General features: G+C 32.1%; 1 long non-coding RNA gene across 1 annotated transcript; it reads right to left on the bottom strand.

The window, feature by feature from the left end:
* Nucleotides 1-1,770: 1,770 nt before the first annotated feature.
* Nucleotides 1,771-39,166, bottom strand: LOC123672970. Its single transcript, XR_006746395.1, has 3 exons — nt 38,926-39,166; nt 17,295-17,329; nt 1,771-2,679 (listed from the first exon to the last, which is right to left on the bottom strand). It is a non-coding gene; the product is annotated as an uncharacterized LOC123672970 (long non-coding RNA).
* Nucleotides 39,167-57,632: the final 18,466 nt, after the last annotated feature.

The following is a 57,632-nucleotide window of genomic DNA, read 5'->3' as shown; positions in this document are numbered from 1 at the left end:
TTCATCAACTTCATTTTGTATATCAGACCTTGATACTACATTTTATAAATACCTTTTCTATGTCTAGAGTAAATTTTGTCTTGAACAGACAAAATTGAAATATTCATAAAAACACAACAAATTTCACACTGTGGTTATTATTTTCTCCCTTCTCAAAAACTATACAAATCATTGAAATAAAAGAGTTCCTGGAATTAAATAAAAACATTCTCATTGGAGACTCGAAACTCCGTCAATGCGACAACGCAAAATTAAATCAAAACCATATTATTTTGTTTCTGAGTTCATCTTTATAAATTTTTGTAGTTCCTACTTTACTTAAGTGCACCTACAGTTATAATTATTTCATTATAATGATAAGTCAAGAATCTTTAGGTAATTAGGTAATTTTTGGTTTGTGTTTTCCGTTCATTAATAGAAGCTAGAAATTTGCTCTAAAAATATTATATTCTGAAGCATCGAGGCAATACAAGTATTCAATATCATTTTATGTGTTGCCATATATAAGACATTTGTTTTATTGAGCTTGGAGGACCAACGTAAAACCCGATTTTTTCATTCAAATTTCATGTACATAAATAGTTATGACCGTATCTGAGAAAAGCTCTGGACGGATTTTTTCTTACTTATTTATTAAATTGTACACATTTCAAAACTTTGACTGTTGAAATTTTAATGGGTGTTGATTTTTTTTTGGAACGATTCCAAAGGTTCATTATTGGAAATAATAAACCAAAATAATGGTTGTTGTTGCACAGGATCATGAATACTGAAAACAGTTTTTTCCAAATAACACTTAACGGATACTTAATAAAAAGCAAGATTGATTTAACAAAAAAAAAAGTTGTTTAATAGAACCATGATATTCAATTTTTGGACCTTGCATTTAGCCACAATTTATTATTTTCGAGGAGTTACGGACTTGACTGCATATGAAGTTTTCTGATGGATTCCTTCATTTTTCGAAACATACTTCACATTCCAAAACGAATGGCTACCAAAAATAGTATGATGGGTATACTACGTAAAATATGTGCAGTTATTCGTCCAAATCTGTTAACTGTCCTTTCCAAAACATCTAATTCATTTATACCAACCTCAGAGTAATAAACATAGATAGAGGGAGCATATGTCATTTTCAGTAAGCATATTTTGTCCCCAACATGAACTATCAAATTTGACATGAAGTACGCGGAAATGAAAACATATCAGTGATACGATATTTCACTCATTTCGCGAGTTTCTCCACAAAGAACGAACTTATATCCCATAGTGAATTAACGTTTCATTTTAACTCAAAATATATTGAACTATATACCTAAATATATCAGAAATTCAGAAAAAAACTTCAAGCAGGCCAAATTACGTAAAACAACCGATGACACAAGGAGAACAAAAGTTGCCACCTTGGATTTCAGCAGGTAGATACAGAAAATAATAAATATTCTGCTTATTATAAATTCGACAATTAGGAAAAATATCGGATTCCAAATATTCAAATTTGCATTTTTAATCTGGAATCACTCAAATAATTATATTTCATTCAATATAATATACATTCATAAAGATAATATTGTGGATTTGAAAATATATCACAATCCGACAACGTAATCTTACCATGTTGGGGACATGTAAAAATTGCGTATACTCCCTCTATCTATGTTTATTATTCTATGTATGATACCAACGAAAAATCCAATTTTCGAAATTTTTTTAGAATAGTTTATGGAATCGATGCATAGAATATAGACGGAATTAATTCTTTTAGCAGATATCTCAATTGACAATAGTACATTCATAGATAGATTTTGAATGATTTTCCGGTATTTTGTTCATTTTTGGGAGGCCTCCCAGCAATCCTAAACAGCTGACTACCAATGATATCATGATACGAGGGCACTGTGAGATTTTTGCGATTATTCCACGTTTCAAGCTGAAAGCATTGCGTGAAAGGATACGAATCGAATTGAATATCTTTGTTATCCTGGGTTTTCCCCAATATATCACGCGGATCATGGGAGTCGTCGTCAGCAGCTTTACACACATGTGACTGCCGACAGGGGCCCCTCCTGGGTATCCAGAGCTGATATTTCTTATTCACTTCCTCGAAATCGATTTGTGGGAGGAAAATTCAATTATTGTTATTGTTTGCGATCTTTTTACCGGAAGAGATATATCTCAGATAGCGTTACGATAAAAATCTTCCAATTTAGGAGGATTGCGATTTCGTGGAAATACTTATCATCTGCGAGTTCTCCACAATACGAAAATAGTTAATTGGGTTTTGAGGGAATGATAACTTCACTTTTTCCTAAGAAAACATTTAATTACGAGAAAAAGATAAAATTTTTGCAGGGCTCTTAAAGAGCTAAAATAGATATCTACCCACTTGCTGTCGAGGTTGAACAATAAATGAAATAGATAGAGCGATGAGAATTCTATTCCTATATTCCAAAAATGTATAGAAAGAGGAATGAAAAAACATATTCCTTCAACGCGTTCGAAATATTTGGAGGGTTAGAAAAATAATTAAAATTTAAAACAGAAAATATTAGATCACGTCGATAAATGTTTGGTGAAATCCAAAACCATAAATGTATCTTTTCTCACCTTGGCAAATGGAGCCAAAATCTTCTGCCCAAAATGACTATCCATGCTTTCACCAGTTCAGTTCTTCATCTGTAAAAAAACATAAGATCAGTCAGATCGAATAAATATCACGAATTATTTTTGTTCAACAAAATTGAGATTATTGTCATTGTCGTGATGAAAAACGTTTATTCCACAATATAATTGAATGAACAAGAAATCAGTATCACTTTTTAGAAATGAATAATATTTATTTATTAGGAAAATCCAAATCACTTTGAATCTTCTCGAAAAATTTTCTACTATTTTCACTTAGGTAGAAAATTTTCAAATAACGCTTTATGTATTGACGCCCAATGGAATATGTTGATGGGTTAAAATTATTCACTTGTATTTATTATGAATAAATAAATAAATATAATCAGTCCATTGATTTATAATAATAATATCCTGGCGGTCACATGGCAGTTGAATAATCAACTCTTGAATTTTTGGAAATATTTTTGATAATAAATATTTTATTAGAAAAAAAAAATTTCAGTATACGTCATAGTCGTATATCGATAGGGGGATATTCTTCGAAAAACACTTTCAGATTCAATTTTGTACCTAGCTCTAAAATTCGATGGATAAATTTAAACAAACCTATAATTTGTAAAGTAAGACCTTTACTTCAGGCTTGAATTTCTCAGCATATTCATCTTAAAATTGTGATAATAAATTGAGGTATTTAAAGGGGCAGGAAAAATCATTGATTCAGTTTTGCACAGTTTTGATACAGAATCTAGTAGCGTATAGAAGCAGCCAAAATTCATAGAACTGATTATATTTGAATGACGAACGTAGAACCAAATGTATAAACCTCTGCTTTGAGAATGCTAATAATGTGGGTGTGGATCAGTTCTTAGAGATGAGATATATCAAGGAGTGGAAGAATGTCTATAATGAGAATGTGATAATTGAACATTCCTGAATGATCTATCAAATACATTTTAGTTTTTAGCTATTTATAACAAATCAAAGAGGAAAAGGTGGACTTGTTTCTCTAATCAGTGTTTAAATTAATAAGGATACCAGTTCTCAACGTATAGACTTCTAATACTCCTATATATACACGATAAATATTTCTATCTAGTGTGGAAAGGTATATATGCCCGAGTTTGAATTATTTTTCTCAAACTCGACATAGAATCAATTTACGAAAATATTGTTCAGTACTAATTCTGAGCTTTACAGGTCTTAACTTTAACCAGATTCGAAATTGGCTGTTTCCAAATCAACTTCTAAGACCTATTTCCATCAAGAACGAATTTATGATATGTATTTGTATTCAGAAAAAGCTCAAAAAATGTAGTACTAACAAATTTAAAATTCATAAATTTTATGACTTCTTTCTCATTTCATCAAATATAAAACTATGTAGTTCTATCACCAATATATCATTTTTGACAGTTTTTTGAATCAATAGTATTTATTTATTTATATGAATTTATATTGATTGAAAATTTTGAATTTTGAAAATTTTCACCGTTGAAAATAAATTCGAATATTCTATTCGCTGAAAAATCGGAAACATATTTGACTTCCTACCCTCCACTCTTCAGGTCATCTCTGCATGCCGATGTGACCATTTTAAAATGTCCCTTCGCTTCAATAATTAGGTCAACCGAATTTACCGAATGGTACACGTACACAGTGTCCCCTAGTGAATTTCTATTTGAACAGGTTTTATACTTGTATGAATTCTCCTCCCCAGATGTAAGATCGTTTCCCGTTTGAATTTTGTATTCAATACATGTATTACCTTACCAATACATTGTCAAGTATTTGAGAATTTTTTATCAAATATGATTTCTGGATGAGTTTAGTTCTCAAACTTACAATAAATTTCTTTTTAAATTCCTAAGGAAATTTCTAATAATAATTTATTCATATGTATATTATTTTTCGAAACATTTGAATTGCCAAATGATGAAGCTTTATGGAAAAAATATTTGAGATAACTTTGACCTGAGATATTTTTGCGTCATACGTATTTTTTCTGCATCAAAAGGTCTTTTTTTTGCTTTATTACGTAATTTTTATAAAATTTACTTTTAACTACTCAATTAGCTTTTGATTCTTGATAAAATCCGATATAACAACAAACAAAAATTGAATTTAATTTTTTAAAGGGAAACCGCCAAATATTCAGGAGAGCCGTTTTGCTCAAAAAATCAATCATTTTTTGAAGAATTCATTAAAGCAAAAATATCTTACAATATAGACAACATGTTAAATATGTTCGACAAAATTTCCGGGATTATATAAAATTATTCAGAAAAAATTTAATACCTTCTTGGAACTTGAGTTTCTTCAGGTAATTCAAAACTTCAGATCTTTGAGAAATTTGAAATTTTCTACTAGGAATGAACCCAAGATAAACCTGGTTAGATTATAACATGTTGTTAAGAAGTCCCCTTTTTACAACAAATATAACTTTTCGAAAATAAAATTAAAGATATCTTATCTATCATGAGGCTCTTTTTACTGGCACAAAAAAGTTGTTGCTAGTGCTGTAAATGTGATTAATAACATTGAAAACAAATGTTTTCAATGTTATTAATCACCATACTGGGAACTCGGGTGAGTACAAGAAGTACACGGTGACTTTTTTCTGAGCATTCATCCATGCTATTTAACCAAAATTCCCAAAAAAGGGGTTCGTGAGTGACCCGTTTAATCTTAAGAAAATTAGTACCAGCTGAAATTCTCATATTTCAATATTAACGCTCTTAATATGGAAGCTCATTTCATATGCTATGACATTCTTAATTTTTTTTTGTGGTTTACAATATGCATAATCGCAATGAAACAATACACGAGTGCGAGGGAAAGCAAAGATATCCCGCTTTCTATTAGCGCGTAGAGCAACTGTTGACGGTCTCATGAATGAACCTCTACATTTGTATGAATGAAAACGCACCTGCGGCGTTGCCGGATTTTCGGCTAAGGAATTCGCCTCGGAAGAAACTGTTATTTCGGGTCGAGTGCACTTATCTAAAAATCATATAGATCTTAATATGTTTTTCATGCCTCGATAGGAACGGGAGAAAGTATACGAAATTCCTGAGCCAGAAAACAGTTCTTTTTTTGTCGCTTTTTTATTCAAAAGAGCCGACGACCCGATGCAATTTATCAAACTTTCCTATTCCTAAACGGTTTCTGGTGGGATAAATATTCAGATTATGACAGATCGTATTGCATTCTTATTCTACTTACACTTTGATGAGAGACCGCGGAATGCGGTTTTGCGCTTAATTGTTCTATCAACATTCCATTACTTTTTATGTTCTTTGGGTATTGTTTGTTTCTTATTCATCGGAGTTTTTCAATTCGACCCAAATAATGGTTTGGATAACCATGAAACAGATCCAGTAAAAATTTTCAGTTCTTTCGTAATACCATTTCTTTGTATTTGTTCACGAAAAATATTTGTTTGTCTTTATCAAATACTAAGTTGTAATAGTATATTCTAAAACAAGTTGCAGAATGGGCTCGTATTCCAACACGAATTTGAAATTCGAAAATGAGCGACGAAGGTGCGAGTTTTCGAACTCATGAGTGTTGGAATTGCCTTCTGCAACGAGTATTAGACGATATTTTCTCTATTTCAGTTGAGTTTTGTGAAATATTGTCGAAATTCAATGAAAAATTCAGATTATAAATCCTAGTGACTTCTGTATTGTATCTTGGCAGTTGGTGTGACTGTTACGAAAATTGACAGATTACGGAATTTGAATATGAATCGTATGTTTCGAATTTTGAAATAACTTACAATTGCGCATTGAATTCGTGAATTATGTCTGATGAAATCGATTTAACACCACCAGAATTAGGAGAAATTGCAAATCATTTCACTATATCCAATTTAAATTATATTGACAATTATTGACGTTTGTTGAAATTTTATAGGATTGGAAGTCAATATAGACAACTACAAAACGAAAAATATAACTGAAAACGATGCTGTAAAGAGTTTATTACAGTACTGTTTTTAGAACTTTTAGAACACATTACGATACTGAAATAGAGAAAATATTTTTTAATTGCTGATAATGTTTCATTCAGATTTGAATCAAATAACGATAAATGCCTAACAATACTAGTGAAACAACTCGCTCTCGATAAAATTCAAAATCTGACTGGTGAAGTTCAATTGATTTCTGCATCGTTTAATAATTTCATTCTTGTTTCCTTGAAAGACATTTCATGCTATAGCGTTACTTACAGGAGAAAAACAAGTTTGGTCAATTCCGAGTTCGAGTTACCTGAATTGTCTCAAACAAAATCTAATCAGTAAACGTTAGTATTTTCAGAAATCGTAGCTGTGACCGTTGTTCAAGTATATTTCATTTTTTCCTTAGAAAGCGCTATATAATGAAATAATCATATTCCCATGGTAACGACAGCGAAATTTGATGTGAGCGACATAGGAAACGATGCGGAGGTCCTGTGAAGTACTCGCAAACTCTTTAAATCCAATTTAAGAGTGAGTGGATATTTCGAAACATGTTAGGATTACCTTATGAGAATAAAGTTACCAGTACAGTACTACTGAAGACTCGACAGACGCGTAATAATCTGTTTAGATATCACAATCATCTGTAATTTCATTTTTATTAATGATGAATCAAAATATACTTCAATTTCATTAGCAATAATAGAACGGAAATACTATGCATAGAAAAAAAATTGTTATTTATATTAAAACATATATTAAACGACAAATGTGGTTGAAAATGGTGAATAATATCCTATTTATAATAATTATATCAACATATGCAGATTTCCATCTGACACTTCATGTCAGAGGAATTCATCTGAATATAAGGCTCTGATGCTTGTTGTAATTCACTGAAGTTATCTCGACGTCCATGGAATGATTATCCTCGTAATTAAATGGTGAATTTCATCATTTACTCCAACACCAACTAGTCTCATTATTTACAGTTTTCCATCATGCGAAACAAATCCTCTTTGCAGCTATTCTATACTGAATAATGAATGATACACATGGAATGAGTCAGAAATTATTGCCGTTCCGATGACGAATCCAAGGAATTTTTCAAAGAAATTCCTCACAATCTTGCGACGTCGCATTTACGCACTCGCACACGTGTATCGAAGCAATAAAATGGGTTGGTAAGAACAGAGGAGAAGTGGAAGGACATTCAACCGTATGTCATAATATGTTTAATACGCAGCAATCTCCTTCCATGTTTATTCTGTGAAATTCCATCTGAGACTTTATGAAAGAATGCCAATTTCGTGCGTACCGTACGTTTCGTCACAACCTCTCACTAAAGAATTTGAGGTATTTGATTTTCGGTTCAGGCAATTTAGCAGGATTCGGTAATTGCCGAATGAAATGTGTTAACAATTATTGATCACACTTTTTTTGATCAATTGATGATCGTTTTCAATAATTAACAGAAATATTGAGATTAATTTCAAGTTCTCCATAAAAAAAGTATGAAGTAATTGAGTTCTTTTTGGGCTCGGTACGAAACTTGGAAACTAAAGTAACCACACAACTTGTAAACGGAATTCTGATGTTGTCTGATGATGATAACTTCGTTGTCGATACGTGCGTCAAACGCAGGCTGAAAATCCTGTAAACGAAAGTGTGGCTACTTCAGCTTCTAACTCCAACAAAAGGTCGATTGCATGACAGCTTTCTCTCACGTAAAAATTCCAATCGGTTTATTATTTTGAATCACAATCAATTGAAAACATTCAGGTAATGTCTTCAATATTTGATTGTTTCGGTTTTTATTTGACGGATGTTTATCTTAAATATTGAAATTATTAATGAAAACAATATTTTGAACCCGTTATTTCTAGAGTCAAATTTCAATCTTCTTCGCAATTTTCACGGTCTACGTTATTGAATGTGAAGACTTAACGAGGTCAAACAGTACAGACTTTCAACAGGCCGATACTTTGTATGATCGGTCTATAGGAAATGCCACAAGGATCCGTTCTTGGGCCTCTTCTATTTTTGCTTATCATCAATGAGCTCACTGTAAATTTAAGAGCAAGGTTTCTGAATTTTCTCGCGAGTACACGCTTTTCGTCTTCGATAAGAAAGTTTTTGTTGAGCTGTTTGTTAATTATGATTTGGTAGTGGTTTCGACATTCGAAGAACTTCAGGAGCTCTGTAAGCTACTATCACAAAGTTTTATTAACTGGTGTTATAAAAATAACTTGATGATTAATATCTATAAAACCTAATGAATCTACTTTAAAATTGGCTATATTGTGATCGTAGGTGATTCGCAATTTGGAGAGTGCTATTCTATCTAGGCATGGTACTAAATTTCTTGGATTTCACCCTTATAACAATTTGAAATGGGGTACCTATCCACATTGATTGTGTTTACAAAAAACTGAACAGTCCTTATTTTGCCATATATAGAGTGCGAAAATTACTTCCCTTGGAATCACTCATAAATATCTATTTTCATATTGATTCGGGAAAGTAATAATTTGTTCAATTAAATGAGAAATTGCAGTCACAAAAGTGCATAATAATAATTTTTATGAGAACCAATTAATTAAGATTATCAATGTGCAAGGTAGCCGAATTGGTCACTTTTGAAGGGGAATACCTATCTCCATACAAAAACTGCTGCGGTGTCTGGGGACCAATTTTCATTAGAAACTCATTGGCGTTTAATTCGAATAAAGTCATTGAATTCTAAGTAAAAATATGATAAAAGAATGTCCTTACTGAAATAAAAAATTTTCAACACAGAAAAAGTTACAGCAATTTTTCGAAAATGGACATCTTCGAAAAACACCTGGTAACTAAGTAACGGTGATAGCTATGGAGTAACGGTTTCCGCCAATGATTTTCTCATGAAAATTGGCCTTCAGATACCCACATCAGTTTTCGTCTATTTAATATAGAAATAGGAGTTCCCCTTCAGAAGTGTCATCTATAAAAAACCTGTAAGGCTATTTTTGGAACAGCTGTACCTGATATTTGTCCGTTATTCAAGTTTAAAACTTCAATTGTACACAGAATAACAACATGAATCTACTTTTGAGTTAAATCGAGAAAAAAAAACACAATTTACACAAAGGTGAATTCAAAAGGAACTTTCCAACGGTAAATTTCTCATATATTCATAACTGAAGGAAACAAATATACGTTTCAATGAAATTTTACCTGTAGATTGAAATCGTTCACACATTAAAATTTTGGGACCTTAACATAAAAACTGGTGGAGTTCAGTGGAACGTAGAATTATAATAAGGAAGAGTGCTCTTTACATATTCGACTAATGACTTTAACGAGCCTTTTCGGATCTTTTGATTATTAACCTTGCCGAAACACCGACCAGAATGAAAGAAAAAGATGAGGAGTTGGACATGACTGAAATAGTTATTACGATAAATTTTTGGGATCAGTTAATTTTCATAACTTGCATTGGTAAGAAGGTCAGAAGGATTCTATATTTGGAGTAAATCAACTTGAAACAAGCTGGACCCAAACAAATTAACTTCATCAGTCCAAGAATCTAGGGAATATAAATACAGATAAAAAACCAATTGAAAACACTCGGAATTTTGAATTCCTCAATAGTTAAAAATGATATTCCTTATTTCTATCAACTTATTTGACCTTATCTATGAAAATTACTGTGAATTATACAGAATAATTAATTATTTCCGCAAAATCAGTTTTTTGTGATAATTATACCAGTTTATCGAATCTTCATTAATTTTCGTTACAGATTGGGTGAATGATTACCAAAACTTATAATGAATTAATTCATCATAGTTTACTAACTGGATCTTTATAATAATTCGGATTACAGATTGGGTAAATGATTACCAAAACTTATAGTTAATTAATTTATCACAGTTTACTAACTGGATCTTTATAATAATTAGGATTTTCCTGAGGATTACTCAGAGAGAGTTGTTTCTTTTTTTTTCTCGAAATCGGTAGCATATACGACAAAACAACAAGAAACCAAAAAGTGTAGCACTAGACCAAAGTTCTGAGGAAAAGGAGCGAGCACTGTTCTAGAAAAAATATCACCCTGTGGATTTGGATTGAAAATTTGCATATGATGAAAACTTTAAATTGGAATATCTATGCCAAATATGAGTTAAATATCTTGTGTAGAGAAGGTGCTGTGAGAAAAAGCAATCTCAAAAATATTTGATTGAATTTGTTGTAACTTGGTGGAAATCCATTTATTTGATATTAAATATGGGCTAGTCTAATTTCCACTTTCAGAAGATATTATAATAGCTTGTATTTATTATCATCTTAAAAATAACCAATCTATCAAAGAGGCACATTCTACGTCTCATAACGGTGATTTATAGTCCCTACATAAAATAAGTTTAGGGTCAATTTGGTTCGAATTATGAGGGGCAATTGCTATGGTATCGAATCATGACTTCAGCTTATTCGAATAATGACAGCTGCTCCTTATGTAGATGATGTTCAACAAAACTTCACTATTTTCTCTATTTCAGTCAAGTTCTATGGAATATTGTCGAAATTCAATGAAAAATTCTGATTGAACATCCTAGTGACATTTCTATTGTAGCTTGGCAGTTGATGTGACTGTTACAAAAATTGACAGATTACGGAATTTAAATCGTACTTTGCAGATAAGTCGCAAATCATTTCACTCAATCCAAATTATATTACATTGACAATTTACGTGTATTGAATTTTGATAGGATTAAGACTGGGTAGACCACAAAACGGAAAAATAACTGAAAACAATGCTGTAATGAGTTCATTACAGCACTGTTTTTAGAACTGTAATGAACTCATTACGATACTGAAATAGATAAAATCATTTTGTCATACATAAATTGTGAAATCATACTTATTCTTATTGAACATCTAATACAGCATAGTTTTGTTTTTTTTTCACGCTTATCATATCCTTCTTTGATGAAAATTATCCAGAATTTAAATCAAACTTGGTCAATGTAAAAAAAATTAACGAGAAATGAAGTAAGGTGAAATTTTTTTTAAACACAAGAACTCAAATATCTCGGAAACTGTTGATTTTCGGTTATAAATCAATATGGCTCAATCGACAGTAAATGAGTGATATTAACACCTCCTTCAAGGCTACCGTCTAATTTGGAAACACCCTGTATAATAGCTAGTTCTATTGACGTGATGTCATCAAACTCATTGAAAATACACACTCATCATTATTGATTGAATTAATGAAGAAAATAATTATAATTATTGTGTTACCCACAAAACTAAGTACATAATATAATTAGGTAAGAACATTCATTCTCTTGCTAAAAATAAAAACACCGATAGATTTACCATTAATCGATTATATATTTCGATGTAAATGAAAACGCACCCTAAGATAACCACATTGGCAAAAAGTTAAGTTGAATAAATAACTGTTTGTGGGTGTCACAGTTCCAATGTCACTGAGTTGTCTCGGTGCACAAACACGCCAACAATGGAAGATACCGCATATGACGAAACCCGTACGTATGTCCCAATTCGAATCAAATATATGGGTATATGGTTACATAATTAGGTCGACGACCTGAATAACTCGTAAACAAGTAATAATCAGCGGAGCAATACGTGCCCAGACAGTTCCGTAGTGGAACACCCAAACTTCGATCCATAAAATGATGTATGTTCCATTGGAATTTTAACGATTGCTCTCCTCATATTTTTATCGCCTCCCTATAAAGCTGTGACCTCGCAGCATCAGTGCATGGTTATGTATAGAAGGCGGTTTACCAGCATTCAAAAGGCAAACATACTTGGTTAGCGTCAAGGGACATACTGAGTATAGCTAGATTTTTTATTTGAATAATTTTTTTTCGGGAGTTATTCAAAGAAAATATTTTTCTAACACGCCTCAACTTTTTACAGCCCGAAGATCTTTAAAGTGACACTCACCTTTCAGGCGCGTGCCACAAACTTCCACACTCGTGAGAAAAGTTGGACCTTTCCCACTTGATGCACAATATACTATTCTCACAGAATGAGCCATACATAGTTTTGAAATTAAGTAAGCTATAAAGAATACGCTACTTTTCATAGCAGTTGTAGGAGATAGTTATTTTCCTAACAAATGTGGAAAGTGATACTTTTCCGCAAGAGGATCATTGGATTCTAAACATTAAAAAATATAAACTAAAATATAATGAAAGGAAAACGAAGAAAGTTATGCATTAGTGTTTATAAAATTTCCATCACAGAGTTCTAACAATTTTCGATAAATAGATTTTTGAACATTTTATTATAATAATTCTGCAACAAACCACGCAGTGTGATATTTTTGTAACATAAAAAACTAATACCCCAAATACCTGTTTAGAAAATTATATTTAGAATTCGAATCTACTAAGTACCCCAAATTCAAACCTTGCGGAATAAAATTCATTTCGTTTTTTGGTTTTGTACAGTAAAGATTTGCAAAATTAAATAAAAATTGTAGTGTTGTTTGATCTGGCTTCATCCTACAGAATTTCCCATGAGATCAATGGCAAATACTAATAGCACAAATATTCACATAGAAATACTATCCATTCCGATGCAATTCAACACAAAACTAAAATAACTAAAATCTTGGACTAGCCGAATAGAGGCATCTGAAGATGAGCTGCCTCCTTAGCCTAGCAATTCATACACTTGAAATGAAACCCAAATCAGGGTGTAGATAATACCATAGTATAAGGAATTCCTTATACTATGATAATACTATTTTGCACGTTCCAATATAGTCTCATAATTCTGACATATTGTCTGCAATTTTTAAATTATGAAACGAAATAGTTATTTTCCTAACAAGTGTGGAAAGTGATACTTTTCCGCAAGAGACTGCAGTTGAACGAACGACGCGAAGCGGAGTTCGGTCAAGCTGTCGAGTGCGGAAAAGGCACTTTCCACATGAGTTAGCAACATTATTTTTCCTACTAGCGTAAACGAAACTCTTTCAAGGAGAGTTTTTCTCTTGACACCGACAGACGTTATAAGAAATTATATTTTTCGGCAACCGTCCGGGAAGTGCTCACTTTCCGGACGCTTTTTCTCTGAGAAAGTAGCATTTCCCGGCCTAGTCCGGAAAGTACGTACTTCCCGGACTAAGCCGGAAAAGAATCATAGAATCCATAGCAACCGAGATAACGGCTGACAGTTCATATGAAATTAGTTGTCAAAAATTTGCATGTTTTTTTATCGCAATCGCAATAAAATATGGAAAGCAGCAGCGATAGTGTTATTTTACATGGTTGCCGAAAAAATATTGTACGCAACACGCCCGAAAATGGTTTTTTTGGACTCACAGACTTTTGTCTATTCGTCCAAAAAAACCCTATTTTCCGGACTTGTTACGTAAATTACTATTTTGTGCGCTCAGCCGCATAGAGAAACGTTTGAATTTCATGATTGGCGCATAGAGACATATTTGCGTGCAGAAAAATCCCTTGCTATTCACTTTCCGCAAGCATATGCGTGCGGAAAGTGAATAGCAGGGCTTTTTTCCGCACGAATTTGGAAAAGTACTACTTTCCAAACGTCAATACGTGTGGAAAGTAATACTTTCGAAAAGCTAGTAGGAAAATGATTTTGAACGATTAGGTTGGACTCACTGATTAATTCATGGCCCAAATCAATTCTCCCAGACACCATAACTTCCGGGAGGAAATATCTAGAAAATTGAAATTTTGAGCCTAATGAATCTAATCCGCCCAATACTTTCTAAACTACAAAAATTTGAAATGTTGTTCCAACAATAACTCAAAACCAATTCAATCGAATCAAAACTTTGTGGTCAGTTGCAAAATAACGATAGGAATATTTCACCAGGAGACTGAAAATAATACTTTTATTTTTAAAAGGATGTTGAACTTTCATTCAATATCTGAAAAATTATTATTTAACTGAAATTGTGAATATAGCACATCGAATGAATAAGTTAGTCAATATTCATCTTTAGACCACCGTACCCCCACAAGGGGGAATTAAATGGAAGAGGTTCTGGCAGGTGTATTCTCAAAACCATTAAACTTTCATTCGAAATATTTGTTCGTAACATGTTTCCTTTTCGAATCAATTTAAAAGAATCACCCGGTATAACAAATCGTGATCTTCAATTAGTGAAATTTAAACTATTAATTAACGAGTGCGTAAAAGCTTCTGACCAGGCCTCAGTGATTTTCAGAATCTGTGTGAAAATTTTAAGCAGCAGGAATCTCCCAATCCTGCAGAATTTAACGCTGTTAAAATTATAAGGGTAAGTTAGACTTAACCCCCATCAAAATAGGTTAACAATAGATTTAAAAGGAAATGATAATCATAACAATAAGAAGAGCCCAAATTTCCGTACTAATTTTCGGACTTTCACATGATATCGAATTATGCAACCTCTATTGAATCAGCGGAAGTCATAAAATGTAATAATGGGAACTGGTGTACGAGGTCGAGCCGCTTCATTCAAGGAGGATATCCCACATGCTTCCCCTTTTCGGATATTTTTATCTTCAGTACAATTAAACTCGTATTCAGAAAGGCCTTGTTTGCGAGCTGCGAATCCAGCCACATATGACTCTTTCCCATTCATGACTTTGATACGACGCGCCGGTTAAGCCCGACGCATACTGCGACGAAAAAGCTCGTGGTATTTTTCTGCAATATTGCAACACTTACAGCCGTGTGCACCGAATATTGTGATTTTTAACTCGAGTTTGATTTCTGTTGCACCGCGCTTTAAATTTCCTACTACCAGTTAAAAATGATCACACAAAATAGACACATTATTTGCCGCTTGAAATACAGGGTGTTCCAAAATTGGAGGTACAAAGGAAAATGACAGATTGCTTGAATAATTTTGAAGAAAAAGCGCAAACGCTTTGTTTTCGAGATACAAGATGTTCTTGTAGTTCTATTTTTTGTGGTGATTATACAAGCTTGCTGAATCCTTATTGATCTTTGCAAACGATGAGGTAAATAAGTACCAAAACTTACAATTAATTTTTTCGTCAAAGATTACCTATTGGATCTTTATAATAATTTGGATTCGAAACTGTTTTCTCGAAATCGGTAGAAGATACGACAAAATTAGAAGAAATCAATAAGTGTAGTACCTTCTGGAAAAATATTCTTTTTACATTTTTATAAATCATCAGGAGGAAAGAAGCGAGCACTATTCCAGAAAAAATATCACCCTGTAGATTTGCATTCAAGATTAGCATAGCACATGATGAAAACTTCAAATTGAATTATCTATGCCAAATTTGAGTGAATATCTTATATGAAGGGCTATCAGACAAAAACGTGTAAAAAAAATCAAACTTTATCTCGCATTTGCGGTTCCATGTTTATAGGACTTTTTATGATATTTCGAGGAATCTGTCATTTTCATTTGTACCTACAATTTAGCTTGTAGAACTCTATCCATACAACCTATAATAGATTTGTGTTCTGAGTATATAACCATAATATCGTGTTCGTGTGACAAGTGAAAACTGAAAAAATGGATACTTGTGTCCAATGAATTCGAAGAACTCTTTTGTTAATATTATCAGTCGTTTCCAATTTTAATATTATATAAAAGCAATCATTGAAAATTATCACAGGTTATATTATGGTTATGTCGCAATATAAAGATATAATAATAATAATAATAATAACATTGATCCTTTAAGACAAACAAGTATAGGACAGGTCATAATAAAGCAAAAGAGAATTCAAAAAGATCAAACTAAACAATATTTGCAATTGACTGTTACTCGTATAGTTTTAAGTCATTGTCCTCTAAATATTCTCTTACAGAGTAGTAACATTTATTCAGTAACAGATTCTTAACTAATTTTTTGAAGTAGTACATATTTCTACTTCTTATAGAGACTGGTAAATGATACTATACCGGTAAAGACAGTATACCTTGATTTATAGTTCCGACTGAAATACTAACAAGCGCGCGAAAATCCCTAGAATTTCATTGAAACTTTATCCATACAAAGCCAACTCAATCATTTCTTCTTATAATATCAATATTCCATAAATTTTGAAAACCAACTAGCGTTCACAAAAAAATCAACTCTATTGGAAGTTGTAATAATGAAATCGAGAATATAAAGAAAATCTATATTTGTACTGCAATTCAGTGTGTTTCTAAACATTGTTATGGTTTGGCTTAGCCCATATAAATATCGAAATCACAAAATTGCTGTCGGTTATCGAGGGATTTGATATATGATTTTTAAGGAGACATTGGTAGAATGTAGTTCATCTCGAAAACATTCTCAAAAGATTTCTATCTGATAAGTATCTATCTAATAAGTATAGAACTCGAATATTATTCAATTGAGGGATGAAAAGATAACATCATCGTAGGTATTATTGCCTAATTATCCACAAAAAATATACTTTTCCAAATAAAATGAAAATAAACGTATGTATTTTTGTTGAATTTGGAGTTGTACATTTTTTAGAAGGAATTACTTTTTCTAAATCAGATGAAATTCTTCGAGACTTTCATGAAGCGAAATGCAATATTTTTGACAAAATATAAGCAAAAAATGAATTAAGTATTTTCTGGGGAAAAAATGAAAGAAAATATTTGGAAACATTTTTCAATCAGCGTTTAAGTATAATAAACTAAACTAGTTGCTAAAAAATATATTTCAATACTTACAATTCAGATAGATGCAAAAAGATTATCCAATGAATCTGAAAAAAGAAAAACAATGTTAAACATTGGTCGCCAGCCATAGCCTATCGACATTCAGCCTAACCGAATTAACTATTATTGAATACAATTCCTATATCTTCCTATATCTGTATTCATCGAATACTTCTCGAGTACAATTATTATAGATAAAGCAAAAGCATGTATCAGTTAGTTACCTACATCATTTAAGGGGGTCGTTGTTATGCTGCCTGCTCGTGTCTTCCGACTATAAGTGATACTTAAGTATTATTGACTATTAAATAGCTATTAAGTTTATTTTTTTGATTGTATCAAGCAATCATGATAAAAAAATTGATGCACATCGAGTATCTGGCTATTGTGTATTTTTATGTTCAATAAATAATTCCTATGCTGATGATAAACCACTGTTTTTGTATATATTGAAGGATATCCCATATAAAACACGGTATAAGAACATCCGCTTGAACGGGGTAGTAATTCCCTCAAGGGATATGCAAAAAAAATTATATTTGGGGTTTGTTTTGGTGTAAGGAAATCATTGGAAATGATGGGTGAAGTATATCAAGTGGTTAATTTAATTTGAGATTTTCTATCGTCCATTAACTAGTAGTATTTTTTATTTCATGCCAACACTATTCTCTAGCGCAAGACTTCTGGAGAAGTAGATATTACCTTGAGAACGACAAATTTCAAATGAACCAAAAAATGTATGAAAATGTCAAATCCGAATGGAGGCTATTCAGTACGCTTTGAAGTTTTTTGAGTTCACAATGGATATTTATCATAAATTGTAGTAACTATACTCTACTCTACACAGAATTATCAACGAATCGAAAACGGTGTCCTCATCTTCAGAAACCTAAGGATCACATACTACTTACACTAATTTTCAGTTTTTGCAAATGACAACATCATTGTCGAAACGATTTTTTAGACGTTTATAAAGATTCTGACTGTTACAGGGTGGTTACTACGAATTCAATATTTAATAGGATCTCTATCTTCAATCCCATTTTCGGGAAAATGATAATACAAAAACTCAAGGTTATTGGAGCCATAGAGTAATAAACATAGATAGAGGGAGTATACGCAATTTTTACATGTCCCCAACATGGTTAGATTACGTTGTCGGATTGTGATATATTTTCGAATCCACAATTTTACTATTTTATCATGAATGTATATTATATTGAATGAAATATATTTATTTGATTCATTCCCGATTAAATATGCAAATTTGAATATTTGGAATCCGATATTTTTCCTAATTGTCGAATTGCAGAATATTTATTATTTTTGTATCTACCTGCTGAAATCCAAGGTTTTGGCAATTTTTGCTCTGGTAGTGTTATCGGTTGTTTCACGTTGTTTGGCGGGCTTGAAGTTTGTTTTCAGGATTTCTGATATATTTAGGTATTTATTTCAATATATTTTGAGTTCATATGAAACGTTGATTCACTATCGGACATAAGAAGTGCTCTCTTTGTGGAGAAACTCGCGAATTGAGTGAAATATCGTATCACTGATATGTAGGTATTCATTTCGGCGCACCTTATGTCAAATTTGATAGTTCATGTTGCTTACTGAAAATGATGCTCTCTCTATGTTTATTACTTTGAGATTGGAACCGATGAAAGAAAATGCAAATAGAGAAATTAGCAAATTATAGGTAATCTCTGTCAGAGATCCATGAGAGACAGACAAAAAAAATTCTTGCAAAACGCACTCATAAGAAGAAAATTAAGTTTACCCCGAAAGCAACTGTAGAAAGACGTGAGAGAAATTTGTCAAGAGGCGTTCTATAAGCCCCGGTGCACACATCCGACATTTGCAGTTGCGACACCGTTGCGGTGTCGTACGCTAGTGTGCATGCTCCCATTTGATTCTTTGTACCACAGGCCGCAAGTACGACACAGCAACGGTGTCGTAACTATAAAAGTCGGATGTGTGCACCGGGCCTAAAACGTCAACGATCTAGGAATAATAGAATGAAGTTTTAATCAATTGGGACAATTTCCGGAGGGTTAATTTCTATGAGAAAGACTATTGAATATAATGAATCAAAGCATTATTGATGAACCTATCCGTTCAAGGTTCAAGAAAGATAGGGAGATATCTACTATACACAGATAAAAATGTCCCATTTCATGTAGTTTCTATGAATGACGGCGCTTGACTGTCATGACGCGATATATGAAAATATGTAGTATTTATGTCAGAGCCATTGTTTTCTGTCCGAATGCGTCCGTGGGTTCCTTATTTACGTAGGTTATCAATGTCATTAAAAGACTACGATTAAAAGCCAGAAATACAGTGTTCAATTAACAATGGAATGTTTTATCGTGAGTTTGACGTTAGAAGCGTTGATATCTACCATTTAAATTATTAATATCCATTTAGGCTATCTCGGGACGGCTGAATCCAGGTTCGAACATGGTTGGCATGTTTGCAATAAACAATAACAGTGGCGCCTCAATTCCTCAAATTTTTTCTTGTATTCGCAGCAATTACGAATTATTTCGCAATGTTGGCTGAATGCTCGAGGTAAATATAATTGCGATGTTGTTTGTGAATCACGTGAACAGAGATATTGAAATCAGACAATTAACATCGGTTACATGAACTCAGTTTTCCAGAATATGTTCAACAAAATGCTGTGAACTCTAAGCTATTACCTTCATACAGGGTTATTCCTTGGTAAATGGGCGGAAGATAAGAATAGATAGAGGACACTGAGGCGAGTCAGAATGATCAATATTTGAAGGGTTTATCTCTTTTTAGAATAAAGATACAGAGTGTTTTATTGATTTTGTCAATTTCTTCAATTACCCATAACTTTCGAACCACCCTATATATTTTCATGATATTTGGTACGTTTATTCTCTGTAACAACTACTTCATACAGACATAGGAACTGAATTTTTTTTCAGGCCCGGCCTAGGAATAATTCATAAATAAGATTCAACCAAAAAAAAAACACTCTCTATATCAAAATTTCTTGAATTTGATTGGATATTCGAAACAAGGAGACAAAACTAAAGGGAGCAAAATATCATTTTAACTACTGCATGCGATTTCAATAATCAATAAATCTAGTCAAATCTGAATATTCAGACAATAAAGTAACCAGAATGTAAAGAAAAAATCAAATTTCATTCTGTATTTTTTAATTTTACCAATTCCATTGATTTTTTTTGGCCACAAAATTGAAACACAACGAAATCCAGAGGTATTTGTTTGAAGAAATCTTTTATAATTTCAATTAGTGATATCACTAATAAAAACGATAACATCGAAAATAAAATGTATTTATCGAATATCTAAATTGAAAATAAACAATAAAATGAGTTCTGAAAAACATAAAATCTCAATGAAAACCCTTAATGATATAAAAAAATCTTTTGAAACGAATGAAAATTCACCTAAATTCCTCAAAATTCCATTCTGCTCAATGCATTTCTGTGCTCATTTAATTAGAGAAGTTATTGATTTTCTTATTATTCATTGAATTTATTTTCAATTTGTTGCAAGCGTTCTCGATTCTTTAATGAAGTTGCATTTTATCGTTTATCCGTGTCGAGTAAACTTATGATTTTAAGAAACCCCAAATACATATTGATAGGAATCAAGTCAAGGCTCCTTGCAGGCCAGTTATGAGGTCCACCCTTTCCCATCCAACGATTCGTATAATTTTCGTTCAAGAAATTGGTCACAATGTCCTCGAAATGAGGTGCAGCCCCATCGTGTTGAAAATACATGCTCCCGACATCAACAGCTTCATCAAGCAAAATAGTTAACATATTTTGAAGAAAATAAAAATAAACTTCGCTAGTTAAAAATGGTGGTAACACGTAAGTAACGTAACAACCAATCTACTATTATAAACACCACCCTGAAGCATTAAAATCTTTATTCGGAAAGGGCCTGTTTTGTAGCAAAAACACCTAATTACTTAGCTTCGGGCCTTTATTATGTAAAACTTGAAACGTATATCAAACTTATTTTTTTCCATAAATATACAGGTCTGCAAAATCAGTATAGTGGGTTATTTATGTGTTAAAAAGAAATTCCTAAAGAATGCCGGAAGTCATTTATCCTCTCGTGAGAGCTTTATGCAGAGTGGGAAATGTCATTCCGAAATCATTTCGCGTGAACAAAATATTAATATAATCAAATTATATGTGAGATCTGACAACACGGATGAATAGGTGGTTGGGCGATTTATTTTAGCTTATTCTCTTCACCAAGTTTCGTCTGTTCAAATAGCTGAAATAACTGAAAATCTAGTTGCATTAACGTATGAAAAACGCTAACATGACGATAAATGACCGGTCCTATACGTCAAAGTCGAAATGACATTCCGGACTGCAGAGTCACATATATTTTGAAAAAACATGGGTACTCACGCATAAAACATTTGTTGCATCTCATCAACAAATAAAGTTTATTTGAACTAATCAATAGGTATAATAATTAACGTTACAATTTATCCTTGCTTTTCGTTTGCTTTCAACCGAGCAACCCAGAAAGAAAAAAGCTCCTCGATCAGTAAAATGAACTTAATATTGTTTCAATATAAAATAGCAAGTTTTAAAAAATTAATTTTTATCATTTCTCCGTTTTTATAAGTTCAAGTTTATCGAAGTCACGCAAATGAAAAACTTGAGAAAATATGTTTCTAGTAATATAATCCTTCTAAACTTAACATATACATTCATATCTTGTAAGTCAGAAAATTTTCCAGAAGAAGTGAATCAAATCGTTTTCCCAGAGGAACATTGTTTGATTTGATTCGTAATTGAATTTCATCTTATATCTAGCGATGCCGAACAGAAATGAATGAATTTCCAAGAAAAGATTACTAAAGAATTCAATTTCTATCGAAATGATTCTGAATAATTAATTAATTATTTAACTCGATAGAACATAATTGTCTTTTGGTTCTACAAAGACTACAAGAACACACCACGAACGTTTCCGAAAACAAGATTATATACGAATGAGTCAAATCTGTTTCAACTAATTCAACAGTACGATTCTACGAAGATTATTTCAGTCTAACGTTGAATGAATTCAACAGATTCCAACATTACCAGGAACAATGACAATGTCTTTACAAGGTGCTCAGACGAAGTAGTTGGGAGTGAGGTTACCTACTGATGCTAATTTGTGATTCAAATGAATTAGTCAGACAGTTCTCTTGTATCATTGTGTAAAATTAGGTTTAATCAGAGGCAGAGTTACCGTAGTTACCGGATTTGTCCACCAGAGAAGAAAACTGGTAACATTCAATTTCTACGGAATTCCAAAGAGCACATCTGATTCATTGAAGTCAAAGAGTTTGAGAACATTTGAAATGTTAAGGTGCAAAGAAATTGCTTCCGGGTCTTCCGAAATTAGTGCGAAGCATTGTGATCACTTTCTTGTGGATAAATAGTCATCTATAATGCAAGTCCAGAAGGGGTGGATATTTTTCCATGAGTTCAAAATTACAAATTACCTACCCACAAAGTGGCGAGTTTTTGAATGAACGAGTGTTAGAATGAGCTTTCCATATGAATATTGTACTAATTCATTGAATTAAACCTTTTTCAGTGCAGTTTCATTTTGATTCTGTGCAGGAAACGCTTGATCGATTGTTTCAATTTTTGAAAGAACACTTCGTATGGAAGTCAAGATAAACTTACCGATTTTTTCTCACAAAAGAATTTTTAATTTTTGTTTTTCATTCCTTTGAAAATTTAAAGGTTTTTCAATCGTATCTCAACTATTTCAATGATATATTTCAAATTTTCTTTAATATCTTGGAATTACAAAACACAACTTTAAGCCAATTGTCATTTATCGCTTTCTTATTTAGTAATATTATTTATAGATATCTGAATTTTCAACCTGGAGTACACGAGGACGTATATATATTTTTTTTTGAAAAACTTTAAATGAAGTGCATGTGTTTTATCAACAAAATGAAAAATTCCAAAAAATTGTTAAATTCATCATTGAAATAATTGAGATATGATTCAATTTTCAAAGTGAAATGAAAGAAAAACTATAGATTCTTTTGTGAAAATAAATCAGTGAATTTATTCTAAACTACCACACGAAGGTTTCTTACAAAAATTGAAGGAATGGACAAGCGATTTCCGCAAAGAATCAAATTTAATCTGCACTGAAGAACCTAGTAAAAAAGTAGTGGATACCCCTGGCTTGCCTGGTTTTATAAAAAAAAATGTCGAAACCGTTATCGAGTAGGTAGGTAGGCAGTTTAAAGTTTATATGTGCGTCGAAACTTCAAAATTACTTGTCTGAATCTCCTGAAGTTGGATATCAAATAATTAGATATCATTCCTACTATTTTCGAGTGCAATTAGAAACACAAAAATTAATTATTAACCATTACGAATCTTAAAATATCCAGAATAATAAGGCTAATAAGGAAACAGAATCGTTTCAGGAACTGCACATCAGTAAGTACCCCTTGTTCAGTCTAAGAAGAGCTGAATAGAAGACCAGATTGCTTAATGAGTGAATTAATTGTAAGCACCTGCAACCAAACTGCTCCTCAAATTAATGGCACATCCGGGTTCAGCCCTCTTTTTTATGGCTCAGATAGTAACAAGAGAATAAGTTAGAATACGTAATAGTTAAGTCATTTCAATTTTGACCTCGGAACATAAAATATTATGTACTTTAAAGAATGCGAAAACTTTTACATTAAGCCCGGTGCATACGAGCAGCAAAGCAGTCGGGACGCCCAAATAGTTTTCAATCGGATAAGTTCTCAGAGTAATAAACATAGAGGGAGCATATATCATTTTCAGTAAGCATATTTTGTCCCCAACATGAACTATCAAATTTGACATGAAGCGCGCGGAAAAGAAAACATATCAGTGATACAATATTTCACCCAATTAGCGAGTTTCTCCACAAAGAACGCACTTCTTAGGCCCCATAGTGAATCAACGTTTCATATTAACTCACAATATATTGAAATAAATACCTAAATATCTCAGAAATTCAGAAAACAAACTTCAAGTGCGACGTGAAACAACTGATGACACTAGGAGAGCAAAAGTTACCAAACCTTAGATTTCAGAAGGTAGATACAGAAAATAATAAATATTCTGCTTATTATAAATTCGACAATTAGGAAAAAATCGGATTCCAAATATTCAAATTTGCATATTTACTCGGGAATCACTCAAATAAATATATTTCATTCAATATAATATACATTCATAACGATATAGTAAAATTGTGGATTTGAAAATATATCACAATCTGACAACGTAATCTAACCATGTTGGGGACATGTGAAAATTGCGTATACTCCCTCTATCTATATTTATTTCTATATGGATACGTTGAGAGGTACCCGATATCTATCGGAATCCAATACTCATTTCCCCATTACTCTCAACGTATTTCTGTCTATATGGATTTGAAACTATCATGACGTCCTAGTAACTTTGCAGTTTATGTGCGGCTCTAAATGTTCATTATGTCCTCTATTCCTCAACTATCTTCACTCATAACATCAAATAATAAATATTCGCTTGGAAATTTGTTATCAAAATATTGGGATATTCCGGAACTAACCAAGCAGGAAATTTCAAATCTCTGAATAATTTCTCACGGAAGTTATATTTGCCTACTAACGCAGGGCTGGTTAATCGAATTTAAGCATTAAGTTTAGTGGAACGAGCGTGAAATGAAAGAAAATCATAATGACGTCAAAGGCAAAAAACTATTTCTGATTTTGTGGAAAACGCTTATATTACCTATTTAGGCATTTATTTGGTGGATCAAGATAAAACTTGGGCCTCATATTTCGAATGAAAAACAAATGTTGAACTTTTCTGATAGTAGACATTTAGAAACAGGAAGTTCTGAAGTTTGATGTTGCAATAGTTTGGAGAGAACCGTCGAATCATCATAAGAACTACTATTTTTGTCTTATTAATACTAAAGGCATAAATAGAAACAATGGACACAAATGTAGATGACCTGATCTAGATTCTGCAAGAAGACCTGCGGTGAATTCGGGAGAAATGCCTTTTCCATATCTTCACTATCTTCCTGAATTCCCGGAAGGAGATACAAAAACATCGTCTGATTGATGTTCAAAAAATTTAATCGGACGAATTAGAGTGAATTCAAAGTATATTGATCAATTTAAAGCATTTTTTTCAATTGCTTTCACAAATTGGACTTCCGGAGTGATTTGAGTCTCCCACAATTCAAATCCAGAACAAAATCAAAATCACACTTTAAATTCTTTAAGGACATTACGGATAGGTTATATACAAACTTGGATTTTTAGTTCGTTTGTTTATTAATTGAAATATTAGGTGGCCAAAAAGGTCTCCGGATTTAACACCGTCAGATTTTTTCCTTTGATCATATTATATATATCATAAGAACAAAATTTATCAATTTGAAAATGTTCGATACGTATTAACATCGTTTTTATTTGTTACAGAAATTTTCATGGTTTTTATTTTAAAAAAATACACATTTTTGTATTAGAACTTCAATACTAATTACAATAAAAAACCAAATGATTACACCAATGGATACTATTGAATAAAGTGCCTGTAGAATATTTTTGTTTCATGTTTATAGCAACCCCAATTTTCTCTTATAGCTTGAAAACAGCTGAACTAATTAAGTTGCGGTTTTCACCAAATTACCTCTCTCAACAATCAAGTCCAAAAATGGGTCATTCATTTTTTCTAGCTCTAAGGGATTCTGAGATCCCCTCTCCAAACAACGTATACATAATAATAATAAACGCCTTTATTGGATAGATGCATTCTACTCAGGGGAGAAGTCAACTTAATCCCCCGAATAGAGTAAAACACAATAACATGATTTACATTGAATAATTATATGAAGAAAATTGAATACTCTAAGACAAAAAAAAATAACCAAGAAAAAAAACAGAACAAAAAGGGAAACATGAAATAGAAGGAAACGGCCTCTCGGGTCACTTAGTTACGAAACGATTACGGTGACGATGAATTGATCTATGGGCATAGTTTATTGAGAAGACATCAAAGAGGAATACAATTTTTCGATCACAACTGCGTGTAGTACTTGTAACTTAGTAGTAAATCCTTTATCGCAGCAATTTTCGATCTTTGCATAGTATAGGCGCGCCCACCTTGAAACGACGGCTAATATATGGAAAGTAACGAAATTAAACAACCTAATAAGGTCTTCGTAATACAAGTTTTTAACTTACTCCAATACAGTGGCAAATATGGAAGTCATGGTAATTCCTTCGTAGTACTTTCAACATACACGTCATATCAGACTCAATCAAATATTTAACAGTACTGATTGTACACTCCATGTTGATACATCCACCAAAGCGAGAAATGAAATGATTATTATGAGCATGAACAGTTAATTCGAGATCATTTGAACATTCAGAATTTTTCAAAAGAAAAATATATCAGTTTGGAATTTTCACATACTTGGAAAGCTATAAGATCGTGAAAAAAACAATCAGATATTGACACAAAGGTATGACCTGAATTAGGACTGAATTAATGAATTGTTGTTCCCCACATCCTAAAAGATCTTCTTGGCCTATTTGAAACCTTTCCGAAACTCTGTTGAAGTTGTTTTTATTGAGAATAAAAAACTATAGCATTCACATTTAATAATTGGCTGGCACCTTTTTCTTTAATATGTATATACATTTCCTATGTATATTGATTTCCACCAACAAATAATCAACCATGGAATCCAAATAAACTAATAATAAATGGAAAGTATTTGCACACATCATTCATCTTATTATGTATGGAACACGAATATTTTTTAGTTTAATTTCACAACTTATACAAAAATTATGACAAGAGCTATGTGGCGACAGAGTTATTCGTCTTTAGTATTTAATAACAAAATATTGAGGTGTGTTGAAAAGACTCCGAGGGTTTATTCATAAGAACAAAATAATTAGAAAATTTTCATCATGTCGTTGAATTGAATAAAATTTTAGTATTCTCGTTACAAAATGACGAATGCGCCAGTCACGGAGAAAAGCAAGACTATAAGGAACTTGGTGAGAATCTCGACTATAAAACGAATAGAAACCTTAAGGATTAAAGTAATATCTATAGAACTTTTATTCAATCATTGAATTCACATAAGAAAAAAAAAGTGGGGATTGACCTTCAAATATAGTAGTTCACATTTTACACTAATTTGAAATTATTGTTTTCGCTATTAAGTTGCTTGGGAACCTAGTTTTTTGTGGAGAAGGAAAAATTTGTTATTCGTTAAAGAAACTTCTACTTTTCAACCTATCCAAAAAAATTGTATCACTTGAATCATTTTTTTGTTAGTATTATATTATTCTCGAAAGCGAATTTAAACGAATTCCACTCGACTCATGATAAATTCCATTCGTGGAAATATAAAATAATTTCTTCTAAGAAAGCACGTGAAACAGAATTATATATTTTAATTCGATACTTGATATAGAAGCACACGTTCATGTGAAACAGCATTGAGAACGGAAGTTGGTACTAATGGAATTTGTGAAGGTTCAGTATACCATTACATGTGATGTGGGCTGATGGAAAAGCGTGGATAGTATCATTTGAACATGATCTACCATGTATATTTCAAGATTTCGAAATAGATATATCTCACGGAAATACACAGCACAAAATAAAAAATGTTCATTTTTTTTATTTCCTCATATATTTATTTCAGACCAAATTGAAACTGAACATTTCCCTGGAAAAATGAATAAGACTATTTTTTTTCTGCAGAAATCGTTCATTGCAGAGTTACAGGGAGTGGAATATGAAAAATTGAAAGTAATTTTTATTCATCATAACTTTAACAGTTTAAGAACTCTTAAAAGAGCTTTCTTGAGCTCGCGTAGAGACCATATCATGATTTTGTATTGTCGAATTTGGTGAAATAAATTATTATTATTATTGCATACGAATCTGCATATGAAAATACGTTAACACGATAGTAAAATGCACAAATTGAAAAAATACCATTGGGTAGGTACTTAAAACAGTTTATATTCACGGAACTGATTGAACTTTGAACTACATCACTTTTAAACCGAACAAAGGCCAATTTTCCAAATGCTTGGAACGACATGCTCATATGATATTATTTTTCACTAATTTATAATTTAAGACTAAGTAATAAACTTGAAACACTTAGACCATTCGTTTGAAAGAATAATTATAATTAATTTTCTTTCGAATTCTTTTCTTTCCTTTCTAGTTCATTCCAATATCTAGATCCATCTACAATACCGAAAGATGAACTTTGAAACTATTCTCCATTACTCGATTTATCATCATTGGATGAGAGGATCGATAATCTGTTTATTCCACATACTTTGTTGTTATGACTCATTTAAGATTTTTCACAAATTTTGTTTTGCATACACTCCATTCATTGATGACGCATTAGAAGTTTCCATAAAATTTTATGAATCAGCCATGGTAGTCACCATGAGAATGACTTATGTTTATAGTTTCTCTGTACACGAGATCATAAAATTTAGTTATTTCGAGGAACTGAATGGAGCTGAATGAAAATATTCGTCTGAAATCAAAATGCATTCATCAGCACGAAAAAATGTCAACAATTTTGTTGTTCCAGTGAGCGATATCTGACATCTTCAAAGAGCCCGACCTTCATAGAACTAAAAGGTTTGCCAAACTCAACCAGGAGATCCGGTTTTGGTTTTATTTTTTCCAATTAGGAATTAGGACAATTTAATATTGTAGATATAAGTTTTATAGTTCAGAAATCAACTCCTTCTACTCCTCTTGATCTGATAATTAAGAACCGCATCCTGAGGATGGTAGGGAGATTGACTCCCGGACCAGGAACGAAATTATGGTGTACCTTCCCACCATTCGTTGTTGGGTAAAAAAAGTTTAAGCGTAAAACTTATACAGAGCATAACTGATTCTCTCAAGGGGAACACCATCACGTGACATTCTTGTAATCTGTCAATATTTGACCAGGGCAGAAGACAAAAATAATTAACAGTGTTGCCAAAACGATTGAATCATCAGTAGAAGTAAAGAATATTACGATAGTTTCAACTTAGGAAAGGAAGTATTTTACGAGTCTTTTTGAAAATTATCACAAAATTAGACTCTTTCGTAATGATTTTTTTTGTAGGTTTTTTAAAATGCATCAGTCCTTTGTAGAGATACCATATCATCAATTCTTTTGCGAAAAATGAAAACTTACCGAAATTATTATTTTTTTTTCATTCCCACATTACAACAATTGAAATACTACAATCTAGATTATTGTTCAAAGAAATTATGAGAAAATCCAATAAAAATCGGTGATTTGAAGGAAAAAATATTTCTTATTTCGTTTTGAACGTGGTGGTTTTTCCTCCTAACTCACAAGCTGTAAACTTTTGAGAGGTCTCACAAAGATTGGATGCAGTAGTGCGTTACCAAATAATAGTTGAAATTAAATGGAATAAGAGACATACTTTGTTTCCTATTATTGAACTGGTACAGTGATCCCAAGTTTCGTAGTCCTTACTAAATTTTCAAACTAGTATATTACAATTTGTGCTCAATGATTCATACAGTCTGAGGGAGGTTCATTAATTTTAATAATTCCATAGGTCGATTTGCTCGTCCAATATGATGCATTAAAATGCTTTGCAAAATGAAAATATTTTTCCGATGTTTCCAGGACGACTAATGTTTTTTTAACTTCCACAAAAAAGTCCAACGACATTTTAGGCAGAAAAATCCAACGACGTGCAAGGCTACCATTTCATTGAAGGCCAATGAAGATACTTAAGAGGGAACACCACCCCATGAAAGCTCAGTTCAAAACGAAATTAGAGATATTTCTTTTTACAAATCACCGATTTTATTGAGTTCTTCACATAATTTTCTTAAAGAATAATCTACATAGATGAAAGTAAATTTTTTTGTTATACGAATGAAGAATTTAAAATAAGTTTGGTAACTGTTCGTTTTTAGGAAAAAAATTGATGGGATGTACTTTGTACAAAGCAATGATATATTTTCAAACTATTCGTTGAAAAAAAACCTACCAAAAATCATGTCAAAAGAGGTAAAACTATAATTTCGTAAAAGTTGTCGTAGAGTGCTCCCCTCTACCTATTTGCTTCAAAAAAAGAGGGAAGATGAAGTGAATGTACAACTTCGTACACCCTACAAAGTTTGGTCATCGCAGGAGCGCCAGAGAGGAAGTGAATGGGTACCAAAGTTTGACTGACACTCGAGAAACCACGTGGTGGTAATACCTTTTAATCGTTGTAGCTTACATCTATTGCTGCTACGTAGTATTTAGAGTGGGAATTTAGTAAAAATGGTATGCTTCAGAATGATTCCAATGATTTGCAAATGAAAAAATACAAGACCTAAAGAGGGGGATCCTATGTTGTATATTTTTGATTTTGCAGATGACCAGATCGCAATTGCAGAGTATCAGCAGAATGGAGATATATGGTCAGAAAATTGAAGGAACAGTAAACCTCTGCTTATGTCTCACAAGGAACCTATGAATAGGTATATTTAATCGTAGCTAGCAACCCATATCTGGAAAACGGATCTATAAAAAACTTGAACATTGCGAAGTATCTTTACAATAAAGATGGAAATAGTAGAGATGAAATTCAAGAAAGAATAGCAAAGGGTAGAAGAACCTTAATTCCATACTTTTGGAAAAAATAACAAGAAAAAAAACGTGTCGAAAAATTAATAGTTCAAAGCATTATGTTGTGTGTAGTGGAAGTATGGAATTGGAGGAAAAATATAAAAAAAATTATTTTATTTCGATTATTGATATTTTCTAAATAGCTGAATAAATTAGTGTTTCCAGAGTATACTGGCTGAGATTAATTTTTTCTCACCTTCCTCCTGTCTTTTCAAAACTGAATTTGTATCACAATTAAAAGTATATCTTCCTAAAGCATAATTTCCATTATAATTTCGTATCAAATTCAATTATTCTTCCTTTTTCAGGAAATATCGATACCTTCAAGCTATTATTAGAAACATTAACAATTTGCTTCTAACAGTTAAATTCGCTAATAGTTAGTCCAAAAGCGGAACCATAATGATACACTTCATGTAATATTAGTTTAGGGGTCAAAAATACTACCTCCCACACTCACTTTCACAATTAATTGTACACTACAAAAATAGTGAAATGACTCATACGAATGGTATACGGTTGTGTCTATGCTCAAATTAATATGCACTATGATATTATAAATATATTATACAACCAACAATGGTTAAGAAGCATATCAATTAATTTGTTCTCAACGCGGTTTTCCCAAGGTAGGATATGGTTTGAGTTGGCGACTGAAGATTGTTAGTCCGTCTGAAAAATTAACAGCTATTGAACTGATTCATGATCATCAGCCGTAACATTTCGATTAATAAGGCCATTTACTATGGCAAAATCATTTTCCTGTTATGGAATACAGACTTCAAGACGCCACGGTGTTGCAACACCGGATGGTTGTATATTGCTGAAATGAGTAAACTCTATGGGAATCTATCGCTCGGTAAAAATTTGTTTTGATATCCTTTAGCCCGTTTTTCAATAAAACAATCAGTCAACTGTACGTGAACGCTTCGAATTGAGGGATCAAAATGAAGAATTCAATCTCTAGCAAACTGAAGAACAGTCACATAATATCGAAAAATAATATATGATATTTCAAATGAGAATTTACATAATTTCGCTTTGATAGGTATTTGAAATTATGGAATAAAAATATTGAATGAAAAAAACATGAATGCTTCAGTGGTTTCATTCTTTAACAGTTTTATAAATTATAAAATTTAAAATATTTTATACTTGGTTTTTGAATATGAATATTAAATTAACATTATGGCTTAACAACTCTGAAGAGGAAAATAGTATAAAATTAAAAATCGCAAAACATAAGTCATCTTTTGTATTGATTGATTTATTCGATTCTTAGTAATTTTTGAACTTGTAGTTTTGGATAATTTCATTTTTTCTTTTGACTGATATAATTGTTGAAATAGTTGTATTTCAATGATAGAATTATAAAATCCGGCTAAAAATGCAGGAGTTCTCTTAACCTGATACAAAGCTTCGTCCAGAAACAGAGCCATGGAATTTGAAGAGAAAATTTCAATTTTCATGCTTTTGTGAAATTATAACTAACTTCACTATCTGAATTTTTGGGAGATGAAAATTTTAAGAGAAGAAATTTGAAGAGTTAAGTATACAAGATTAGAAGTTGTCCTTCACAAATGATTTTTAAATGAAAAAACAATTATTAGTGCCCATTTTTAACATTTCAATGATAGTAACAATAACGTTAATTTTTGTTAGCATCAATTATCTTTCCGAATCTTTCTCGTAGACAGAGATCGAAAACATCTCAGATCATAGTTTTGGAGATAAATGGTGATTGAACTGTTTTCGATGAGAATACACGTGAATAACTTCTGAATGGTATTAGGTAGACATTAAGAATTCAGTCGATTGTGAATAGATGGCAGAAAATTCCAGCCAAGTATTGAGAAAAAAATTGGATTTCTTTGTTCAGTTGAAAATGTTCACCCTGCATATGAATTTCTGAAAACGATTTCACTGAGTTGGGGCCTGTATTAATAGCAGTTATAATAACAAGCATCTCAAAATTTGGCACACCAAACCGAAAAATGTTCGATGAGATATGTTAGGGCGATTAGAATTCTGTATGAAACAACCTAATACAAGCCTGTTGTTACTGAGGGGGAATATATTTTGCTGAATGAGATATCTTTTGGTGGCAAGTCGAACAAACTGAAGAAGTCAAGGGATTCAGCACATATATAAATGCAACTAGAATCCAATGATAGATCAAGAGAATTTTTGAAAAAAGATGAAATTTTAATAAGAGATATGACATTTAAAAATGCAAAATATATTGAGATTGAAAAACAAATTTCTATTCAGAGAATATGGAGAAAAACAAATGACAATATCAATAATTTTAAATAACTCAGCAGAAAAGTTTAATAAGACTGTATCTCCAAAACAATGGACCTTTCAGTTTTTAAGTCCAACAAGATAGGTCCCTCTTTTCTGCATGGCTAACTAGTTGCGTCAAACAATATTCAATAGAGGCTATTCAAAGTGACAACGATTTTTCATAAAGTTTTAAGATCTCTATTTTGGACGAAAACGAATTTCAATAAATATAGAAAAATCCTTAATATTTAATTATTAAACGGTTAAATCTTACCAGTAATAATTAAAAAAAATCATTACAGAAAACAATTTCAATTCAATTAATTCAAAATTGTTGAAGTGATGATAAAACAATGAACTCTAAGTGAAAATTGCAACTTTTTGCCCATCGTGAAGTTACTTTGCAATTTCGTAGTGTGGGCGAAATTCCCGTGAATGAACACAAAGAATTTTGATTCATTAACCCTGAAACAATAAAATATGGAACAGACTGCAACCGGATTATCTAATTTTGTTGTCACTTTTACGTCGGACTTCCCTTTCCTCTAAATTGTATGTGTAGACGTGAGAAATTCCCACACTCCTTTATCACACCGAGAAATGATTCGAATTATCAACAGTGATTTCTGACTTTAATTATCCAACCATATTTTGAATTAAACGATGTTGCTTCATTTGTGTAAGCAGGCATTTCAAAGAAGAATAGGTGGATAATGTGATGTACATAACATGTTCTCCATTTATTGGCACACCCACTGGATGCATCTCATGTAAGAAACCTTGCATATATTTTTATTGATTTTTTATCTCATGAGATATCCCAATATCTATAAAAAGCGACTCGTTAGTAAAAAACAAGGTTCACTGGAGGAATCGAAATTTTTTTTTACACTCGACTGTAGATCCTTTGGGAAAAATACTATAATCCCTGGGGGAAAAATACTATAATTAGTTTCATCGTTATCATCACGTTTTCAATGCGAATTCAAATAGTTTTCGAATGATAATTTTTGTTCGTTATGATTTTTTTTTAATTTTATGCATACCAAATCGAAAATGAGAATTTTATTGGGGTTTCGAACATTTTTCCTCAACGATTTCAAAAGATGGAAATAATAAACCATGGAGAACGAAGGAACTCCCTTACTATAATATTTTAAAAATAATAATATCAGTATGACATATTTTAGTGACATCGATAAATATCTATTAATGGTGAATTTATTACAAAAACTTTTGATATTCTTGAATATCTTGTGTTGTTTAAATTTAATTGTATTTCAGAAAAATTCAACCTTTTGAAAAAAATGACGAATGTTAATAATTTTTTTCGATGTCTTATTCACTTAAAGACTCGTACTCCTAATGCGATTATCTCTTATCCTCTTGAGGCAATGATGAGAACAGCTCAAAGGAAAACGAGGTTGCGAGCAATGAAACTTCCCTAAAATCTAAAATTCTCTTGAGGTATCTCATTCCAGACTATGCCGAAGTGACGCTAAAAACTTTGGATGATGGAGTAAACTTTTTCGCATAATGTCTTGGAGGTGTTCAATGCGTATGAAAGATCTAGAGAACCAAGGTAACAAATGAACTTGATTGTCTTCAATGAATCTGGATTCATCATTAAATGTTATGGTTCATCACTAAATACTTTAGTTCGTCACTTAAAACTTTAGTTCATCACTTAAAGCTTTAGTTGGTTACTAAAGGCTTCAGTTTATCATGAAAGACTTGATTGTCTTCAATGAATCTGGATTCATCATTAAATGTTATAGTTCATCACTAAATACTTTAGTCAGTCATTTAAAACTTTAGTTCATCACTTAAAGCTTTAGTTGGTTACTAAAGGCTTCAGTTTATCATGAAAGACTTTAGTTCATCACTTAAAGCTTTAGTTGGTTACTAAAGGCTTCAGTTTATCATGAAAGACTTGATTGTCTCCAATGAATCTGGATTCATCATTAAATGTTATAGTTCATCACTAAATACTTTAGTTCGTCACTTAAAACTTTAGTTCATCACTTAAAGCTTTAGTTGGTTACTAAAGGCTTCAGTTTATCATGAAAGACTTCAGTTCATCACTAAATAATTCATTTTATCACTGAAGTTTCCAGTTCATCACTAAATATTTCAGTTCATCATTAAAGACTTTAGTGATGATTCCATATTATATGTTTGGTCATGAATGATGACCGTACAAAAGTGAGAAGGCGGCGTGGTGAAATAAGAGATTCTTATGATAATTTTCTATAGAGATGCATGTGCACTTCACTGTTGGAATTTTTGTTTGAGGCTATCGCTTTTGGAAGCTTTTTGCATCAGAGGCAAAATGACTGCCAGTAGATGGTTGTGCCATATATTCTGCATTATATATGGGTATGCACAAACCCAATTTTTCCACAAAATAATTCGCGACCACAAAATTATGATATCCTATTTTGAAGACAATCAAATCGATTTGTTGCTCTGGTCCTGTAGATCTCCCAATTTTTACCCTCTGAACACATCTAGGACATTATGGATCGAGTATTCACACCATCATTATAATATTAATCAATAGTTTCAATCAAGATATATACAAAAACTACAATTTAATAATCAATTATAATAAATATTCTACAAAAATCCATGAAAAAAAAATTCTAGGTAGTCCTCGTTAAATTCTACAGATTATATTTTTGACTCTGTAGATACAAAAAATGATTTTCTGGAAATCAAAAAGAACTATTTATATGAAATTCACTAAAAAGTCGGTTGAAATATTCAAACAATATAAAGAATGAGGTCTGAAAGAATTGAGGAATAAGATTCAGTTCCGAGAAGATTTTTCAACCCAAAGTCCTTCTATACCTTACCTAATCGTTGCTGCAGTTGTGAAATTTTAAATAATTAACCGATTGGGAATTTGGACCGAATTAAAATGAATAATAAAATTTCAATTGAATTGAAATAGTCGTTTTGTAGTGTTTTTCAATTTTAATACGAATAATGATCGCAGTGATATTTCGTATGTTAACATATCTGAAGCAACGACATCCTTACAGTGGTATCAAAGTTCAGTTTCAAAGGTGAGTATTCACTATTACATATAACTACTTTACAGTCAATAACTTTTTCTGTTGATCAACGTTTGACGTTTTATTAAAAGGTTTTGATATTGTGGACATTTTGTTTCAAGAATGCTATCAGGAAAAATTAGACTATAACTATTTTACAGTTAATAACTTTTTCTCTTGTTTAGACTATAGCGTTTGATGTTTCTTTAAAAGATTTTGATATTGTGGAAATTTTTTTCAAGAATTCTACCAGGAAAAATAAATGAAATCCTCATTTATGAAAACAGCTTATAGTTGATATCGTGCTTCGAAGTTTTTTTTCAGACTTATTTTTTTCGATGGTCGAATACAATTTTCAGGAATACAAAACTATGATACTGTTAGGTTGTGAACATAGCATAGATTTCAAATTATGGCTTCCAAATTCATGATAATTTCAAGCTAGAATCTTTTTACTGAAAGACATTCTAGTCCCTGAAAAGAGATATGCTCTAGAGCTCTAATTTGAAGATTTCAAACCAACAAGGAAAAGGAGAACTAAAGGGAATAATGCAACCCACCTATATCAAGAAAGTATTGGAAAGTGATCGATAAAAACAAAATCTGTCTTTCATTACTACAAATTTATGATATAACATTCAAAGAAGTGTTTTCCGTGAAAATATAGGTATACTTCAGCATACAATAATTCAAATTCATGAACCAATGTTCTTTTTAATTTTCTATCGGTTCAAAACAGTAACCTTGAAGTGATAATGCTTGTTTGAGAAAGAGAAAAATGTCAGCTGGAACTACATTAAGGAAATACAAGATTTGTTTGGCAGTGTTTGTTGAGGTTATCAACAGCAATTTTTTTTCGAGATGGGAAATCCAACAGTTTTGTTTCCACAAATCTGGTCTTTTTCTACTAAGGTTAAGATAGTTATATTTTCATCGCTTTGGCACACTAAATTCTATTTGCGAAGAAAAATTAGAGGTATATTCTTCCTTCGATATTTCTGATCATTTTAAAAATCGTAAAACAAACTTAAGATGAACTAAATGACATACAATGCTCAAACCTACTTGCGAATAAGATAGTTTACAAATACATTCTTTTCTTGACTGAACCAAATTATTGAAGAATTAGCATCACTTACCCAGTTATCGCAAAATCGAATTGTTCCGTTTGGCGATATGTATTTCTATAAATTTGCTCACAGTCGTCATATTCATTTTCTTCATGGCAAAGGAAGATAAGTGGTTGTCCCATCGCTACTATCTCCACAAACACGTGTTGAAGTAATGGCATAATCCATTCAACTCCATTCATTGACTTTTTTTACTGTAGCGGAAGTGGAGAATACTCAATGGCATGACCCTAGTTATTCTGTTGATAATGTCTCTATGTCGGGCAGTAGATTGCATAATATATTACGTCTATCCTGGGTATTTAGGGCACATCGGCTATGCATAACATACGAAATGCCTGAACTCCGGTATTGCAGGAATAATATCAGCGATTCCTCTTAAATGGAACGTTCGACTTCCACGTAAGGCCCGTAATTAGGAACCTTATCTCTAATCACCACCGAAACTGTGTCACATAAATCGGCATTTCTACGATAGCTTTCAGTTCGAGGTCAATGACCTCAGCAATGACATTTCCATTTGAAATCAAACGAGGCACTGTTCCGGGAAAATTTGATACTTTTTCCCTCAATCTACCGATGGCAAATCCTGTGTTGAACTCGTTTAATATCACTCCTGAGGAATTTTGGTAGAACACGCATATTTATCAATCTATCGTAATGACTTATTGAAGAAGCACATCGACCAAGTGGACGGACTCGGCCTCGACTGTGGGATATGGCGTCCTCATCGAAAAATTCGCGGATCGTCAATGACTGGTAAATTTCAGCTGTGTAACTTTTCTCCTAAATGGTGCCCCAATGTGCCAGACGTAGCTCCCCCACACAAACACATACATCTATTACAATTATAATCTATAGAGTTCCTAGACCTTTGCGACTGAACGATTACGGTTCTAAGAAGAATTCGGACATTGTCTGACCCAGACAGTACGTTTTTAGAAGCGGACATTAACCGTTCTGCATAGTTTTCTCACAACCTCCTTAAACAATCCTACTTCGTCTTTTTGGAATCCTCCTTAAACGTTTTTTGCATCCCACCAACACCAATATTATCCCTTCTCTCTAAAATGGTCCAAATGAAAAATTTGTAGCGAAATTTCCGAAACCTTGAGTTTGAATTTTATTCGAATTCATTTTACGATCATACTCTACTAGAACGAAAATATTGCACTCAAATTGACGACTTTTCGAAATGATCATTTATGGACGACGTGATATGCATGTTTTTAATGACAAAAACAATCGCAAAAACATTTAATTGCACTTAATAATCCAGTGGTAAGTATTCGCCAAAGCAAAAGACGTATATCGCCATACGAGCGAGAAACTAATACGCAAAAAAGTTCGCGATGACAGTTATCGAGGTTAAAGAATAACATATACCAGTTGTGAAAAACACATGAAATCAACACAGCCACTTACCTATATCGACAAAATCAAGGGTGAACAAGCAAGGTTATGAAAATTCTGCGTATTATTTCACTGCGTTAATTCGTAGTTAGGAGGTGGTGGGGTATCGGTTTAGCGGTCGTAGCAACAAGTAGAAAACACAGCAGTCGAACTATCTGTTAAGCAACTGTTGACTTACTGGCGAGTTTCGTGAATGTCCCGCATAGCAACCCACGGACAAACGTGTAGCACATCGCAGCGTGCTAATGCTTCGAGTAGAACAAGGACAGAATGCTTGACGTCATTCACACAGGCGCAAAACGCAATTTCGCCAACTTGACCATGGGGATCCCAAAATGATGTTTTTTTAGCCCAAATTCGACAACAACCACCCTCGTTGTCGAGTTATCTTGACAGATTGAATGCTCCTCTTCAAGTTGAAAACTAAAAGGTGCACATTTTCCTCAGGGAAATTGCCGAAATTCGCCGTGGAAGATGGCAAAGTCGGAGGTGCGGGAGAGGTGAGGAGGACAATCAAGATGGCTTCTATCGCCATTTCGCTTTCAGACTAATTTATGGGTGATTTTTACGGTGCATCAATGAAAAATAATGATTTTTGAAATTTATTCTGATGTCAAATAGAGCAATTTTGGTATTACAATCATAAAGTGCAAATTTAGGATGTCGATTTGATTTATCTATCAACATTTGCTCTCTCGATATGTCAAAAATTTTTTTTATTAACTTCTGTTTTCTAACTGAAATCAGAAACACCAACTGATACCTAACCTACACATAAAGAATTGTTTTCCTAATAGGCTGTTTCAGTCGGAAAATCCTGGAAGAATGCACATACAGGGTGGTTTCTAGGTACCAGCCAAAATCTACCCAACTATAGGTACCTAGATAGTTACCTTATCTAAATTTTTGATGCTTATCATCATCCTTTAGAGTGATAGATATGAAAGTATATTTATCTAATAGCAAGCTGCCTATAAAGACTAAAATGTACAGTGCCGAAACCATAGGTAGATAACTTCATTTATCATTAACCTACTCCAATCCCTTCTTAAGTAGTTGGAAGGTAGTTATAGTATATCAAAAGTGACTTGCAGGAAGTCAGAATAGTTCGATTATACAAGGCTTATCCAAGTTTCCAGAAATTCCTTTGAGGCCAGTCTGGCCAGTGAATATACAGTCCAACAATACTTTCGAATAAACAATAAACTCCGGTATTTAGCGGATCGCGGTATCCACTTCAAAAGGACATCTAGCCAAGAGTTTATATGGACTGATTCAAGTGACTTTGGATATACTATACCTACATCTAGGTAGCTACCTGAATCTAGGTACCTACCTACAGGCAGGTAAACTCCTAATACAATTGGGCCAACCTAGATCTATAAGTAGGTAGAGTATATTCTATACTCAAACTCAAAGCCTATTACCTACCTATACTTTCCTACTTCAGAATATTGAAATAGATATACTTAGGTAGATATAGATATATAACTATAAAACTTATTAAGTAGATTGATATGCGATTTTAAAACACGTAAGATACAAAAATATGCGTACCTATATGCCTGAGCTTCCTGACCTAGAAATGTGTCTTCTATTGCTCCGAATTTCAAAATAGGTAGGTATCCTTTATGAACGTCAATGAATTCAAATTCATCAAAACTAGCTGAGAAATTGATATTAGGAATAGGTATGTCCTTCATCTATATATATGCACTGAAATCAATACCTATGTCGAGTTGGTATAGGCGCTCAATTCAATTTTTGTTCTTCTTCTTCTTTTCGTGCCTCATCCTCATTGGACGTTGGCGATTACTATGGCCCAACTGATCTTATTTGCTGTAGCCCGAAATAGATCCATAGATGTCATTCCTGTCCATTTTCTTTTTTTTTGTTAAAACAAAAAATTCGGATGAAGCTATATCACGGGAATATTATGATAATCAGACAGGATTTGTTAAAATGTAAAAATTTATTATCGAGTTCCATACGAATTCATTTGGTATTTTTTTGTCTCCGGTCTTTTTAAAGTTTTTCAGTGCTTCAGAAAACGACATTTCATTTGCATTCACGACATAATTATTTGTCCAATATTGTATTCATTGTAAAACACAATTGAGGTGAGCTGACAATATCGAACACAATAAACAAACTAAATGACATAAAATGTAGAAAAAACCTCATCACCTGTGCAAATTTGACAATTCAACCTCAGTAAATAAAATATATAACTAAGTAGGCACTTACACTTAAGCTCTTGAGACTTTTCGAATCAAATCATGACATGATCCATAACATCAAGAAATACTTTCGATTTGAGTAATTACCTAGGTATTAAGTATAGATATGACAATTTACAACAGTTGCTATAGCATTTTATCTACTATTTTCTTGTTAAATACGCATATATTATAAATATAAATGTATTATTCAGTGTAAATATGTAACTACATATAACTTATGCATCAAAATACTATCAAAATAGGTACTAATATTTCTTCTTCGGATGAATTAAATCATTCAAATTTACAACAGTTGCTATAGCATTTTATCTACTATTTTCTTGTTAAATACGCATATATTATAAATAAAAATGTATTATTCAGTGTAAATATGTAATTACATATAACATATATAGGTATCAAAATACTAATATTTCTTCTTCGGATGAATTAAATCATTTATAAAATGAAAAGGCAAATTCTGAAATATTATGTTAACATCATTCTTCGAGGCAATGTGAAATATATCAAGATTCAACCATACAACAATTTATACAACTAAATTTAAAATGTGTTCTTTCAAAAAAATGGACGATATGTAAGTTTTCTCATTGATTATAATTTTAAAATATCAGGAGCATTTCAAGAAGCTACACATTTGAAAGATATTTCTATAGGAGAAGCTAATATTCCAAAGCTAGTGAACTATCTTTTTATAGTGAGAAATAGCTCATTTCACTTCTTCTGGTTTTCGATTAAGTATTTGATAATGAACGATATTCGTTATAGTAGCTGAACTTAGGCAAAATCTTTTGCTCATTGCATAAATTGGTCGAGATAGTGAAAGCTTTGAGGAGTTCAGAAAATATCGTCTTTCATATTATTTGGCAGACATTTTCTATCGACTATAAAATTCAAGTTGTGAATTTCGTTCAAGTTTGTAACACTTTCAATTCAATATTCGTATCTGGAAAGTGGAAACAGAATGACATATTCAATTGATGAAAGCTAAGCCATACGTTCGACATTCCACAGCTTGCTTCGACCTCGTTTTCGTTTCAACGTAAGATATATAGGGCAGTAAGAATCTGGAATGTAAATAATATATCCTCTTCAAAACACTCGATGATATTCTAACCTGAAGACTGAAGCATGTATTTTCTTCAGAAACTATAGCACTAAAAGTTATACCAAAAAAAAAATTCCTGAAAATTACGGTATTTATACATAGTTAAACTAGTATATTTCCGCATTTTGATTGCAGCGAGGAAAATATTTTCAAATTAGGTAATTGCCTACTCATTATTGATAAACTAAATTGGAGTGAAAATATTGCAAAATGTAGAAATATTGTTTATAATTGACATTGATCTTTCATTGAAATTAATTGTGGGTTTGATCTAAAATTCGATAATTTTTTTTCAATCAGGGTCATTTTAGTTTTCCTTTAAATTATAACTAAATTTAAATCAAAATTCAAACGAGTTGATCGATCAAATTAAAGTTTTGCAGGAGCCGTAGTCACAATATACCTATTTTTAAGAATTGTAGAATATTTCAAAAATAGTAGTAGGTATGTTGTTTACTTTTATCGTAGAATAAAAATGAAATGCTTTTTTCCTTTTCTTTCCCTAATATCAATAATATCATGGAATGAAGGTATTGAAGGTAGATACTTACAAATTATATATCTTTTTCATTATTTTGTAGTTTCCTATTTGGTATCTACCTATCATAAGCAAACATTAATTTATGGCCTATATTCCAAACTCCAAACTTATATCAAAGATCTTCGACATTTTTATGTTATGTTATTGTGACATAGGAAAAAATTAATTCAATAAAAATTTAATTCTTTAAGAAAAATGAACTATTTGTTAGATATGCGACTTTAGACCCATTTCATTCAAATTATTTGAGGCATATTCAGAAAATATCTTATCTGAATAGATAACTATATTTTATCATTGATGATACTGAATTAACTATAACTTAAAAAAAAATTAATAGTCCTATTCACTCAAAAACTACTCAAATTCAACACTGATGTCGATATTATTACACTTTAAAGTGTGAAAATGTAATGTGAAGGTGTTCAAATGAATTCATCAAGAGAATATTCTCAGAATTGAAATAGAAAATTCACAAGGAATACCTATCGAATGAGAAAGTAAATGTATAGTTTATTCCGCCATAAATCAATTTTGAACTCTAAAAGTTATGTTTTCTCAGTTGTTAAAGGGAGTATCAAATGGATATATAGAAATGAATTCCATTAATGAAGAACTTTTGTTGGATGATTCAAAATTATGTCACTAAAAGAAACATAACAATAATTAGATACAATGTTAGGTTAACTCATATTTTGTATTATTATTTCCAATCATAAAAATTTTTTGTCGATCGAAAAAATTATCTCAAAACTGCGCCTTTCAAATTTTTACATTTTATGTTTCAGAACGTTAGAATCCAAAACCTGTCTGGCGTCTGGCAATCGAAGATTATTCCTGAATGTACAAAACTTTTGCAAAATTTGGTACAAAAGTCGGTAATTAAATCATACTGATTCTCTTAGTCCAATAATTCATAAATTTTGAAAACTGAGAATTTGAAATTGAATTTACAAAAAAAAAACAAAAGCATTATTACCCACAAACATGAAATTTAAAAAGTATAATGATCTACAATATTTTTCACCTTCACACTTCACAGTTTCTCCCAAATATCTAATTCATACAGATAAACAATTATTGGTTCCTAATCTTGTTCTTGAAGCGACTATTTTCTGTGACAATGCGGATATTGCCAAAGTTTAAAATCATGGAGTTACTACGAATTCTTAAACTTTTCAGCCGATGATTCATTATTGAGATTCTTTGAGATATTAGATAATAATAAGCCAATTTTTCGGTGGTTTTGTTATATAATGACATATAGTGAAGAAGGATTAGTATTTTTTATTGCTGGCCTATTTTTATTGAAGATGAATTTGGTAAGTTTCATATAAACCAAACCATTAACGATAAAATTAACGGAAAACTCGAATTTTTGTTTCCGTAAAAATGTGCCATAACTGAAATACTGACTTACGTATGAAATATTCATTTGTTTTATCTATTTGAAGCGTTAACTAGAAAATAATAAATTGATTTTATATCTAGAGAGATTATAATCATGTAAATGTAAATGTAAATTTGTGAATCATGTTATTGTGTTTTTTCCCTACTCGGGGATTAAGTTGAATAGCATTGCTAAACTTCGCCCCTGAGTAGAATGCATATATCCAATAAAGGCGTTCATTATTATTATTATATCTCCTTTAGTTTTTTAGATATTGAGATCTAGTTTGAAATTGGTTATATTTTTTTGTATGCAGGATGATTTTTGTTGTTGTTTTTGATCTTTATCTATAAGGCAATTCTATGATATTGTTCATTTGTTGTACATATTTTATTTTTTGTTCATTTGTGGTACATATTTAATTTTTTGGTCATTTTTTCTACATAATTTATTTCTTGTTGAATTTTTGCGTCATTTCATATGATGTTCTTATCAATCTTCAAAATTGATCAATATTCAACTTTATATTTTGTTTGAAAATTTTTTAAATTTGTTACCGATGAGGTATTTTAGAAAAACAATTTTTAATATTCAAATGAATCTTTGATTTGCTTCAATCAATTTTGTGATATGTTAGGAACAAATTAAAATTCTCAATGCTCACAAGATATGTTTGTCTATTACTTATTCATATTTTTGAACAAACCCGTCTTTCAATCCCTAATTTTTATGTAATATGGCAATCAATCATATATTTTGTTAACAGAATCAGGATTTATGATAAAAGCTGTGAATTTACATTTAGGGTTAAAACAAAAACAAAAAGTAGGAGCACACTGAGTACCCAAATAAATCCAAAAATCCCGCCCCCAAGTAAAGTTTAAATTTCTTGTCGAAACATACCTATATGCCGCCATATTTGTTGCTTCTAATTAGTTAGGAATTTTCTTTCCTCATATATTAGTATTCTGTGTTTTACACATTGATCACAGAAGTAACATCAAAAACATACAAAGCTTTCTTTAAAATTCGTGGTCGAGAGTGCTGTAAAAAAATTGACTTGTATTTTCTGTGATTACAAGTAGCGCTTAGCATATACCATATCACTAGCATTCGTGTACATACTTCGATTCTGGAAACTATATATGGTACAAGCTAAGCGCTACTTGTTATCACAGAAAATCAACTCTTATTTCTCCACAGCAATCTTGACCACGAATTAAATTGAACGCACGTTATAAGTTATACGGGTTATTATTTCTTCTATTATATTCCAAAAAGTAGGTATAGGTAATAATGAAAATAATCCATACTAATATCATAAATCCGAAGGTGTTTTTGTTTGTTAGTTTATTAATTTGTTTATTACACCTTTCCATTCCCAGACGGCTCATCTGATAAACATGAAATTTTGCAGGGGTCAATTAAATGGAAGGAAAGAAGATGGTCAATTATAGAGAAATATTTGACTATGCAAGAATTGAATTATGAGCCTGATCAATTCGTACTAATCAGCTGTCCACATTTTTTGATTTCATTCGACCCGAAAGTAAAGAACTCATGAAAGGAACGTTCATTAATGCCGTCATTAAAATTTTAACCCTCCATTACGAGGAACCTTTTGGCTATCTGTACCGTTAATTGAGGATTAAAATTTTGATGCGGCATTAAATTTCAATGGACGTTCCTGCAATTGGAAGCAAGGATTTAGTACGAAAAAAAATGAGGGGTGGCGCTGAAAGCGAAATTAGAGATAATTTCTTCTATATAGATAAAAAAAAAATATTGAAAAAGAAATTTATACCCAATATTTAGATACGTGATCTGATCGGGATGAAGATAACGATTGAAATATTTTCAAGCATCGTGCAAAATTTCGTGTTAATAGCGACGTCAGTACCATAGAAAATTCAATCAGAATATCAATAAAATTAGGAACGTACGGACGTGAAGCTCTAAACTTGTTCGGCCAATTGCGTCCTTCAAGACCATATATATTTATAATCAGTTCTGTGGTCTACAAGTGCGTAATTATATTACATGTATCTACGCACCAAATTTCACGGCAGTATTCCTTTTTTTTCCGTCACATAGGTATCGATTTTATATCGAAAATCATAACCAATTGATATTTAATAATTATACCATCGAGGCAGAAATAAATATTTCATCCTTTTCAAACAATATGACAAATCACCATGCGAGCTAAACTGCGGTTAAAAGTTATATAAAAATGTATATCTATCTCAGAAGCAGTTTTCTACCTCTGAATATTTTATGCGGTTTCGATTAATTCCTAATAATGAAGAGTAAATATGGGATAGACGTCGTAGGGGGATCTATCCCCATATTAAAGAATAAATGTCTCAGATTCTGTGTTGAAGCTACTCCTAACTTACCATTCAAAAGTAGCACCCAGAAAATTGGCGAAGAAGAGGATAAGAGAATCTTCTGAGAAAATGAATGGAAGTTTGACTTCTGATGCTTCTTCAGTGGAAAACTTTCCCGTTGTCATGAGGAAGACGCAAAAGCAAAAGCTAAGAAATTGAGACTAAAAGAAATAATCAATACCCAAACCGATGGAACCGATGGAAAGACTCCTGGATCTCAACATCTAACGAATCGCATGATTGAGTTGGAAAAAAACAGACTGTGAGCCTAAAAAAAGTGGAAGAAAAAGAAGAAGAATACCCAAACCCCAACGACAGCCGAAACTCTTTTGAATGAGTGAGATTCTTCTGATAAAGGTTTCTGTTCTGATTTTGAGAAGACAACTCCAAATGTAGATTGGTTTCAGTGTAAGTTATGTGTAAAAAATGGTTGTACGAAACATGCGCGATGTACGGTGATTATTACAATCGATGTCATCTTTCAAAACGAAGACATCAGAACAAAATTGAAACCAAGATAATCTGTGGAAGTTCAGCAAGATATGAAAGAATAGGAAAAATGCAAAGAAGTAATCTATACCTGTTTGATTTCAGTAGGTACCAAAGATTATTTTGCCATAGAAAAACTTCAAATATTGATTTTTCAGAATATTTATTAATTTTTTTTCACTATTGCAGCTAAAGCATGAATCGAAATATCGTGGTTCGGCGTCTTACCCACACAATAGGCATCTATCATCTTTTATAGGACTGGTTTAGATTGTTATCACTTAAAAACTAAACCGAATATCATCAAAACATTTGAACCATAAGTAGACAACTTAAGAGTATGAAATCAATCAAGAAATATCCATATATTCTATTTGATAATAGCCCATTTCCAAAAAGCGGGAAATTATCCCATATTTACCTTACCTTTGTAATCGATCCAAGAAAAGCAATTTCATCCACAATTACACCCAAGAGAATATTTTAAATGATACAGGGAATTTCTTAGGATAGGGCGAAATGATGAAACATAAAGTGATTTCAAGCGCTCCTTCACCTAACAGATCGTTCATCATAATTTCATTTTTGAGTCGGCAATGGTCGCAAAAGATATTCTTTCCTTAATTTTTTTTTTACTTAAATCAATGGTAAATAATTGGGATCTGATATTGTCATTTAGTACGTTTTTACCCGACTACCCTGAATTTATATTGTTTCCTTTTTGTGCGCTCGTTCCTCGAAGAGAACGCTAAGTATATCATTTTGTCACTATATCTGTTATTTTTGGAATTTGATCGATAACTCCCGATAACTTAGAAAATTGTAATTTTCAGGTTCGTATGACGAATGCCGCAGCAAAATCGTTAATTGACAAAAAATTCCGATTAGGGGTTCCGTTGGAAGTATAGTTTACAGATGATTTCGAAGCTACAAATTCAATCGAAATGAAAAATTGCATTTAGATGTGGAATAACAAAGTCAAGACTCATTCAAAATTTGATGTTTCATTTCGTTGATTATCTCAAAAGGATAGAATGTCCATAAAGCCCAATTACAGGTGTACATAATTATACTATCTTATAAAATATAAACATAATATGCTTTCTACAAAAATATTAAAAATAAAATTCAATGCCTAAGTGCACTGAACAATGAGTTCCTAAATTGATATAATAATAAAAAAAATATATCCACACTCTGAAGATTGTTATAACTCCTGCACATTGTGCAGCTGAACAATAAAAGTGATGCTGACTATATTAGGTATATTATCTCAATATGTCACAGGAGAACAACAACAGAAATGATGAAGCGATCGGTTTGGAAAAAGAGCGCTTAAAAAACCTAATATTTCAGTAGCAACAGATTCAATTGGCATTATACAGGGTGTCCGGGAAAATGTGGGAAATTTCTCGGATTCAGATAAAACATAAAAAAATAAGATGACAAGTTCCCATCATTTTTTTCCTAGCGGCCCTTCCTACGGAGATACGGTTTTCTAAATGACGTCACTGGAAATCCATTTTACTGGAATAAATTTCAAACTACTTAATATAATTTAAAGAACAGTAGTGAGGACCTCTAAAAATAATGCCCTTAAATATAAATTAGCTCTTTTAGTTGACCAGGGGCGGACTAGGTTGTACATTTCAATGCTTATACATTTTCAACACCCTTTATGATAAGGAATGGAAAAAACAAATTTGGATAGCTTGAACATTAAGTTAAAAAAAAGGTACTTTTGTTTATCTTCGATAAAATGAATCGTTTTCGAAAAAAAAATAACGAAGGAATTAATTTTTATTTCTTTCAGAAAGAACCATGAATTCTAATTTTTTTTGTCGGCAACAAGTGAGATACGAAAGTTTTTCAAGGAACAAAAAAGTTTAAGTTTATGTTATCGAATCCGATAAAATCTGTTTCTTATCATATCACAATAAAAGATCAACTGGAGAGGAATACAACCTAGTCTGCCCCTGGCATTTGGTAGTTTGAAATTTATTCCACTAAAATTGATTTTCAGTGACGTCATTTAGGAGGCCGTATCTCCATAGGGAGAGCCACTAAGAAAAAAAATTATGGGAACTTGTCATCTTATCTTTCTTATATTTTATCTGAATCCGAAAAATTTCTCATATTTTCTTGGACACCCTGTATATTGGATGTAGATGTATTATAATAATTTCGAATATTTCAAAAAACTGCTCAATATTTCTACAACAACAGATCCTACTAGAAGAATGAGCGCTTAAACTATCCTTACTGCAGACAAGTCAGTGCTTTTCTAGAATTTTTTCAATGAGCAAATTTAGATACCACAAGAAAATTCCATATACAGGGTGATTCGTTAGCTCGCCGAAAGACTTTGCCATACGAAACATCATGTAATTTTTACAAAAAAACATTATGAGCACATATGCCCGATTTAAAATATTCGAATAAATAAATGGTTTCAAAAGTTTTTTCATTCTATTTATGATTCATTAATAACAAAAAAAGTATGCTTAGAAACAAATGTAAATACCCTTGTCAGTTGTTCTTAAAGGCTGGTCCGAAAGTGGAGAAGCACGATACCAACCTTTTTTTTCAATGAGAAAGCCTAAGTGTCATATCATACTCATAATATGTCCATGAAATTCTGATTTCGAAATACCCCACTGGTCATCATTTATTTGTGGTACTTTCTGATGTAGGTCACATTTCTCGACAAATTTCAGGAATATAATGGATATTTTAACATTTGACAAGTAAAAACTACGCCATTACTAAAAATGGAAAGATACACCCTTCAACAAAGCATTGAAATTGTAAAAATTCACTGTAATATTGGTGAAAATTTTGCTGTCACAGTTCGCAAAACTATAGCACTTTTGGGTCGTCGTGAACACCTTTTCTCTTTGGGGCCACGTGAAAGATAAGCTCAATGCCTATGCTGCACAATTGATTCAAGATAGAATTCGTGAAGTTATCGTGGACATTCAGCTGGTAAGATCCCGATAACTCTCAAATAGAAAAACTTAGAAATTCTGGATAGGTTCGATCTCAAATGTCGCGGTTGAGTCAGTGGCAGATAAAGGGAGGGGAGGTTGCGCAGAGGGCGCGCCCCCTCCTTTCGACCCACCTCTGAGCAATGAGCCTTCGTCTTCGTCGCAACTCATGTTGAAAAATAGAAAAAAGACTGCCTTCTATATAACTTTCGGTGCTGTGCTGTGTGAAAAAATCCTGGATTTGCCTCTGGGTTGAGTTCGTTAATGATCAATATCCAACTGGAGGATTCCTTGAAATGAGAGCTCGAAATTTTGTTTATCTGATATTTAAAATACATACAATGATTTCGATGAAGATGAAATTTTGCTTTTAGATGTAAAGTAGAAATTCCGAGATTAAAATACATGTTGATCGCGTTAACAACGTGAGAAAAATAATATTTCAGAGACTACAGATCAGCGCAAATTGTGGTTTTACGTGTAGATGTAAAATAGCATTTTCAAAGTTGATGAGAAATTTGACGTTGATCGTGCCACTCAAATTTGAGGGACAATAGCACCATTCAATATATAAACATTGTTTCCATATTCAATGTTAGTATTAACCGATGTTTATAATTTCTACCGATTGCACCATTTGATAATTACCAATGTTAAGCTAAACAGGACATATGTTTGGCAACATTGCAAAATCTCGACGGTGATCGTAGAGAAATCAGGAACTTCAATTTTCTAGTATAATTTTTTTTGCTCTTGTGGTGGCAAAGTTAACATAAATTATAAATTATTATTATAAATTGCCATTAAATGATAATTCACGATCTGAATCTGAATCCATATATCAATTTGGAATTTTCTCACAAAATCAAACACAGATATACACAATGTGATTCAATCAGGTTATGTCCATGGAGAAATAAAGTTTATGATTATTATATAATTATTATATAATAAGTCATATGTTTCGATGTTTTGAGTTGCGCAGAACCCTGTTTAAAACAAATCGGGAAAATAAACGTCCAAATTTTCCTGTTTAGTGTAATCTGCGATTAGGCCATATTAAACGTCATTTAAAAAATGGAACAAAAGAAATCAAATCTAACCAATGTTCAAATTTTTAATCAAATTCGAAAATATTCTAAGAAATGTTCAAATATTACAGAACGTTTTATTATGAGGAAACAGAGAAGATATAGAAACGAAGTACTTTCCAATGAAGCTAACCTAATGAATGTGGGAACCCTATACGCTTATCAGTGCTTGATATGCATGTACAAAAACAATAAAACATCCTACCCACCCAAAGTAGTACATACTAGAGGTGTAGAAAGTCAACACGTATGCATACCTCTCTTCAAGAAGACTCATATGCAAAGAAATATATTTTATTTTGGCCCCAAAACTATAATGTGGTTCCGTTGGAAATTATGAAAATATGAATTAAGAAAATATAAATTTTAAATGAAGCAGTTTATAGCGATCAATAAGAGCCTATGTCTCTGCTGAAGAATATACAGGGTGGCCACTTTTTCAATGGGATTGTATTGGTAACTTTTAAACCATAAGAGTTAGAAGGTCGGTCAAATGGAGAAAAAGTTGCATGCATAGAAGCATTATCAAGCAGCTCAAACAAATCGAGATTATCTGGGCCGGTTATTGAGATATCATAAGAAAAGTAACTTCTGTCATTTTGATTTTTCTTTTTTTCCCACTTTATTACAAATATTATCAGAAAATGTTACAGGAATTTTTTATTCGACAGTAAATTGTTCTCAATTTGACGTAATCAGATTTCGTATCCAACGTTTCGTGCTCTCTGGGCCACTCCAACCTCATTTTTTTCAATACGGACCTGTATATTTTATGACACTTTTCGAAATAACTTTTAACGCTGAATTCATATTGTCATTCAACGTTGATTTTCAGGTGATTTTGACCCTTATCCAATTTTCTTTGGGTCGGATCTGTATTACATTTAGGTACCTTTAGTTTAATTAACAACATGCAATATATTTCGATGAGAAAATCAACTTACTCATCATGAACTAAATGGAACATAACAGAATCAAATCAAGAAACAAGTAATAATTATTTACATATTTCAATTCATAGTAATTAAACGAATTATCATTCAATGAAAGAAAAATCGAATGATTATTCGAAAGTAAATGAAAATGAATGAAGTAAGTGTTCGAAATGTCCACCATTTTGTAAAATGCACTTAACGGTTCTGGAACCCATACTTCTTATGCATTTGCTTATTTCGTCTTCTTGAATACCTTCCAATACATTCTCAATCTTCTCGCGAGAAATCACTATTGTTGGATTTGTCATTTGTTCCGTTGAAACAAATTACAGAATCGAACTTTATTTTGATATCATTACGATATGAGTTTTGCAAGGCTTGGTATTCAAATTTAAAATCATTGTCTCTTGACTATTTTATTAACAGTAGTTTTTGATAAATTGCATTCACTATACTGACTATACAGATCCGACCCAAAGAAAATTGGATAAGGGTTAAAATCACCTGAAAATCAACTTTGAATGACATTGTATGATATATCGTTGAATTCAGCGTCAAAAGTTATTTCGAGAAGTGTCATAAAATATACAGGTCCGTATTGAAAAAAAAATGAGCTTGAGGGTGGCCCAGAGAGCACGAAACGTTGGATACGAAATCTGATTACGTCAAATTGAGAACAATTTACTGTCGAATAAAAAATTCCTGTAACATTTTTTGATAATATTTGAAATAAAGTGGGAAAAAAAGAAAAATCAAAATGACAGAATTTACTTTTCTTATGATATCTCAATAACCGGCCCAATAATCTCGATTTGTTTGAAATGCTTGATAATGCTTCTATGCATGCAACTTTTTCTCCATTTGACCGACCTTCTAACTCTTATGGTTTAAAAGTTACCAATACAATCCCATTGAAAAAGTGGCCACCCTGTAAAAGTAGTGACAGAGCTCACCTTTCTGCAAGCATGTCTCTGAACCTAAATGATTTTCTCATTTCAATGCCCGGGTTTAATTTATTTTTGGTTGAGGGATTTTTCTTTTTATTTGTATTTATGATTATAAGTATGAGTTGCAATTGTGCGCATCTGATTTTGTTGATATTGTATACCATCGGGCCATGTCGGGGGGAGGACAGTACACGAATCCTTCTCGATTATGGTATTGTTATAAATTAGATATTTTTTGAGAATTGTAAGTGAATAATGAACCAATAAATTGGAAATTGAAATCGAATGTTTATGTCGAATTCCAGGAACCTCTCATCTAGATAAACTAACCGACAACAATGACAACAACTCATTTATACCTTTCCAACGCCAACTCAATGCTCTTTTCGATTTTTTTTATATAATTTAACTCACATCCATTAAGTCGTACTCAACTGAAATTTCAATTTCGACCCTATTATTATCATCTCCATACACCGTAAAATTTCATAATACAATGTGGCTTTTCGATATCAGTGTTGTTAAATATCGAACATGTTCGATAATGAAGGTACCTGCATATTGCACCAACTTATGAATATTCCTACACCATAATAATCTAACGATGCGATTAGGTCCTCTAGTCTTTTTCCCATCTAATTCTATGTCCAATTCTTCGGCACCAATTCACCACTATCTTATGAATTAATTACCGTGTGAGAATTGAAATAAGGGGGGGTAATCGAAAAATAATTTTTGACGACATTTTTTACTCATATCTATAATGTAAGAAAAATAGGTTTGATAACGAAGTTTGAACCAAAATACTCGAAATAATTTTCTTTTTAAATTTTTTAAAATTACCAGTGGTTCACAAAAAAATAATTCTGAAGGAAAGAAGCGGGCACCCTTCCAGAAAAAAATCCACCCTGTAGATTTGCATTCGAAATTAGGAGATCACATGATGAATACTTTAAATTGGAATATCTATACCAAATCAAGTCAAATATCTTGTGAAGGGAAGGTGCTATTAGAGAAAAACTTGAACTTTTAACACCTGTATCTCAAAAAGAAAGCGTTTGTGGACTCATTCTATAGGCCTTTTTCTCTTGAAATGATCCGAGAAATCTGTCATTTTCATTTGTACCTCCAATTTAGGAAGTCCCTGTAGATATAGTCAATTCAAAACTGATGTCTTCACAAATAAATTACAATTTTATTGAAACACAATAAATTGTACAATACAGCCCACACAATTTTTCGATACAAATTTCTCAGTTCAGTTCTTTGATAACCACATATTGAAATTTTTTGACGAGAATGATACAGAAAACCGAAAACAACGAGTAAGTGTACCTATACCGATGACGAATGCAAAAATCACAGATGGCAAATAAGGGGCGATGCCGAGTAAGGGGATAGATAAAGGAAAATAATAAACCTCGGAAAAAGACGAGCTCGTACTGCAATAAAAGTACTCATCTCAAAAGCGATAATAAACTCATAAACCGGCTCCGATTTTTTACTGACGTGTCGATTTCAAAGAAAAGTAAAATGATTATTATTGGTTCATTTTATGGAGAAATTTTCGTTCTTCGTCTTCGCGAGATTTCTGAAATTTTATATCTTGAAAATCTTGGGGGGGTAATTAGCCCAAGTACCCCCCCATTTCTACGCCCTTGATTCTATGTCCGATTCTTCGGCACCAATTCACCACTATCCTTTGAATTAATTCTCGTGTGAGAATTGAAAGAGCATGAACAAATTCTCGGAAGGGCCGTTAAATGTATGTATATTATCTTACCCTTCTACTTCCAAGAATTCATTAATAGGGTGCCATAAACACTTGGTCGAAATGAACAGCCGCCTGCAGCTTCGGAAATTAAGTGCCCTGCGTTCTTGGACACATTGACCTGTGGTTATCTTCACCTGTATCCTCTGATGGCGTTCTGAAAAAATCAAGAGATTGTTTTACTTTGTATTCTTGAAATATATCGCTTAATTCTAGATAAATAAATCGATTTGAAAAAGAAACTAGAGGAATTTTATGAAATTGCATATTATTCCTTTCTACTTCACAGAATACTTGAAGTTGTATAAAAAAAAAGGCATAATAGATATGAAGCTGCTTGGATTCAACCCTAGTTAATTTGAAGTATATTAATTTTTGAAAACTCCAAAACTAAACTAATGAAAATAAAAACTGTGGTAAGAAATATTGTAGGTATTCAGTAGGTATCCTCGTAGCGACATATATTTTCAATGTTATCAATTTAGGCATCAATTTTTCGAAAAACTAAAATTTCAAATTTTATTTTACTTATAAATTATTTCATAGTATGTTCGAAAATTTCAATCAAGGAAATAGGTATATACGGTGGTCCAAAATTGGAGGTACAAATGGAAATGAGAGATTCCTTGGATAATTTCAAGAAAAAAAGTCTTTTAAATATGGACTGCAAACGATTGGTTTTCGAGATATATTTCTTATAGTCTTATATATTATACCAGTTCATCGAATCTTTATCAATCTTCGTTACAGATTGGTTTAATAAGTAAAAAAAACTTATAATTAAATTATTCATCACAGCCTACTAACTGGATCTTTATAATAATTTGGATTTTTCTGAGGATTACTAAAAAATTTCTTGAATTTTTCCTCTAGGAATCCGTAGCAGATATGAAAAAACTACACGAAACCAAAAAAAGTAGTACTGGACCAAAATTTCTTCTTACATTTTTCTAAACTGCCACTTGTTCAACAAAAAAATTTTGGATTTTCCTGAGGATCACTAGAGAATTGCTTGAATTTTTCTTCTCGGAATCCGTAGCAGATATGAAAAAACTAAACGAAACTAAAAAGTGTAGTACTGGACCAAAATTTCTTCTTACATTTTTCTAAACTACCAGTGGTCCACCAAAAAAAGTTTTGGAGCAAAGAAGCGGACACTGTTCCAGAAAAATTACACTCTGCAGATTTCCATTTAAAATCAACATAACTATCACATGATGGAAACTTTAAATTGGAATATCTTTGCCGAATTCAAGTTAAGCTGCTTTAAAAAAAAAACTAGAACAAAAATCCCTGTACCTCGAAAACAAAGCTGTTGTGGGCCCATTTTTATATAACTTTTCAAAATGATTCGGGGAATCTATCATTTTCGTTTTTTCCTCCAATTTAGGAACAGCTCGTATAAAAACTTCGAAAAAAGTACTGACCTGACTTAATATACCTATTAATTTTTTTTTTCGTTATTCCGCTTGAATTTTCTATGATTCTGGCGACGCGATCAGGTTGAAACTGCCATTCTCTTCTAAATTAAAGAGTTAATGGTTATGTCAATTTCAATCATTTTGAGCGTTCGTTCACTGAACAGATCATCTCCAAAGATGATGATCGACTCACTGATGACGAATCCGTCCTCAATTTCGGTTGCGTCTGTCTGTTTGGCCGTCCGTAAAAACGATATTTCCCTTACGGAAAGACCTAGAGTGTTGAATATTTCAAATAATATATATACAGGGTGGCCATTTGAAAACGAAACAGACGAGATTACAGACGAAATAAAGTTTTTCGATAGAAATGCTCGGACAGGTCGATTTCTGTTTCGAGGGGGACAACTTAAGATGTAGGTTACGGACGCATAGCGCTTCAACCCTTGCTACTACAACCCTCACCCCCAAATTTTGAATAGGGAAGATGGAGTGAGTGATACCTCATTTGAAAGGTATTTTTATACTGATTTCAGCACAGTAATTGTTTTTTCATTTTATGCATTAGTTCTCGAAATATTCTTAACTAAGTATTTGAAAATGAAGTGGTGTTTTCATGGCACTTGTAGTGTTTTGTGAAAAATCGACATTTTGAGCTTCAAAACAACCATGACTGAGGCTTCCTTCCTAACTAACTAACGCATGAATATTTCGAGAACTAATGCATAAAATGAAAAAACAATTACTGTGCTGAAATCAGTATAAAAATACCTTTAAATTGAGGTATCACTCACCCCATCTTCCCTATTCAAAAATTGGGGGTGGGGTTGTAGCAGCAAGGGTTGAAGCGCTATACGTCCGTAACCTACATCTCAAGTTGTCCCCCTCGAAACAGAAATCGACCTGTCCGAGCTTTTCTATCGAAAAACTTTATTTCGTCTGTAATCTTGTCTGTTTCGTTTTCAAATGGCCACCCTGTATAATGAAGAATTGCCGCGATTAATTTCAACTTTGAGCAAAATTCGACTAAAGGTTCCGTAAATTATGCCATTCGAAAATTTGTTCTTATGATTATTTCAAAACTAGAGATTCGTTCTATATGAAATATTACAATAAGATGTGAAATATGTAACAATTTAAAGGTATCATCCAAATTTTCATCTTGATCGTGTAATCAGAACCAGAATGAATTCAAGAAGTATACATAAAAATATTACTAAAGCTTCGAGCAAAATTTCAAACTTATCATATTATCAGAACCATAGAAAATTGAAAAATAATATCGAGAAAAGACTAATAAAAATTACCTTTTTTCTGTGGCAATAGATCCGATTGGGTTGAGATTTTGCGTAGATATATTGAATATACAATTTTCAACTTCGTGTGAAATTTTGTTTTCAAAGCTT

This window comes from Harmonia axyridis, chromosome 2 (genome assembly GCF_914767665.1).
Source record: "Harmonia axyridis chromosome 2, icHarAxyr1.1, whole genome shotgun sequence".
Lineage (NCBI taxonomy): Eukaryota > Metazoa > Arthropoda > Insecta > Coleoptera > Coccinellidae > Harmonia > Harmonia axyridis.
Note: the sequence above shows the minus strand (reverse complement) of the source record. Positions and strands in the feature narration are given on the sequence as shown.